Raw genomic sequence first — 72,089 nt, 5'->3', positions numbered from 1 at the left:
TATCGATTGAGATGATTTAATGTGTGAAACAGAAACAAACTTTTAACTCATTTACCAAGGGCAGACATGATAACGTTAGTATTATTTACCTTTCACAAAAGTGTTTCATAAAGTACAACAGTTAAAAATGATTAGTTAAAATACATATTACGTGGGTTTAAGGAAAGACCTTCAAAGCTGCTTTCAGATTATATGCTTGGTCACACAGATTTAATCCTGTTTAACTCAATTTGTATAAGACATCTATGAAGATTCATCCGGTTCGCAAGAACCTGTTCTTAAAATTTCATAAACTCGTCAAACCGGTTCTTACCAGCTCTTAGCCTTCTGATGCTACTTGTACAATGTATCAGCTGTCATTATGGGGATTCTTAGTATATAAAGTCACACGATGTAACACAATTGTAAATTATTATGATAACATTTGGGTCCAGTTTTGTATGGGTCTCTACAAGTGACAGATCAGCCATCTCAGATGAAAGATGAAGAGCATTGCCACAGACTAATGTAGGCCTACATTTTCCTGTGTGAACATTTGGTATCAGTCACCTATCATACTTGGAGCAGACAGAGAGAAGAAAGTGAGTTTGAAAAATGGTGTAGTCTATGTAGATTTCTACACTATTAATGTTAAACTGTGAGGCTTAATGTTATTTTGTACATTTTACTATTCTAAAGCAAAATTAAAAGTTCAAAGATTGGAAATTTAGCCTGGATTGACATTTTCGTTGACAATCTTTTCAGTACTGGTTGGTTAATATTGCTGCCCCTCACCTTTTTAAAGCCAAACTGTAATGGTTAAACATTTAATTTATTTAGACACAGAGAAGTTCTTTTAATATGCATGTTACCAAAAATGTTAAACATGGTACATGCTGGCATCTGACCCACTAAGGGAACAAAATACATCTCATGTTTTTGTTCGGGATATTCTTTCTTTACTTGTATTTTCGTACTGACAGGATACGAAATTTGGATATTAAGCTTAGTAAGCTATTACTTACGTAGAAAAAAAACTATTCCAATAATAGATATAAGCATGAACCATAACACCATAGTACTACATTTGTGTTATAACTGTGTGGCTTGGTAAAACTATTATTTATGCTTGCTGATATATACTTATATAAAATTCATTATGTAAGCAGAACAGTCAACTATAAACAATATTTGTAAAAATAGTTAATGAATTAATTTTCTTTGTTTGTATGCTGCCAAAAATATTAAAAGATTATAAAAAATAGTTTTCATATAAAATTTATAAAAATAATTAAAAAATAATTCTATATTTTCAGCCCTTGTAGTCAAAGTTTAATAAGAAGTTAATACATATTAATCCACCTATTTTTGAATAGAGGAATTTTGGCATTTTAGACTTCAGCCCCTAAAATGAAAAGGCAACATGATATGCCAGAGTTTGTAAGAAAAACCCCAAGAACTGAAACTTTAAAGCAAGATACAACTGGACATCAAGCTTCAGCAACTTCAAGAAGTGATGAAACTTCTGCTTTTAATACTGTGCAAACTAGAGATGATGAACATCCAGCAACTGCTCTTCTGGATTGCTGGAGTATGAAGCAAGCCAAGGAGTTCAAGGAAAAATATGATGGTTTGGTTACTCACACCAAGAAACTTGGTTGCGATCACTTCGTGAAATTTGATTCCATAAATATGAAGGGAATTCACATATCAATGGAATGGAGAAGCTACAGTGTTGAAGCATCTGGAAGGAGTAAAACCATCCAGCAAACATCTCTCAGACAAAAAATGAATGAACATTTTTCATCATAAGCACACAACATATGTACAATGTAATTGAAAGATCATGCAGATGATGCAATTACTAAATGCCTAGATAAAATAAACCAAAAAAATATATCAGCTCTACATGTAAAGATTTTAATACAACCTACAGTGTGGCAAAACGAAGCAGGTCATTTTCTTACGCTGAGATGAGATTGAGCTACAAATAAAAAATGGGTTGGACATGGGAGTGGGACTCCATTCTCAGAAAACTGCTGTTGAAATAGTTGATTACATTGCAAAGGAAATTAAAAATGAAATAGTTACTAAAACAATTGAACAAAATTAAAAACTCTGTGTCATCACTGATGAAGCTTCAAACATATATAATAAACCAGTGATCAAAATTTTTGTAAAGGTTGAAGATTGTGATACGTTGCCAATAATTTTCCTTCATTTGGTTGAGTTGAAAGGACAGGATGTTAAAACTATATACACATCTCTATTAAAAAGTTTGGATGATGCAGGATTTGATAGTAGATATTTGAAAAATAACTTAGCCACATTCTGCTCAGATTATGCAAGTAATGCTTGGCTGCAGGGGTGAGCATTAAACTTAAAAATGATTTTCCTGGCCATCATAATTTGGCATTGCTTAAATCACTGCTTGCAACTGATTTTAGATAATTCTATCATTGATATAAAATAAGTGAATCACTTCAAAATGTTCATAGGTAAAACCTACACAATCTTACACCAATCAAACAAAAACCAAATGGAACTTTTCAACATTTTGGAAGAAATTGGACTAGAAATTCTGTAGATTGAAGAGTTTTGGGACCAAGATAGACTACTTGCAGCCTAAGATCAACACTTGCTGCATGGCATGCTTATCCAGCATTATACAAATATTTTTCCAAGGACAAAAAATATTGAGGAATGGCTAACCATCTTTGCAACAAATTCTTCATGGAGAATTTAGCAATAATGATAGATATACTACAATAAATTTCTTTACTTTCTAATGCCCTTCAAGCCATAAATTTAAATTTAGCAAGAGCTGAAAAACTAATAAAAAGGGCCATTAAGGCATTTGAAATGCTCAAAGAGAGTAGGGGAACCTTTAAAAAGGAAATTGATGAAACCATTGCTTCTGATGCCTTTAGGAATATTGAGTTTGTTGAAAATCAAAGATATGTAAGGCCTTCCTCATCAAAACACAGGAAGCAGTAATAAAAAATATGATTGATGGATTGTGATAACTTAAAATAAAAAAATAATGTACTTGAACCAGATTTTTGGAATACTGATAAATTGTTGACCCTTGGATAGTTGCTGAAGAAAAATTGTATGAATTCAGTAAGCTCTTTCATTACAAAATCAGCAGTAATGATTTCAATGACCATGTGGAAAATACACTACGAAATTGTCATAATCACGAGATTCGAACAACTGTACAAAAGACTAAAAATATCATCAATACTGTTGCTCTTAGTTCCACAGATACAGAAAGAGGGTTTTCAATATTGAATATCAAATATTCAGATAAAAGAAGTTGCCTTACAGTTGAAAATGTGGCAAACCTGATGAGAATTAATTTGATTGACCTCCCATTGGATTCATGGGATCCCACTTCTTCAGTTCAAACATGGCTAAGAAAAAAACACAGGTGATGACAACAGGGCCAAACATGGAAGGAATAAAATGTCTGATGACAGTCAAGTAACGATTTGGAAATATTTAAAGCATGCTAAATAAATTATTTCAGTAAGATATTTTTGTTATTATATTTATTGCAAAAAATGTGGGTGTGTAAAGTGATATAGAACCAGTTGTTAACATTTTTTAATCCCACCACTGAAGATAGCACCAAAGATCTTTATTGATTTTGGATTTAAAAACATTCCATTCAAGAGTATGAAAGAAAATTTTCCTGGAAATTTTCCTCAATAAACAAATTAAAAAAAGATTAAAATAGAAAAAGTTGCACATTAATATGTTTGATGCAAGAATGTCTATTTTATTGTAGAATGAAACAACCTTATTTAATTAAATCACCTGTCCAAAGCAACCTTCTTAAGGATACCATATCAAATTGTAGTAGCCTGATGTGGTGTTGCAGCTCTGTAACTTATGCTTCCCAGTTGAGTGATACCAAAGAAAATGTCTTGAAACAAACTTTATTGACAAAAAACAAAAAAATATGACAGCAAAATGAATAAACTCGGGTATACAAAAGCTGTTTAAAAAATGTTACTAAGTACAAGAAATGAGAGAAAAAGTACATGTGGAATATTAGTTCAAATGATGTCAAAATAAAATATAATAAAAACTTACATCCTTCTCAACCTACCTAACATCATTGCTGGAGAAAGAAGTTCCTAAAAGCTGTCAGTGTCTTCTCTGGTCATCTGTGTAACAAGCAAATAAAAAAAATAAAAAGGTTTAAAACTGATAATAATAACAATACTTAAGCATTCATGAGCAAACCTAAACATAAAAAAAGCTATACTTACTCTGACAAGAGTCATGTTTTTTTTGCTACCATCACAGTGCATAACATGAAATACAAAAACAGTCGTGATAGCATGAGAAATATTTCATCTTAGATTTTCCAAACAAACAGGAAGAGCTGGGTCAATATTCTGTCATTCCCAAATATAGTTTTGGTGAAAAATATGCAGATATATACATATATCATGAATGCACTTACTAATAAAATTAAAACGAATACAACAAAGAATGTCTTCATGACTAATACAACTACTATTATACAGTTCAAAGTTTTGTTGTACAGGTTTTTTTTACTTTGGTTAAAGTAACACTCTGATGCTTTGTATATGAAAATGACCTATCTGACTTGCTGAGAAACTGAATGTAATAAGGTCAGTAAACTTACATTCATAAAGTTTGAAGATACATGGAGACAGGTGTCTAAAAGCAAAGTTAGGATAATTTGTCCATCAGAATGGAATACTTCCATTACTCTTTAAACCAATTTTGTTGATTTTTGGTGAACAATTATCATAATGGCTTTAAAAATTATTTGCAAAAACAAAAAGTGGCAAACAAACAATGAGTATGATAAAATTAAACTGTTTATTTAAATACTACAGATCCTTTAACCAGTATAAATGTCTGAGAAAGAACATTCTTCTGTTATGTCTCCCATGTTTAATGACACCTTGTCCTCAAATCCCATACACTAACTTTCCATTTGTCTAGAGTATTAAGTTGTATCTATCATAATCTCAACATCCAGGAAGTTTAAGCAGCATGTGAAGCCTCTACTGTGATGTTAAACATCATGACTCCTACATGTTATTTATACAAATTTGATGAAATCTTCCAAGAAAGGTCACCCACGTGTTAAGAATAGATCACTAGTGGCATGCAAATTTATGTGACATGAACATTTGCACACCTTAATTACACCTACAAGTAATCATTCTGTGTGGTTGATAGTCTTTTTAAAATTTGACAAAGTTGATTTACTGAAAATAAAACTTCTAATGAATTACTGACACAAGCACTTGCTTACCTTACATAAAAACCAGTGTTTTTGGCTGGGCAGATGAAATCCAACATAGAACTATATGATTTACTACCAAGACATTTTGAAGCTGTGCAGAAATGTGAGTTTAAGTTAATTTTATTTTAGTTTGTGAAATACATTAAATAAAAGTTTGAAAAACCTCACCTACCATACAGATCCTGTCATCACAAACCAGCCATAGGACACAAGGAAAATACATCATGCAGATATCTCTCCATTCAGTTCATCACCATCTCTCCTAAACTTACAATGGCAGATACTGAAATATCATTTGTAAGCACAGGTCTTAAATTTGTTTTTGCATATCCTTTTACTGATGACTATAATACAAAGGGGTATGTTACAAAGTTTTTCTGCCACCTAACAGCCTTATTCACCACAATAGGTTCAGCGAGCAATCACCTGAAAAGAAAAGGAAAAAGCAAAATCAACCTTAAGAAACAAAATCTAAATCTATTCTTCTCTCCTCAAACTTAAATCCTTGCACAATATTTAAAGACATAATAATACCTCGACACCCACCCAGCCAAGGAAAATGTCTAGTTTCAGAGTATCTTATCATAAAACTTAGAATAAATCAATGAAATAAATTTAAACAGTAAATGAGTGGGGGACTCAAAGAACTTAAAAGATTCAGCTGACATTGTCAGCAAACCCTCAGACAATGGTGATATTACAGTCATATGACATAAGTGCTTATATATATATAGCAGAGACACAAATCACAACTCTCTAAGAGTGAATACTACATTAAATTCCAAATAATATCAAATCTGTAAAGGAGACCTTAAGTAATTTATTAAATAATGCCAAACAACTCTCACTAAAAGTATAAAATCTAACTGTAGAATAACTATTTTACATCCTCCATAAGATACAGAATCCTGAATACTCATGGATGCCATGACTCTGTTGAACTGCTATGTGTAAACACTAACACGTTAGATAAAATCATTACATTTTTAGTACCCATCTTTCAACCTATATAAAAGAAACTCTTCTACAGTTGGCAGAAACTATGAAACAAATCCATTTCATTTCAAACACCAACATGTTCCATATCAACAGCATTCAAGTTCCCAGAGCCAGTTGCAACAGGTTATAAACACATACAATTTTCAAAATCTTACTTGATTATGGTTTTCGAAACAGGAATATTACATGACATGCATGTTCTCCATCAAATAACTTGATGAAATTATATATGTAAGGAAACTTACTTGATGTCTTTGATTAAAGACTAGCTCCAGAGCTTTTATCCAATCATCATATCGAAGTTCTTCGCAAATTTCAGTATCAATAGACACTAGTGGAAACTACGTGTGCTGCCTTTTATGCAGAAGAGACTTCAATCATTTGTTTAAAATTGCCAAGTTCAAGCAACCTTAGGAAGTTTTGATACAAACATCTGAACACAATATAAGAGTTATATTCAACAAAACATTATTATACTTACTTCACAGTAACAGTACTCTCAGTAAATAATAACACTATGTAACACAAATTTGTTCCTGGATAGTGTGTTACTTAATTGTTTGTTGTAAAAGTACAGAAAATTGCCATTATTCCCTTCAAACTTTGCTTTTGTGACCTGGATAATGAAATTTAGAAATTATCCTATTTTCTATGTAAAAACGGGGAAATTTGTACATTTTCATTTAAATAAGATCTGAATAAAACAACATATGAATTAAGATTTACACGTATTTATACTAAAGTTATACAAAAATGTTTAGAAGTGAGTAGTTTTTTGAAAATAAAATTGTAATGTAAATCACTTCCATGTATCAGCCCCTCATGTTTTCCTCATATGCTCCTTGGTAGCAGTGTTCAAAGTCCACTATATCTTGGTGGAAGCACTCGCCTTGCTCCTCTGAGTATGTTCTCATGTTATCCTTGAATTTATCAAGATGAGCATCATGGATACGGACTTTCAGGGACATCCTGCAGACCATTTTGCCTTAGTTCTTCACCAGAGACTCAACCAGTTCCACATAATTTTCGGCCTTGTGATTGCCCAAAAGGCCCCGATCCACTGCGATAAAGCTGCCCCAAGTTTTTTTTTCCCTTCCTACTGAGTTCTTGGAAAATTCTGTGCATTCCAGGATCTTCTTTATTTGTGATCCAACGAAGACACCAGCTTTGACCTTTGCCTTAGACAACTTAGGGGAGAAGTCTCAAAGGTACTTGAAGGCTGCAGACTCCTTATCAAGAGCTGTGACAAACTATTTCATAAGACCCAATTTTATGTGCAATGGTGGGAACAACACCTGGAGGTCCACTAGTGGCTCACACTTGACATTGTACCTTCCCACAGAGAACTTGATACATTGTGGCCAGTGCTTCCTGTTATAGTGTGCTGCGGTGTTCCTACTGTCCCAAAGGCAAAGACAACAGGGAAACTTGGTAAAGCCTCCTTGGAGACCCATCAGAAATGCCATCATTTTAAAGTCCCCAAAAACCACCCAGCCATACTCATCATACTTCAAGGCTTCTAGCAAGATATTGAAACTTTAAAAGGCCTAAAATTTGTATAATATAAAATCTTACTATTCAAGAAAGCAAAAATTGTCTGTCTTACCTTCTAGAGTTTTTTTACAGTATTCACAGGTAAAATGAGGTGCCCAGGGTTTGTCTTGATACCTGACAGGAATGCCAAAATATGCCTTGAAGGCTTCACACAGTTTAGCAGATGCTATCACAGAGTATATTTTTGCTCTTATCTTGATAAATTGGCCACATACATTGCAGAATGCATTTGGAGAATGCTTGCAGCTTCTTGATGCCATCTCTGATAAAATCAGATAGGTCTGTGTGTTCATGTAGGCAGCTAGAACTAAACTGAAGTTGACGACTGATGAGCTCCTGTATATATAACTATGGAAAGTTCTATAAACTTCTCATTGAATCTACCTGGAATGTTCTGGAAAATGGGTAAATTTGAAAATTTCATTACCCAGGTCTTAAAAGCAAAGTTTGAAGAGAAAAATAGGCCTTTACCATTTACTTTAGGTATAGGCAATTGGGAAATAACACTTCCTGCCCAGGAACAAGAAAAAGTAAAATTTTTGTCACATAGTGTAACCTACACAACTCACAATCCTGGGTGTCTTTCATTCAGACATTTGCAAACTATTTCTCTATATATTCAGTTGTTTTATATCCAAGTTCACATGAACATTCTGAATCTCTCTCAGTAGATTTGTGGACTAATAATAATAACTACAAACATTCCATTTCCTATTGTCTTTGTGTTCTCTATATGGAAATATTTACTGCACTGTGTAGTATACAACTCTTACTAAAAATGAAATGCAAATGGAATTAGTCCTCGCACTCTGTCATAAACTTGATTCACTTCCTTTGTGAAAAATGGCCTGTTATGATGCACATATGTACAGGCTCATAACATATATATAAAAAGTAAACATGTATGTGAAAGTAGTAAAACCACTATGTAGTCAGTTTGTTTTCCTTTTCTATTTCTATATGATCATTGTCTACTAAAGGTACCTCCACTTTTGAACTGATATTAAACAAAACAATAGCTGAATATAATCAATGGAACCTAAGGTCTATTTGGCAAACTAACTTCTGGGCCACATCTAGTTATATACATAATACTGCAAGGTAGACCTATACAAGAATGTAATGTCTTAATATAAACTTCAAATTCGTTTTAAACTTGAATATGACATTTTCTTGCTCAAACAATTTATCTTATGATTACAAAAATTTATATTACAAAAAGCACATTAGATTAAATAATATTTAAAAACAGCATATTAATCATAATGCCATAAGCGTACACAAATTTTAACTACATTAATTTAGTAAAATGAATAAATATTAACATTTCTATAACGAAAAGCAAAAAAAAGGATAGCTTTCAGTTCAAGATTTAAATGTAAATCATATTTCCTATTTGTTTTCTGATCTTAAAACAAAACAAAACTGTTGAAACAGGTAGATGTGTCATCACTATGTGTCTACCAGTTAAAACATTCATCATTTACAGTTTGTTAAATGCAGAGATGCAAACTATTTCAAATGACTGAGTGTAATGATTGTAGACAGAGCCCTTTATCATTTGCGGCTACTAGGCCTGACAAATGTCTCTAAGCTGTTTATTATTATATTATTATTATTATAACTATTATTATTTATTACTGCTGTAGATTACTCATTTATGACTGTGTTTTGTGTATTTAATAAATAAATTTTAATGCATTTATGGTTTCATATTCTGAATTCTTACTCGTAAATGTTGTTATCTGCATCGTTTTTGCCTTCGCCTCAGCCTTTTGTTGGTGAGATGCCGATTGTGTATGTCTGGAACAATCATTTATCCCACCATGCACCACAGAAAAATCGATGTGACAAACTGTACAAAACACATGACAGTCACAACCTAATTTGTGTAAGTAAGCTAAAACAAGTTTAACAGAATACACCTAAGATTAGGTTAGCAAGACTTCCTAGAGCAAAAACAGAAATAGCTATTTGTCTCTACCTTGTTATAAGTTTGAACATTTGAATTCCATATAACCATGCATCTTTCTACTCTCTTCTTAAATGTATATCAAGCAAATTTAACCCATTAATATGAATATTTAGGTTTATTATTCTTTATTATAAAGTAAACTAAAATAGCCATGGCAGCACAAGTCTCTGTAATGATAGATTAGTGTCAAACCAGTAAATGAAGATGTTTGCATGACTAAACAAAACTGCTGATTACACAGTACTTGTTGACTGTAACAAAAAGGTAAAGACATTAACCGTCAAGCATATGAAGCATAATATTATTATTTATTGTCACTAATAAGTATGCATTTAGTTTGTGATTGATAATAAATATTTGTTCATTATTGAGAATATTTGCAGTTGTAAATACTAAAAGATTAGCCTGTTTGGGGAAGAACATAACCACAATGTGTTCATTTGTGAAGTTTATAAACCTATTACATGCATGATACATAACTTGTTTTCATACTGACATAAGAAATTTTTGAGTAATAAAAAAGACCATTCATAAGGGATATTTCCAAAAACCCAACAACAAAATACATTCAATAATTCAGTCACTTCTAAACAATTTGTTAAATATACTAAACTACTTTAGATTTATAAGTTTTAGAAGCATCCAAATTTTCATGAAATCAAAAACTTACCCTCATTATAAGAATAGCCAACCGAAAAATATAAACGTCTAAAATTACCAATATAACTTCACATAGTTAAAAAAAAATTACCATAGATATGCAGTTAGAAGCATAATGCCATTACTATCACAAAAAGCATTTATCACAGGTTAAACTTGGAAAACACTTAACCTATACATATAAAGATCTACATTTATTTCAGCAAATAGTTATTTAAAAAAAATTATAAAAAAATTAGAGAATTTCATTTTAACTAATTCCTAAACAGAATAGTTCATCTATAACAAACCTTAGCTTATTACTTATTAGAAGAAAAAACAACAACAGAGTGAGACTAGTCTATAAGCTGCATATATATTCAGCACCCTCTTTATTTGCTGCACAATACCATTTTGTAAACATTTTACTTCAAAATATTGTGGTTCTTAAATGATAATCTTTGACACACATTTGTTTTTCCACATATGCATTCTTAATGAGTACGGGTTCGTAGAACAGAAAGTTTATGTTATGACAGAAATAAGGCACTCACTTATTATTCAGTTTAGGTTCATATCGTATAAACCGTCATCTTTTGTATAGAACTGTCTATAATGAATCACAACATAATAACTGCTCTGTATAAATGGAATAACACAAATTGTTTATTACATCTAACACACACAAACTTCAATAACAAGAATAAATTTCACATTCAAGTGAATAATATAGTAATTAATTTTCTTTAATAACAGTAATATAACTCGTCTAAAAATTATTTACCATTACAATCAAGGTAGTCACTCAGTAACTTTGTGATTTTGTTGTTTCCTTTTCTGTGTTTCTTCTTACTTTGTTCACAGTATAAAATGCAAAATACACATCTGCACTGATTAACTCTACACCTTGATGAGATTTACAATTATATGACATTGAATACATCCAGACTAAAGTTTATGAGTTATAGTGATATGGTTAATGGGTATTGTGATTTTACATCTGATTAGTTTGTTGTTAACTTTATACAAAAATACTTGAGAACTATCTATGCTAGCCAACCCTAATTTAACAGTGATAGACTTGAGGGAATATGGCTAGTCAAAACCACCCACCACCAACTGTTAGGCCACTCTTTTATCTTTGAATAGTGAGACAGACATTACATTATAACACCCTCATGACTAAAAGGACAAGTATGTTTGGAGTGATGTGGATTTGAACCTGCAACATACAGATCATGTTGTACACCCTAACCTTCAGGTCTTGTCATGCCCTTTAAATCTGAATTGGCAAATTAGAGTACATTCACAATGAAACTACTTACTTATTAACTGCATATGTTAAACTAGATTTAAGATCCACACCTTTTCTGTATATTCAATCAAAAAACAATTTAAGTGTTGTGAGAAATTCTCAGGAGATGTTGAATCAGAATAAAAATATGGTTTTTATTAATTGCAAAGAACATATCTGCAACATAATTTTAAGGGATCTTCCATTGTTAAAAAAAAAAGGCTTCAGATACATGTAATGAGAAAATAAACAAACTGCACAGGTGGTGAGAATAAGTAACTCAAACTACTTTGGTACAAATACAGATTTATATAACAGCATCACTTACAGGTTCTGATAATACTTATTCGTAGTACAGTATTTGCAAATTCTAAATTACTTGTAATACAATAAACATATCACTACAATGTAGCTAAATATAACAAAAAATCAATACTATTGCATTGAAAGGATCTAACTCACAGTCTTAAAGGAGTTGTAAAAATGATGACTGCATCTAAAGTAACAATTCTCAACCAATAGGCTATGAGATACCAAATTATAGAACACTTCATGCCAAGAGAACTGTGACTGCCCTAAAGTCTTCAACTGCATATGTAAGTTTTTACTCCTGTGTCAAATAACTAAGTGAGCACTGAGGTACCAAAAGGTTTAGAAAAGTTGATACAAAGAAAAATAACAAACCTTTTAGGAAATACCTCATCACCAAATAAACAAGTTTGTTCATTTTATAACTATTATACTCATCTTTCTGAATTATAATAAACAATGTAATAAAAAAACAAAGTAAAAACATGTAACATAAAGAAGAGATGCAACACACAGTGATTTCTTAAACTAACATAATCCGAATTTATCAAACCATTTTTATTTCATAATTCTGTACATATATACATACAGCCATCCCTAATTTTGAATTAACAGAGGAAAGCAGCAAGTCAATAATATCTCTCTATGACTAGACTGGAATATAACTATTACAGTGCAAGCAAAAGCTACATAATGCATTTTTGTTGCAAGGGATCAGAAACCATGAAACCTCAGATTCATAATCCAGGCATGCTACACTTGGCCAGTAAATTCTTTCTACCACTAATCTCCCAGTAACCTGCTATCAAGTTGTTACAATATATCAGAGTTCAGAAGTGCACTAAAGCAAGAGAAGTTCTACATGGAAACTAAAAAAAACTCTACAGCATCAAGAATGGTATGTGTGTGTGATTTCTGGTATATAAAGCTTTGTTTGTTTGTTTTTGAATTTTGTGCAAAGCTACCTGAGAGCTATGTGTGCTAGCCATCCCTATTTTGTAGTGTAAGACTAGAGGGAAAACAGCTAGTCATCACCACCTACTGCCAACTCATGGACTACTCTTTTACCAATGAATAGTGGGATTGACCATCACATTATAGGAAACCATTCTACATCAAAAATTTAATTTGTTATAAGAAAGAAAGCATATTGGATAGTGCAAAATCATAATTTAAACACAAAAACTGAGAAAAATTAGAAGAAAAATGTTCTCTAGTAAATGGCACAAATATAAGCATAACTAAATCAGTAAGAGGCTAAAAATTCATACAAATATAAAACAAGTTATTTAGATAATATAAACCCAAAATAAAAATACACCATCTTTATATGTTTTTCTGCAAAGTTGGCAATTTTGTAATGAGGCTTATAAAAATCCCGGTCTCAAAACATAGAACACAGATGGCAGCACACTCACAGGTTTGACAACTATTTCAAGTACACACACTGAGAGATAATCCTCAATCTTGCAGTCAGTGGGTATAAATGTTTATTCAGACATATCCACAGCATGCAGCCAAAGGAGACTCAGCCTTGATCTTTAGAATTATAAACTATCAAGTGCACCACAAATTGGCTAGATGTAAGAAACCAAGGCACATGAAATTATTTGTAAGTATTAACATAAATTTATAATGTTTTATGCAATATTTTCATATATATTCCACGTTTTAAACCTATGACTTGAAACAAATAGATATTTATCTTCATAACCATACTCTTAATGTGAAATAGAAAACCCTGAGTATACAGTATTTGCTTTTACAAACGAGCATCTATCAGGTAGAAAATTTGATCCCATGAGATAAATTTCCAAACAAGATCAGAAAAAAAATATTTTTTTTCATAATTTAAGATATTTAAAAAAGGAAAAAAAACTGAGAAAAAAAAGACAAAAGAAATTTTGCAATGAAACTTGAAGAATAATGACCAGTCAAAGGCACAGAATAAATAAGTGAATAAAGTGTACTAGATGGAACTAAGCAACCATAAACCAGGTCTGCATACTTTACTGCTAAGAGTAATGTAAATCTTCACTCAATTATATACAGTGAAATATATGAGCAAAAATCTTTATTTTCTACTTCTTATAAATACAAAAACATCTCCATTTATTTTACTTCTTTTGCTAGGTTATCCTGAAATCCTAATTTATTACTTAGAAACTGAGCACAAGCTTTTTTATACTTAAGTCATAAATTTATGTATAGTAATAAACTCACTGTACCTGTGAACATTTTCGAGATGTTGTAATTGCCTACTTTCTTTTTTTTTAGTATCAAATATAAAAAGTTCAAAACAGATTAGGTTTGAAAAGGCTGTGAGTAATGAATTATCTGTAAAAACCAAAATAGAAAAATATCTCGGATCAGTTAGGTGGAATCCTTCATCCTTCCAGTAATTCATCTTATAGGTTAAGGTCAATATTGTAACAGTATGACCCAGAGGTTCTTTTATGCTCTTTATTTATCAACTGGGATTTGTGATAGACTGCGACTATATCTTTTCAATCATGAACATCTTTCACCAGTTTCTCCAAATAGACCAATTCTGTTTGGTATATACTATGGGGCAAATATGACAAAAGGATAACAGCATCAAAGTTGTAAAAAGGGAGAGAAAAGGAATTTTGACCATGTTAATTTCCATAACAACAATGGAATTACATATATAGTTTAACAAATCAATGTTTTTTTGCACTAAACTTAGTCAACTGTTATAAAACACCACATTAAAAATTATGACTTTTGAAATTAGTTTGTGCCACAATTACATGATGAGTCACCTTCATTACTCAAATCATTTTCCTGGTAATATGATGAACTGAACAGATATACTGCATTACTGTTTGGGTCAAGAACTTGCCTATATTATTGTAATCGTCTTTCTTTTGTCTCTGCAATATCATCTTTAATGAGTGGGCTATCTTCTAGTTGCTCATGTACAAACATACCCTGTTGTACAGAAAAAATTTAAGCCTCCATAAGACAGCAACCACGGAAGCAACAAACTGGTAGCATACTTAGTGCTTTAAATGTTTCAAACTCTTCCACACAATACATGAAAAGAAACCATATGAGCTACACACCCATAGTAATTAAGGCAAGGATATTCATTCACCAACATTTTACAAATGACTTTTCTTTTGGTAATATTACTGTTCAACAATGTCATCAGCAGTATGTGAAGACATGTTGATGTTGGCAAGTGATTAAAAAACAGGTGCGAGACAGTTGTTGCAGAGTTGACTACTTCTTTACAGCAAATATAACTCTAACCACAACATACAGTGGAGACATAAGGGGCTTCCTCAGTTAGGACACACTGATCTTTTTACTGGACATCTATCTGTATCCTCAATGTTAAGGTTTCCTACCAACAACTTATTATCAAGAATGTGTAGTTGGTGTAGCCTATTAAATGGAAGTTACTTGTATAAACAGCATTAACAAAAATGAGTTAAAAGTGATCTCTTCTACTTGGGTAACATGAATTTAGAGTAATACCAACTTAATATATGATTGATGGAAGGCTATGAAACTAGTTTTTAAATGCTGTCCTTACTAAATACATGTATTTATTTATCAAAACAAATTAAGAGCAACTACCAGACTGTATAGCTTCTAATACCCTTGATTTCAGATAAAAAATATGTGGTGCAAATGTACAATTTAATGGTAATGAAAAGCATAAAAATATTTAGTGTTAACATATAAATTATTATAAATCCATAATAAAGAGAACAGTGTACTTAGGCTTCACATGCATAGGAATTAACTAAACCCTGATGTGCCACTGCAGCATAGTTTCCTGGATAACTGACATGAAGAATCACTGGTCGGCTTGCAGCTAGACAGATATGGCTCAAAACGCTTAGAGTGCCTAAAATTTACTTTCAATGTCTGCAGAAAACAAGGGTAAGATCACAAGTAAAGCACAACACCAACATAACTGTTACCTCACTTTATTGGCATTAGAAACCCCAAGGCATACTGCAATCCCACCAACAAGGAATGTCACATATATGACTGGGAAATGAATACCAACACAAACACTATGCACATGGTTTCATAAAGTTAAAACTTATGGCAGGCACACTGTGTTCTGTGTTCCTTTCACAAAACATCACTACTACTTCACATCTGGACATCTAACTTATGGTGGTTTTCAGAGATGATTTTAAAGTTCATCTTCAACTACAAAATTTTTAGATATTAATGTGGAAAACAGTAAGAATGTGAAATATATCCTTTCTTGTTCAGGAAAGAACTATACTTGAAAGATGAATAATGTTATAATCACTTGCATTTCACATGTTTCTAAATCATCAAATTGGAATTAACCATATTTGAAAAAAAGCTTATGGTTTTGAATGGTATCAGCATTGGTGTTGCAAATATCTCTACATCATCCCAATGGAATTTAACTCATGGAGTGGACAATGTCTCTCCCTGAGTTTAATTCCCAAGAACATGCATGAGATGCATTATGGTGTGTTGCTGAATGGTCACATACTTCAGAGACAGGATAACAAGAAAAAAAGACACTTAAAGAAAACTGATAAAGAATCCCATAATAGATACTTGACCACCCCATAAACTTTATGCCATGAAAACTTGACTTGTACTGCTGCAAAGGAGTAAACTCCTTATAAATTTGGATCTCATAATTCATCTTGCATTAAGTTTTATTTCACATAAAACACATGCGGCACTTTATTATTATGCATTCCATACCTGAATATATCTACTTCATACTTGAATCTATCTACTCAAATTTAGGTGTTCAAACTCCAAAATTCCCCTCCTTTTTTTTTTCTTTTACGAATGAGCACATGTGTGTTTCTAACATCTTCACAGTATCTGTAGCAAATTCTCAAAATATCTGAGTACTTCAAGAAATACAGAAACAGTGAATCACCTCATTTGGTGAAAAGACATTTAACATTGAAATCTTTCTGAGAAGTCATTAAATTTTGTAAATGTTTCAATTGGCAATGAACAAAGGCACTTACTACCTTAAAAACAAACATATCATAGTTTCCTAGATAAATTGGGTAAAAAAGCAATCATGGGATTATAATGTTAATTTAGCCCATAACTAAGTTTCCAACAATTATATTCATTTCTTATTTGAGCCTATAAATATTAAAAACAAACAATATATTCTGGAAACTACTATAAATCTGTAGAAACATCAGTCTTCTGAACAAATTAGCTGGGGCATCATTCAGACCCTAAGGAATGTCCTGAACTTACTAGAAGTTGGTTTTCCCTTTTTCACCATTTGTTGGTGATAAAATGAATATCCAAAATAATTAAATGATGTAAATATAATTTACATTCTCTAATGTCATAACAAGATGTTTATATAGAAACAAGTTTTGACAATTTCACATGACCTCTTCAGTCCAAATTTTCCTTGCGAGAGAAACACATACAGCTTACTTTGTAATGGTTATTCCAAATCCCTTGCTAGCACATGACATCAGTGATGAGCTTACTTTACAGTGACCTTCCGAAATATTGAAATTTGGCAATATTTGAACTAATGAACTTTTGACAGATCAGTTTTTGACATATTTTCTAGTTTTATATTATTTTGGCTGATTTCCAGTTAATATATGATCAAAATGGGATAATTATAAACAACTTTGAAATTGTTGTTTTTAAGACATTTCAACAGAGCCACAGTATTAGAACTGTAGTATTTGATTCTTATTTTTCAATGAAGATGACATTGTTTGATGGCTGTTGTTACTATAAAATGTCTTCCTTGTCTCATGATGTGCATTTTTGATAAAATTCATACGATATTGTAGCAGTTTTAAGACTGCACAAAAGCTTTTGATCTTTTCATTAAGAGTTGTATAATGATATATTCTGAAGGCTCTTAGAAACTTGGAAGCAATAATGAATATTTTAACTGTTTTATGATGGCATGAAAGTAAGTGAATATAGCTTAAAGGGATTGTTGATAATCTTATTCTTACCTGGCTTGGAATATTTATATCATACACTTGTTTGGTAATCTCAAAAAAACAATTTTAACTGATTGGACTGAAAATGTTAAATAAGAAACTAATGCAACCTTGTAGAATTGCCAAAGTACGTGCTTCTATATCACAAAGAAAACAGTTATTCAAGATAGTAAAGTCTATTGTCACAGGAAAATTAAAATAAGAAGAGGTAAGCCTAAAAAATAACTTGATAAATTGTTTAGAAATGTATAATACATAGAGCAACCAAACCGTATATGAACAGTGTAAGTCTGTCCTCTTTCTGATATAGAAAAATAATGTTAGGCTATGGTTCTTATTTTCTTTTCAAAGTATTGATGTTGGGTTTCATTTGATATCACATGTTTTTAAATCAGTCAAGGGCAGTAATAATGATTTGAGATTTTAACTGGTGGCCTAATCACCACATATTTTTATCACAGCAATGATGACTTTATGATTTCTCATTGTTTAAAGGAAGTGATTAAAAAAAGGATATTGTAGTAACTAAGTCTGGCAAAACAAATCAAATTGTCATCATAGATAAATTTATGTATAACAAATTACATAACTCGTTTCATGATGAAAACATCATGAACAGAAATGATTTAAGCCTTTTTCTGGAGTACAAACAGACTTTGCAACACTGCCAAGTTTAAAGTAGAAAACAATATTACTCCCATTTTCAGATATTCTCATTGTATGATAAATAACAGAACTTGTCCTCTCACTCTGCAGAAAACCAACAAACCCTTTAACCTATATTCACTTTTTCTCATGCCACAAAAAAACAGCAGTTAAAACATCCATGATGACTTCCCCATATGCAAGAGCCAACAGAATATGTCATCATATGAACCTTGAGAAAGAAATACAAAACATTTATACAATCTTGAAACAGCTACAAGGTCCTATGGGTTTTATCAAAAATGCTCATCATAAGGAAAAGAAGACATAAGAACAACAGCCAGCAATCTACCTATAAAAATTAGAAGAAAATATTTTGTGTCAATTACAGTTCTAATATTGTAGCTCTAAAGAAATTCTCAGAAGCAACAAATATAAAAGTTGGTTATAAATATCCCAACACCAATAAGAATTTCTTACCCTCTACATTAACTGCACCTCCAAATAAAGAATAAGGAGTCTGTATAGTCCCATGTCAGTCTTGTGACCAAGTTCATATGAGTTAAATGGGTAGAAATTTAGTAGCAGACTCATGGAACACAAAAGTTACAAATGGTCAAAGAAATAATGAGAAATCTTCATCATATAATTAACTGGAAATCAGTCAAAATGATACATAAAACTAGAAATTATGTCAAAAAAAAAAAAAACCTCCAGAAAGTTTGTTAGTTCAAAAACTGTTAAACTTCAACATCTCAGAAGCCCCTTACTGACATAATACGTCCTCAAGAATCTGGAATGATCATTAAAAAATAAACTGTATGTTTTTCTCCCACAAAAAAAACTTGGACCAAAGAGGACATGTAAGAACCTCAAAACTTTGTTCCCATATAAACTTCTTGTTCTGAAAATAGTGGATGTAAACTTTATTTTACATAAAGTTCAGCACTGACAAAATCAAACCATAACAAACAGATCTATATCTTACAAACTGTCTATAAAGGTAAGATTTTCTGAATACGTACAGGAAATTTCTTCAAAAATAAAACCACTTTTCTCTTAGTACTGATGGAGTTTATATCCATCACATTAAAAAAGTTTGCTTTGAACTAAAAACATATATTTTGTGCATAAGTTAACAAGCATCACACTTTCAAAACCATTTTCTTACTTTTATATCATTTTCTGAAATTTGTCCTGCTACTTAAACTTATTTTGATTCTTCACATTTGGCTGCAACATGTGCTTCACATTTCAAAAAAACTATTTTAGCTCAACCAGTATGCATTTGGGTGGTTGGTTGATTGTTTGGCATTTTATGGCATAAAGCAACTAGGCTATCTGCACCAAACAATCAGTAAAAAAATTAAAGTAAAATAATTAGAATTTGTAAAAGGAATCATGTTAAAACAAAGCAAAGGCCAATTTTTTAATTAAAAACTTAAAAAGGCCAATGTGAGGTGGACAGTGTCACTATCTCCAATGACACTGTCCAGCATCAGGGGTAAATCTGTGGACAAAACATGTCTAAAATGGTGTCATCGTTCAGAGTTGTAATGTGGAGTGTTGTGACCTGAGTGTCACACATTGGTGCATCAGTCCCAGACAAAAGAAAATGATGAGTTAAAAAACTGTGACTAATGCATAGTTTAAAGTCTAGTTAGGACAACTTTTTCTTTCCAATCCTTATGGAAATGAAATGGCCAAAGTCCAATAGAGGGCTTTATCTGAAAAAGCTTATTTTCACATTGCTCACTTCAAGTTGGTTACAAACTGGCACGAAGCCAAGCCTTGAATACAGGGCCATAGTCCGTGTATGGAATAGACACAGCAATGATAGCACTAGAGCAGACAGACTTTAGCTGTGATGTCAACAAGCTCATACCGACATGGTATCCAGAAAAACTGGATAGAAGTAGATGTTAAAGAGAAATGGGCAAGTCGGTTTTCAATATCGATATGGTGAGAACTACGTTAAGCAATTCCAGGGCCAGTAGAAAACTAAGCGAGTCAATATAAATAGTGCAATTTGAGTACTGCTTAGCTTCTATGTGATCCAGGGCAAGAAAAATGGTGTGCAATCAGCAGTGAACACAGAAATTGTAAAGGTGATTCTATGCACAACCATCGAACCACAACAAACAACATGGCAAAGCCCACACAGTCATCTGATTTCAAACCATCTGTAAAAATGTGATTGAAAGATTGGTTTGAAAGATGTTCAGCAAATAACAGGTGATACTTCCAATCAGGAGTGTCTGATTTTCTCAGATGACTTAAAGAAAGGTCATATTTGGGGATTGTAATAAGCCATGATGGGATAGGCTGACCAGTGGATACAGCAATGTTATCAAAGGACAGACCCAATTCAGGCCAATTTTTTAAGCTATCCATGCCATAAACATGGAAAACATGTTGGGGTTTTAGGAATATGCCAAGCAACTGCCTGTATAATACAGTCAGTCACTGCTGCCATGCAGTCGTCTATTGATGGCTTACAGATGATGGCAGGATCAAGTTCTGCAAGAACATTGGCTTGATCTAGCTTCCACCGGGGCATGCAGGTTGGGTGACATCATTCACAGCCAGCCTCTCACAAAATGAAAGGAAAATGATCACTCCCTCATGGGTTACTGTCAACCCTCCATGAAAAATGGGTGAATAGTGAAGGGGAGCAAATTGAGAGATCAACAGCAGTAAAGAACTCACTAGGTATGAAAATAAGCATAAGAACCAGTATTGAAAAGAGAATGGTTGTGATCTGAGAGCATACACTCTATGGAATGAACCCTACCATCAATATCAACACTTCCCTAGAGGGGATGATGTCTATTAAAGTCCCCCCATAATTGAAAAGGGAGACAGCAACTGTTCAATGAGAGCACCAAGGTCTGATTGATCATAGGTCTCTTCAGGAAACAGGTAGAGAGAACAAACAGTGATGGTATGACCCAAGGAAACATGGATAGCTACAGCCTCCAAGGACATGTTGAGTGGCAAAGACAGGATGGGCATATGTTGGTCAACCAATATTGCCACCACTTCATGCACTCATCCATCACACAACCAGTCATTTCTATAAAAAAAAAACTGCCAAGAGGTGACTGCATCAGCAAGTTTCAGAAATGTTTCCTGTAAGGAAAGACATACAAGATGGCAGGAAGCAATCAGTGCTTTAATGTCATCCAGATTAGAATGTAAATCTCAAGTTCCACTGTATCAAGTTGGCCACTTTAATTTATGTGCAAGTGAATTGGCTGAAGAGCCATTCTGTTTTTGACCACGTCATTTTTCTTTATTCGAGAAAAGTCTGTCGACCTCTATGGATCCTGCCCTTGGGTCAATTGGACAGGTTTCTATTGTTGGAAGAAGATTACAGATACTGAGAATGTAAAGGAATAATTGTTTTCAATCTTAGGGCAGGAGATGAAGATGAGGAAATGCTTGTACCCAGAACCAAAGGAAGGGGGTCTTGAGGTTTGCTGGAATGTGTGTTAGGGACAGAGATTGGTATTGACATTGATTCATCCACTTTTTTAACCATAAAGATCAAAAGACTTTTCATATGGTTTGAAAATCTCTCTTTCGGAGGCACAGAGAGATCCATCTGCACTCCCACTGCACTCAGGGTAAGCAATGTTTTGAATCATTTTCAAATTCTACACCTCTTTTTCTTCCAATCACTTAAAGCAAGAATGAAAGTAAAATGGGTGAGAACCATTACAAATAATACAATGAGGGTCTGTTTCACACACATAGGCATTGTGGTCCATGCCACCACAATGAGCACACACCAAGAAACCACGACATGATGTCTTCAAGTGACCAAAATGCTGACACTGGAAACATCAGAGGATTTGGAACATATGACCATACCTTGCAATTAAGATAACATGCCATGATGGTTGCAGGGATGTAAATGTCAAAATGAAGACAATGGTCAGCATCATAATTCTATCTTTGCAAGTGGAGATATGCCTCACTGCAGAAACTCCTTGGGTGGAGAAACCAGTGAGAACTTGACTCACGAATGCTCTTCAAATCATCTCAACAATAACTCCTTGACACAAATTTAAAGTAGCATGGGGAGTAACCTCATTGGGTATATCTTCAATTGCCTTCGAATGCAAGAGGAGCGCACTGTGTTTAGGAGTAAATGTTTCCACCAATATATCACCAGAATGAAGCTTTCTGACTGACTTAGGAGAGCCAGGAAGTCTCTCCTGAATAAATGGGAAACATTTGTCCTAAGTATTTGTCTTATAAAGAATGTAATATCAGAAAATAAGGTACAGTTGTTGAAGATTGCTGTTAAGAATCTTTAAGACATGGTCGTTATTTATGGTCTGTTTTTTTAATTTGATTAGGAAGATCCACAGAAAAGAAAGAATGTTTTGGTGCCAATGACCCCACTCACCATGGAGACCTCTGAGGGGATGCACTACAGTGCCAAACAAGGATGCTGCAGCAATGCCATGGTTTTGTGAGCACTACACCAAAACACCAGTATATGATACAACATCCACAACACCCATTAAGAACATCCAACAGTGGTACTTGGTTGACCCTATTCCAAATGGACTAGCCGAATGATCCTGAGGAGCTACCCATCTACGGGAATTCACAGCCAAAGTGGTGTGTTAGGGTTAATCCTCTCATCCACCAGGATCCTCTTCTCCCTTTCACAGGTTGCCACACATGGCAAACATATGGGTGGATGTTTAGATTGCAAAGAAGGTAAACTAACAGAACAGAATCTACTCTGGAGGTCCCCCCTCACCACTTACATGAATCCACACAGAAAGGTATGCATTTGGCTTGGTCTCATCAGAGCATTAAATGTCTTTAAGTGGTAATTTTTGAAATATTTTAAAATTAACATGAAAAATTAGGTAATTATTTATAAACACTGAAGAAGAGAGAACTAGTAACATTTTGACATACGAGGCACACACTATATATTGGTACATTTTAACTAACTAGAATCAGCACCTCACATCTGGCAACTTCTTGTCTCTGCATAGTTTGTTTCTGATTTCCTCATTAAACAATATATAGCTTGCTTAATCAAACTCTTATGTTCACACGGTAACAGGCCATATTTGCACTCTCACCATTCTTTGTTTAAATGCCCTTATTATTTATTTACGCAGTTGAATGATTCCATAAGAATACTCCCAAATGGATGAGAATATTTGAATGAAGTAAATATTATATTGGGTCAGAACAAGTCCTAATACAAATTGCTCACATAATCCATTTTGCCTGAGAAATCAATCTAGTCAGATTGAATATTTGACTTTTAGACAAGTATTATAACACAAACCTTAACATGAAATTCACACGCAAGTTTCATTGGTGTCAAGGAAAATTAAAAACCCTTTGAAACAACTATATTTTTACATAAGTGCAAATATTCAGTGTCATCTTGAAATAAGTGATAAGATTAATGAATCATAATTCCAAACCCTACATGAAAAAGACCAAAAACTGACACATCTGTCAGTCACAGTACACCTTCATCACAGTTCACACCAAACAAAAATCTGCATAATATAGTTTGTTTTCAGAATGTATAAACAATCCTCTTCTGAAGAACAAGGCAAAAATTGTGATACTGGTTTCTCTGTCAGTCAACACCTCACCTAGAGTAGTATTATAATAAACTTCTATGTTTACATTATCAAGCTGAAAGTGTACAGAAGTGTAATCAGCCATTGCAACAGAATTGTGAAAAAAAAATCTGTTAGATCAACAAAGATTATATAAATTGATGTAAACATAAGTTTTGTGCAAATTATCATAATATTGATATTTGCTCCTGTTTATGAATGCATTTCCCCCTTCAAATATCCAGTACCACTTTGTTGAACTTCACTCTTTTTTAGTGGTACAGATTTCTGAAACAATTTTGCACTTTCTTTTTAATGATAAATGTAAGAAAGGTTGACAAGATATTAGATGCATATATAATTAACAATTTCAAGGATGAACCAAAGATTAAGTAAATTTATTATGGCTGCTAACAAGAACCAATGTACCTAAAACATGCATTTCTAACAGAATTAGCAGTTCCACTGGCACCCCTTCTTAAAATCACATTTCAGTAGTTCTCAATGGGGTGCATTTGGCTTATGGTTGCAGAGACTTCAGTGGATGTCATCACCATTTGTTACTTTCCCACCATCTCCAGTTGTTGAAAGATGCTTCCTTGATAGCAAATCAAAATGACTGACATAATTAGCAGCCATATTTGTGTGTTTCAGCAGACTTCTGAATAGGATAAATTCCTCAATATTTTTTTCTCTACTGATGAACAGATGCTTTGTACCCATATAAACATTCTCCTCATCAGCTGTATGATCATACAATATCTAAGAGACCATTTGTTACATAAATTCATCTCTTAACAGGAAAGTGTACTTACAAATATATGTATCCATGTGAATAGCACAAACTAGAATCAGTTGTGTGTACCAATCTTTTCTCAGAAAAAACAATTTGTTTCACTGGTTGATCCACTCTTTAAATTTAGCAGCATCCTTTTCCTGTAGATTTATGTTTTGTGCTTTCTGATGCCTTGTTTTATTACAGTTCAACATACACAACTTGTCCACTCTAGCGCTCCTCTGTACGAGTTTCTTCATCTAATCTGGAAGGCAAACAACAAGTGATAAAAACAATTAAGATTCTTAGTGAATGTTTCATAATCAGTCCCATCATTCAATACACAATCACCACAACTATATCCGGCATGTATTTCCTGCACTTTGCCAGGCTTGTAGTGCATTCTCAAGCATGTGCTTCAACAACAGAAAAAAACATTCATTTTATTATCTTGGGTAAACAATACACAAAGTTGGATATGGTCACTAATGATAGTCATTGTGAATGAATGGAAGTAATCTTGAAATACAAGATGACTGCTTAATGAAGAGTCCTGACAAAATTCCCAATATAAGTGGGTATAGCCACTGAAATCCGTCTCCTTTGTGGTTTAGCATTGCATATGTTAGATATGTTGATTATTGATGATGGCCTTTGCAAAATCCAAGTTGGCCACTGTGACAGTTATTTCAATTTGGCTCCTTCCTTGGAAATGTTTAGTATATATTTATCTAGCATCCTGCCAGATTTTATGCTTTTATCAAATAATGTGGACTGCTTCATATTATTTCTCATATCAGCCCCACTATTTCATAAGTCAATACATTATCTGTCAGATTTTCTCTGAAGGCTTTCCCATCCACGTGATCCTTGCAGCATCTTGCTCCAATTCAGATGATCTTACTTTTAAGCCTTGCTTCTAGAAGAATATTTAAGCTTCAATGAATGCTCTGTTGAACTGACTTTAGTGTAGTTTTCTTGGAAATGTAATACTGTTTGGATTATCAGTGAATATGGTTTGTGTACACCCTATCAAAAGGAAATACCACAAATGACAGTAATTACAGATAACATTGCTTCTTCCAAAATACTTGCTCCTAGTTTTTTATTCTCTAGTTCAGAATTAAATGTTTTACCTTTAGAATTACACTTACATCTTGTGTTACACTAACCACTCTTTTTGGCTCTTGTATTGTGTACTTGTTCAATATTGTGCAGCAAGTTTTAATGTTACTTAATATGACAAGATATTTAAATGCCCATTCCACATTTTATAACTTTGGTCAGATCAATAACACTGCCATTTTAGTGGTAATTTTTAAGGCAGTTTTAAATTTACAAGAATGATTACATTAATATTCATTTGCTGAAGGCAGTGGCGACCTTTCCAACAGAACAGGCACATGCTATACACAGCTACATTTTCAACAAAATAAAGTCAACATATGCCATGTTCTGCAAAGCTTGTTTTTAGCTTCCTCATTAGGCAGTCTATAGCTTCCTTAGTCAAGCTCTCTTGGAGGAATGCAATGGGCCATTCTAGCACACTGGTGATACATGTAGATCCACAGTTTCCTGATGCATAAATATTAGGTCATGACTTAAACTTTAGTAGCAATTAATTAATGTTTAATAAGCAATTATCAATTATAATTTTGAAAGACAACTAATGATTAAAACAATTAGCTCAATTAAAAAAATTAGGGAGATGGATGAGGTGCAATTTCATTGAGAGCAAGTAAAATATTCTTGTAAATAATGACTTGATATTATAAAACATGTCATTTCAATACCAAGAAAACTTTGTGGTACCTGTACACCAGTTGAGTAAAAGTAAGGCTACTTAATGATCATGCTGATGTAAAAATATATGAAATGATTTATAATATAGTATGAATAAACTTTCTAAATATTATAAGAAAAAACAACTTCTAAACTTACAAGTAATTTGTTTGATTGGTCACGCTGATTTTGTTTTCATGTATGGATGGATAGAATTCTCTTATTTAATGAACCTTTTGTTTTTGAATGATGAAACTGGATGAAAGAAAAATGAATATGTAAATTATAATAAAAATATGAAAACTACCAGTAACCCATCAATGAGTTTTTTTTTATAAAAAACACACAACCATGAAAGTGAGCTAACAGTTTAAGGTTCATCTTGAAAATAAATCTAGTTAAGAGTCATTCAACAAAAAAATAAAAAAATATTAAAGACAATTTGAAGAACTTTGAAAGTAAAATAAATACCTATTCAACTTCCAGCCAAACTTAGACCACCTCAATCAAACTTCCTAAACTGGATTACCCAGAGATAATAAATATGACACACTTCCAAAACCTGTGATCTCCATTAGGATCAGTATCTTGGATACTTTGAAAGCTACTTCACCCTCTCCTCAACAAAATCCTTTCCCATCTGAACAGCACTGATGACTTTCTCAACAGGTTATGCAAAGATAATTTACAAATGAATTAAAACACTATCCTATTTACTCTTGATGTTTATATGTGCCATTTCATTACCAATAATAGCCCCAAAGAACTCAAAACTTCTCTCAGATTAGTTCTCAACAAGTTATTTTAAATTAATTTCAGCTCTCTATAAACAAACCAAAGGAATCGCTATGGACAACAGTGTTGATATCATTTTGGCCTCTATTTTAAAACATTTTTTTGAATCATCAGTTCTTGCTCAGTGGAATTTTGAAACTAATCTTGAACCAACTAGGAAGTACAGATAAAATGACAGCATTTTTGAAGTATGAAATAATGGGCTCCCTTCTCTTTTGGAATTTGTTGAATTCTTTAATAATCAACACTCAAAGATAAGGCTCACACTCACTGATAATATCTGAAAATGCTGTGGTCACTAGTGAAAATAGCAAACTTGTTAATACTGTGTATTCCATACCAGGTATTAAACTTGTATTCTATACCCTAACTCGCACCACACAACAGCTATCAAATTGGATGGTGTCATTAACAGTCAACTTAATAAAACATGCAACATCAAGATCAAGCTTCAAAGCTATCCACAATAATTACATTACTGAGATATTCCACAAGTACAACTCAGGAGACTTTGACAAACAGTAGCAGCAAATAAATTCACCATATCAGAATACTGTTTCAAGGATTATGTCCTTCAAGGATATATATATATATATATATATTTAACCACTCATATTTGTTAAGCAATCAGAAGATCTGGTTTCAACAACATCATCATACAAAACCCAGTAGAAACTGAAGGACATACTTACTTGCAAAGCTTTCACTAACAATAATCCGAAAAGTACTTAGCTAATACCAACGTCTTAGAGAATTTCTATACAATTAGAAACACTGTCTATGAAATGACATGTATACAGCACTCAGCTATATATGTATGTGACTCCAGTCATCCAACACACAATCATGTGAAAGTTCTAATCATGATTTAAATTCACTCAAAATCTTTTCAGTTAATATCCTGGCAAAACTGATGAAATAAATAAAAAGCAAAGTTTGTTATATTCAAAACAAATTGGTGGGAGGCATTAAACCAGCAAAACCTTCTTAATTTTTGCTTCACACAATGCCATATGTACAATGAAGACACCAGAGAAGGAATTGTTTACTTAACTTCAATGTTAAAAGACTAATTTATTACTTTAAAGTAACAAACAGAATGTTTCACTTTCTGGAAAACTGACTTCAAAAAAAAACATGCAACAAACTATTCACTTCTCACAAGAGTAATACACTTAGTGATTAACCTGACTATACTACTGAATAGATGGTTAAAAAGTGTAATTTTTTGGTGAAAACCCTGTTCTTCTCAGCTCTTCCTGTAATAAATATAATCATGCCAACAGCTCAGGTTAACCCAAATTTAGATCTCATACAAGATCTGATTCTCTACCCAAGGTTATAATTATTTAAGTCATATAAAGTCATTATATGCTTTCAAAGTTAATTTTTTTTTTCAACATACTAGCAAACACTAAATAATGCCAGAAAAATATTTTGATATTAACACATGGAATAAACTTCTGTGAAATCCTATCAGCATGTTTTCCAATCACCAAAGGAATAAATAGCCATAATGGATCAGAGTACAACATGCTGACTGATCATCCTTATCAACAAAATATTGTAACAATAAACACACATTATATAAAAGTCACTTTCTTGCAGAATTGATAGTTTAATATTTTTTTATTCATTCCTATATAACCACTTTTACAAGTTATTAAAAATTACTGACTGTTGTGGAGCACTGAGTTTACTAGTTTAGTTTAAGTGAAAGCTAAATTGTTTGTGGCAACTTTAGCCACTGCAAAACAAAGAAAATAACCTTGCTTCTTCTCAATATTTCAAACTAACTTTTTCTTTTTCTCAATGATTAAATACTTCACTAGTAAAATGATCTTATGACACAGTAAGATGCTTTTGCTGTTTCATCTAAGATTATTGTTCTTGTTTATTTTATTTCACAAAGTTGAGAGATCCACACATAAGTTACTAAAGTACTGCATACATTAAAAACAAAAAGCCACTAGAAAACAAGAAGTCAAAAACTGTCCCCTCGCACTGAATTAAGAACACTAGATGGGAATGATATTACAAGAATAACTGGAGTAAACAGTAAACTATTAACTGTCTGTTGATTTGATTACTTCATTACTATTTAACTCAAGATTTTCCCAAAATGCCACATTCAACAAAACATTTTATTACCAGTAAGATGCTATCATATCTGCTGATCTACTTTATAAGTTTGCACACATCAAAATGTAAAGAGAATTTAGTTGTACATCTTTACAGCCATGTTTATATATCAATAACACGTTTTGTCACATAGACATTACTAACACAGCTACAAACTCAGAATTCGAATAAAAGTACACATTAGCTAATCAACCTTCAGATATTTTAATAAACACTTGGATAACTGTGCACCTCAGTTCCTGCCTTTTTTAACATTTAGATGTGTATACTTATAATTCAAAATTGAAAGTGTAATAAAAGTAGCATGAGCATAACCTAAATGAAGGACTAGCATTAAGCTATGGAAACTGGTTCCAAAGGGAATTGCTATGAACTGGTGATAGCTTGAAAGGAAATGTATTCATCCATATTTTGCCACATATTCATTAATACTTATGCAACAGGCTAAGAATAGTAGTCATATATGTCTCCATCAGAAGTACCCAATATCTATGAGCCAAGTTAAGGGTACGAGTCTGTCTACATTAAAAGATTACAAAGATCTGAGATATTACAGTACTTTTGTCTTAAAGTTCTTATAACATATCTCAGTATCAATTTCTGAAGTATGAATGAAATCAACTTAGGAGTGAGGGGTCAGACAGGTCAAAGTTCAACCTAAACCACTGTGCAATTTCACGAGTCTGTCTTTTATTTAACATGCCTTTGTGCTCTAAGCATTTATATAGATTTTGACATATAGACGTTTACAGAATTTGTATTCAAAATAGTCATATTGCTAATAGCTACCCGTGATCTGATCTCTGACAGCATATTCTCAAACAGTGGTTGCTAATATATCAAAAAATATGAAAAATGTATATACATGTGAAGTATACACACATTATGGATTCAAAATGCATCAAAAGTGATATTTTTACAACTGACCTTCTTTCTGACCTCTTCAATTAAAAAAACTAACAAACTATTAAAGATTTTTTGAATGACACGTTTTGACTTTCTGATGCTTTGAGCAATTTACTCACAGCTAGATTTAGCCAGTGTTGTGAAAAATGGGCCAATTATGCAGTCATAATTGAAATGTAAATAAACAGAAATTTATTAATGAAAAGTTAATTAAAACAATTGAAGCAAATTAAAATGTATATTCTTGTTTTATGCTTAAACATACTGTAATTTTTAAAAAATAAATCCAAACAATAATTTTTTACACTAAAATATAGCCAGTTAGGTTAATTTAAATTTATATTTGAAGTCATTTTCTCTTGCATTTACTTTTAATTTTATTTAAGTTTATTTCTTTTTTATGCTCAACATCACAGATGTAATTAGAACCCATATTATGACTCTGCACATAAAAGTCAACTGTGAATGGCAGTATTTCTTTAGGAAAGCACAGTAAATCTGACTGTTTACTGATTTGTCTTTCATGAGATATCTTGGCTTTAGAAATATTTTTAACTGGTTCATTTAAGCTTGATTCACAGATCTGAGTTCACCCAAAGCAACTGCTATATTGACTACACAACAGTAAACCCCTTCTGGAGAATGATAAACATTACTGGGAATTTATTCAATTGAATCAATGATTTCTAAATGTACTGCAATTCAACAATTCCAAAACTCATTTTTTTACATAAGCAATCAAAATCTACAGATAAAATATGGTTTATGTTGAAACAAATGCGAGATGAAAGCCACAATAATTACAAACATCAAAGTTTTAAGATGAACAAAGATAACTATGCATTTACTTATTGAACTCCACTCACGTTCAGAAATATACACTTCTTTCACGTCTAAATCAACTTACTAAGGTTTAAAGTCATCACTTTTAATAACAATAATAATAAAAATTTTGTCTTTTATGTCCATTTTGAATTAAAATCATATGACAGAAAAGTCTGTCACAGATATTGGCAAACTGAGTTACATTTTCTATTATTTTTAGTTATGCACAACAGTTTGAGTAATATGTAGACAATATAAATGTTGGAACTTCTTTTGGTATAGTGAGAATGATCCAATGCTGTTTAATATCGACGCGGAGGAAAGGGCCCTCCTCCTGCACGTGGGGGCCCATAACCAGCTGATGTATCATTATAATTACCACATGCTTTGTCATAGGAGGAGGCCCCTCTGAAGTTGCCATAACCATAACGATCATCACTAGGGGCCTTGCTGGCACCTACAGAAATAAGGTGGTGACATGAGAGAAAACTATTACCAATAACAAAGACAGTATATGGAAAAGGACACAGTAATAAAATAACTATGAATGAAAGACATTTGTTGCACGAGTTCTTAAAGAGACGACCTTTTCTTCCTTGCTCTTTCTCCCACAGTAAAAGAAACTAAAGCAAAACTAAACAGTTAACATTTAATTAGATTTACTTTTACCTTTGAAAGATTTTTATGGCTTTTACAACATTCTTGTTACACAAGAACTAAGTTTCATAGATAAAATAAACAGCATGTACTTATGTATATCCCCATATATATATATATTATGTATTTGAATGAATATTAAAATGTTGCCATATGATACAACTCAAACAATCATTGTTAAAGACCTATTCTATGTACAAGAAGCATCATTTTCATACACAAAATGCTATATTACTACTTTCTGAAAAAATTCCGTTATTAATCCACAATGATCACTCAATTTTGACTAAAAATGATGGACATGCCTGCAATTTAGTTTAATTGTTGTTATCCACATGGTGGTTATTATTTTATTAAAAACTGACAAACAAAGCATGTATAGTTTAAAATATTTACTGTTGGTTTGTCTTTTTATATTTAAGATAAACTATGGTTGTTTTAAATAACTTTACATGGATTTTTAGAAATCACATTAACATGAGTAGGTTTCCAAGGTCACACTATGATATCAAAATTTGCCAATGAAAAAACATATAGTCAATGAGAGTAGCCACCCAAAATGGCACATCTTGCACTGACTATCTCTCATACTCATGTGTCTGAATATGATATTAGACTATTACAAGCTTTGTCACAAGTCATTGTAAACATTAGTTTTCAAACACATATGCATTGTATCAAACCTTAATATGAGGCTTTATGATTTTTTTTTTGCCAGTGGTCATTTCAGCTATTTACTATTTTTATACGGTGGTGATTCTATCGATTTTATGCTTGAATTTGAGCTATATTTATATGAGTAAATATTAATTAATATAACATTTAAGCCATACACAACTGAAACGTGTGTTAATAAAATACTATTTTCTTTCTATTATTACTTTTCAGAATGAACAGCTATTAATGAATGAGCTATTAAGAATAAACAAACAGCACTGTACAGTGATTGGAAGTGGCAAATGATGAAATAATGAAACAAACCTACCTAAGTCATACTGCTGGTCATAACCACTGCCAGGTGTGTTTAACCCCCACCCACCTGAAAATATTAAACTTTTGAATAAACATTTTGAAATTCTTTAATTATTTATGATCATACTAGTTATCTGTTTTCAAAAATTAATCTTTACTTATATTAAAAAAAAAAAACATGCACAAATAAAGTAACATATTCCAATATTTACAAATATCAATTACTTGAAAATACAAATAAGAGGTACGTTCCATATACTCAAACAGACAAACATGTTAGCGATTCCTCTTCTTTCATTCAAGTACCATTCAACAGCAACTTATCATAAATGGATGTACAGGATATACAATATCAGCTCTACAAAAACTGAGTTATGTATCAAACATCTCATTACATATATCACACATGTTGAGAAAAACACTTAAAAACACAATGCCCAACTGTTTGGTCATTTTAAGTATTTGTACAAAGCAATACAGGAGCTATTTGCACTAGCTGTTAATAGTTTTGAATTGACAACAATGGTAGTGTTTGACAAATACTCTTATAATGCAGCCATGGTGCCAAAGTGAAAAACTCAACCTTGTGGCAACAGGATGAAAACCATGAACTACTGGGTTCACAGTCTGATGTGTTAGCAACAAGGCCATGTTAACCATAAAGAAGTGAAATACACTGTCTTGATAAGTTGATGCAACCATGAAGAAGTTATGCATTCTCAATCTTAGGTCTCTCTATATGCAAACAATAATTTGAAAACATTTACAGCTATCTTTCTCTTTTGCGTGGAAATTTTTTTCATCATAACTCCTGATTTAATGTAAGAAATCTATATTGAAATATACAATGAAGTAAGCAAAAATAAAACAAAATCATTATAAGTAATAAACTTACTATTAGAATAATACTTATCAACCTTTTATGTTTCTAATTTGAATAAAACATCCATAAAATATCAAAACATTTTGGGTTCTTATATTGAATATGGATTCACTTTAACTGTATATAACAATACATTTACTGAAAAGCAAAAAGCAACATAATATTACATTATATTTATTATTCATGAAATTTCTATATTAACATTTTATGTAATAAACAAACACCCTTTAAGGAAAACCATTAAGACATTATCACAGAAACAAATCTTATATGATCTTAAAACAAGTTTTAAACCAACTTTTGTGGGACACAACTATGGTAATTAAAATAGTTATAATGAACATAATACATCCTTTCTATTATTAACATATCAATTTTATGAAAGTGTTCAACACCATATAAGAACCTAAGAGTTATGCTCCCTTGAATATTACAAAAAATATAAATGAAATGCAAAAAGAGTATTTGATATCAATAAATAAAGCTATAAGAATATGTTATACTGACATCGCAAAAGTAAAAACTGCAACATTAAGCATCTCTTATATGAGATCATTTTAGTGTCTACTGATTGACTGACACAAAAACTGTATACTTGTGCAAGTGGTTGAAAGAGATTGCTCCTCTAGGCAGCCTCCAGCCACCTTCCAGGGAAATAAAATATTACATGCAGTAAACTAAAAAACATAATTCATCACATCATGAATATTAAAACAAACAGTCAACATCTGAGCAATAATGGTGAGAAGTGACTAACAAATTAAACAGGTGGAAATACAATATGATATAGAAATAATCAGTGGTAATAAACACGTCACATTTTCAAATTAAAATATACAAAAAGTGATTTTTGAAATACCATTACATAAGATTATCATAAACAAAAGTATTGTATCTTAGACAAAGAATATAGCACAAGCTGCTTACCTTTGAGCTATTTAATGAATATTTCATACAGAGTATTATAAAGGCACATACATCATATTATCTTTGTTTTATAATTGTAATAAAAGTTGACAAACAACTTCATAAAGCATCTTCTTTTTTTGAAAATGTTGACCATTTTAGTGTTTTTCATTAACAGGATCATAGACATACATTTCTGTAAATTTGAAGGCTAGAAATGGGTTAGTGTACTTGCACCATAATTTCAAGGATTTTCTTAACAATTTGCTGCTGTAATTTGCTCTAGGGCTGTATGCATGCTATAAGAGTGATGCAGACACTGATTTAACACACTAAATATCATCAGATTTTAATTTTGTTCTTTATTATTATACTTTAATAATAAACATATTTTGTATTGTTAGCTTAATTTAGGGTTAAATCCAAATTTCCTAAACCTTGAAAAATGATGCATTCTGAAGTTTATAAGTAGAAACATAAGGGCATATTTAATTGGCTATACTGATAATAAAAGTTAGTTTTCAGTTTCTCTCTAACAATACAACTTGCTTTGTTCTTAAATTAATATTAATGTATGCTTATGTTAAGCTGGGAATGGGTATGGCCTAATGCAGTAGTTCCCAAGCTTTTCAGCACCAAGGATCCCTTTCATTATACTTTTTTCCCCATGTTTCAGAAAGATTCCATCTACTAAACAAACAGTTTTTATTAACTTGCTTTCCCATCTTTTGCTATCAAATAAGACACATATAATTGAGTATGCAATTACAAAAAACACCACTATTACAAACTTGTTTAATGAGGTGGTACTGCTTTCTCAAACCCTAGGTTGGGAACTGCTGGTCTAAAGGTTAGTCTGCTTAAACTAAACCTAAGGTTGTACTCGTGCAATTTACAAAAAAATGAAGTACTATACTGTCTACAGTAGTTCACAATCAACTATCATGATCATTATCCCTACAGATTCTTAGTTGATTTAAAAAAAAAAAATCTGAAACTTTAAACAATAACAATGTAAGCTCAAGCTAAGTATTAAAAACAATAAAAACCTCATTAGGAATTAGCCACCAGCAAGTGTCCTAAATCACATAAAAAGTTGTAACTTTTTTTTTTTTGTTATTGTTGTTTCAAGTAATTTGTTTACAAACATACAATAAACTAAACCTATTCCTAATGAAAATTTCATCCAATAGCTTTTGCTTTTGTTTAAAGAAAAAATACATTCTTTTTTTTTTTTTGAAGAGTTTTGTGGTCACCAATACAAAAAAGTCTATTCATCAAAATGAAAAGTTGTACCAGAAAAGAATATTATCATTCTAAACAACAACACAATTGAAGTGTAGCATTTCACATCTGTAATGATATGAGCCTGCATGACATACAGGGGCTGTGGTTCCTTATGTATCATAAATGGTTAAATTAACACTAAAAACAATTGTTTGCAGACGGTGAATCCAAATGCTCCAAGCCATCAAGACAAGTTACTTACTCATTAACTGATCTCATGATGCCATAGTAACCATCAGTTTTCATATAGTACTAAAATGATTTCTGTAAACATTACAATTATTTCATATGCAAAAATTCAGATTAGTTAAGTAGTTTTAATTAAAAAAAACTGTCTGAGAATATACGTACTCTGAGTGTTAACTGCTCTAAGTGCAAAATGATTTTCATGTTAAGATTAAAAAATACTTTTCCAATTTTATTTTGTATAATCTCTATAACTATGATTTAATGATATGTCTATTCATACACAATAATAGAAAAGAAGTTTTATTATATTTTGAATGTAACTGTTAAAAAACCATAGCATGTACACTTTGACCTGCTCATAGTAAGATGATTAAAGGATTTGTGGATGACAACTTAATATCATGTTAAGAAATCTTATTGGAAAACAAAACATGAATCAATTAAAATAAACACTGCCTCTTGAAATTATGTCATCAGCAGAGAAGATAAGCAAAAGCTTGTTGCCAAAATGCATCAAAGCTTTCTTTTGGTGTTGAAAAAACAAAGAATATTCCAAAACGTATGATATGCACAAACAAAAGTTATAATTCTCCTATAATGCAAATGTATTTTCAATAGAAACTTACTTCCTCTTACAAGATTAACTATATTCATTCAGTGCTGATCTCTCTTTGTGAACTTTTCTTTTAAGCATTTCCCAAGCTTTCTGCTCCCCTATTGGAATTGCAAAATTCCAACATGTCTTTCATGCAAATCATCATACGTCTTCACCAACAGGAGCATTGCAAGCAACCATGATGCATGTGAACCCTTCTACTGAACAATCACTTCAAAGTTTAGCAGAATATTTCAGCAACAGAGAAAAATGGGGGATAAGTACTTATCAGAAATACATTTTCAGTATAGGAAAATAATAACTTCCAACGCAGTACTTACTTCCTCTCAAAAAAATCAGCTAGAATTCCACACTGAGAAGGGAGAAACCAATATGAGGGAACAAAAGTATCCCCTGAAAATGAGAGATTTGGATCCAAAGAGGGAAACCATGTGATTTCTTAACCAAGTATACTTATTACCCATGTTTGAAATATATAAGATATAAGGCCAGAAAATAAGAAGAGCACATTTGAGAGAGAAAATGTGGTAAGGAAGTTATCTGAACCAGAGAAAGATATTGTAACTCAATCCTATAATGATAAAAATGGGTAAACAAGAATGTACACCTGAGTGCAGAGGACAGTACTCAGTAAGTAAAATATACACAAAATCTTCTCATATGTTGTCTACATATGTACAAGGGTAGAATGAGGATCATATTGTCTTCACCTCAAACCTAAGAACCACTCCAATTCCAATGACATGTAGATTAGCTCTGGAACTTGACATATGATATGGAAAGGGCATCTACTGCATAGAATCAATTACCTAAACTATGGTACTGACTTAAGAAATGAATGAGGGATAATTAAAAACAGAACTATAACAATGCCATGTACCACCACTGTGACCCATAAAACAGATGAAAGAAATCAAAGGAGGAACACAAACAACCTGAACCATTGTGAGAACTTATGTTGATTGGTTCATTTCAAATCCAAAATCGACTCATTGAGTAGGACTAGAGCTTCCAACTGAAGATGCGAACTACATTCTGACATCTCGCTCTGGTGTATTGGTTATCACAAATAAGAGGATAGTACCTCATCTACACCCACACAACAACCACTGCCATACTCTGTAATTTAATGGTTATTGTTGGAGCACATTTACCAGGGTGCCTCTGTGGTCAATAACCTCAGCACTCCCAACAAGAAAGAAACCATATATGTAATGCCAGAGCCAAAGACTATGCAGACTAAAGCACAGAAGAGAAGAGCATCTGCAGAAAACCTTCAGCATTTTGGTTGGAAGCCTCATATAGAAGGTGTATGGAAGAATGATACCACAAAAGGTTGGTAAGGGTAAGATGCAGGCATGGATAAGAATGACATTTGATTCAGGAGCCACCCTCAATAGATAAGAAAACTAACAACTGCTGATCTAAGAATTGATAGTCAACATAATGGTAATAAGGTGTGAACTGATAAGAAGTCCTTGCAAGATGAAGCATATTAATCCCCTCAATTAATTGCAAGACAATTTGATCAGAGTGAACCTAAATATCAAGATAGGAGGGTTAAATCTAAATGGGTTGGGAAGATAGTTCATGCAATTAAAAGAACAAGGTGAATAAGAAATAGGTAAATGGGATAAAACATCACAAATCTGAGATACAAAATCGATAAGGACTGAAGAATGCCTATTAGACTCCTTTATTATAAAAAATTAAAAATTATATAGTTCAGATATTTATAGATACAACAACAAAAAATTGAAAAATTTTAACTGTACTAAAGAAGCACCCATGCTTTATCATATCTGAAAATACGGTGAATTGTGCTTTGTATATTTTTTCTCATTCCAGAAAAAGTGAATTATAATTGTGTTCTTCATAAGGGTAAATTAATTTCTAGATTGAAAACCAAACTTACCATTTGTTTTGTTTATTTTTGTAATTTTGTGCAAAGTTACATGAGGGCTATCACTGCTAGCCATACCTAATTTAGCAGTGTAACACTAGATGGAAGACAGCTAGTGATCACCACCCACTGCCAATTCTTAGCCTACTCTTTTAGCAGAGAATTGTGGGATTGACCATCACATATAACATTATATGCTTGTTTTATTTTTGTTTTGAAGTACATAAAGATCTTAAGAAATGGACAGAAGACATGTACAAGTCCCACAGAAACATGAGGGCCATTAATGTACAAACAGTTTTCTACCTCTATAGGTATCATATCCAATAGAGAGATTGAATTTTTTGGTATAATTGACTTTGTGCAGTTTATGTCAACATGCAAGGAAGGATATATTAAATTTTGAAGTTCTCTTACGTATAGTACTAGTAAATCTATTTCCATCCATACGTGAATAATCTTCAAAATGCAATTCCTGGAAGGAGCTGCAGAATTTTGTTTCTTACAACTTCTTAAACAAAATTTATTAGATATCATGAGTTGCTAGATACCTTAACCTCTCCCTAATGAATATATTAAAGTTGCTTTTAAGAGTTGAATAAACATTTTTGTGTATAATGTACATCAGTGTTAGAAAATCAGTATGATGTCATTCAATACTTTGAAATTAACTGTTACAAATTCTGTATAAATTAGTAAACTGGTCCTAACTCTCACACACAAAAAAAATCCTTACTTTTTTTTTTTCCATAACTAAATTTGAATGTTCACTCTTTCATTACTAAAATATACTCTTACAAAAAAGAAACGCAAAAGGCAAAATTTGAGACAAATTGTTAACAAGTTTATTCCGGGTAGTTCTGTATGATATGTGTGAAACTTTGCACATTCACTGCTGAGCATCCAAAGTCTGCAAAGGCGAAGTCCACGCTCACTAGGTGAAGTTTAACGTCACTCAACGTCAATAACGAGTATGCCCCCCGTGAGCATCAATAACTGCTTGGCATCTCCTGCTCATGGAAGCAATGAGATGACGAATCACATCCTGTGGAATGGCTGTCCACTCAGCCTGTAAAGCTGCTGCAAGCTGAGGTAGAGTCTGCGGTTGAGGTTGTCGCTGTCGCAGACGTCGGTCCAACTCGTCCCAAAGATGTTCGATGGGGTTTAAATCTGGTGATCTGGAGGGCCAGGGAAGAACGTTGATGTTGTGGTATCTCAAGAAGACAGTGGTGAGTCGGGCTGTGTGAGGACGGGCGTTGTCATGTTGAAAAACGTTGTTGACGTTCACCATGATGGGTTGCGCATGGGGCCTAAGAATCTCGTCGACGTATCGTTGAGCCGTAAGATTCCCTCGAATGTGTAAAAAGGTCTGTTCTAGCATTGTAGGCAAAGGCAGCCCACATCATGATGCTGCCACCACCAAATCTGTCAACTTCCTGCACACAGTTTGCTGCAAAATGTTCACCTCGGCGACGGTAAACACGGGTCCTTCCATCCTGCCTACGAAGCATAAAACGTGATTCATCGCTGAACCAAACATGCCTCCATCGTCGATGAGGCCATACCCGATGTGCCCGAGTCCACTGCAGCCGTGCTTGACGATGTTGCTGGGTGAGGATGACGCCTCTGAATGGACATCGAGGTTGGATTCCTGCATCTCGTAGACGGTTGCGTACGGTCTGATCGGAAATCCTACACAGCCCTGGTATGGTTGAGGCAGAAGACGTCGCAGTGGCGGTCCTATCCCGAAGGTGATGTAACCGGATGTAGCGATCTTGTGCGGGCGTGGTCACACGAGGTCTGCCAGATCGTGGACGGTCACGAATTCATCGATGTTGTTGGTGACGATTCCATAGCCTTGTGATAGTGCTTTGGTGGACATTCACAGCTGTGGCAACATCTGATCGAGATTCACCTGCTTCCAAGCGACCAATGGCGTGGTTGCGTTGTGCTTCAGTCAGTCTTGGCGTAACTGTATTGCGTGTCGGTGGCTTAACACTGAGCTATGGAAACCAAGAACCCGTCACTTTTATAGGGATTTTGCACATGTTGCACTTGCAGAACATGCAGATCTCTCAAACAAATTTATTGGACATGAATGCGTTTTGGCGAAAAATCCAATGTTTTCCTCCGTTTTCAAAGTGCACAACTTTTATTGTCATTTTGGTCTGACAATCAGTGCCTTAACACGTGTAACATCATATACTCCGAGCTTGTAACATTATTACATATATTTCTCTTTAAAATAAAAAAAATATCCCTTTTGCATTTCTTGTTTTAAAGAGTATATTTAAATGAACAAACGTGATATAGAACTAATTTTCTATCTAGTGAAAATATGACTTAATATTTACAATATCTTATTAAAATATTGTGAAGCAAAATACAAATTCTTAAACAAAACTCAATTATTTTACAAAACAATTATTTATTAAACAACTTTTAAAGTAAGACAGTTTCCAGTCTCAAAAGTACAATAAAATAGCAATAACTTATTATACAAGATTAAAATAGTGAATAAAACCCTGATGAAACTGGAAAACAGTTTCATACACTCTGCACATTTCAACATATATCAATGCACCATCTTCAACAACTGTAAATTAATAAATATTTAATACATCCTACCATGAACATCTGGAGGGGTAGTCCTTTCTCCTGAATAGCTAGTACTATTATAACTAGCAAGAACTGTTTGACTACCACCACCACAGTCCTTCTCAGCAAGCATCCTATTGTAAGTATCAAAACCTTGGGATACACTGTAGGGGTTATCAAAATTTTGTGTTCCATATGGGTCAATATTTCTACTAGTGCTATAAGCAGCATTTCTTGGTCTTGAATAAGGGTCTGTACTTTGTGACAGCTCATGCGGTTCTGTCCCACTTCTAAATCTATTATAGTTTGGTTCTTGGGAATAGTAATGATCAATGTTTCTGGAAGAGGCAAGAGTGTCATCAGAGCTTGATGGGATGTCAGCTGCTGATACTAGATTATCAAATCTTCCATAACTCATATCATCTTGATGACCTGTACCCCTTGCAGAGGTGGCACCATAAATGCTACTTTCCATAGTGTAACTGCTAATACGAAATAGACAAACCAAACCTATTAAATAAACATTTTTCAACATAGTTTCACAACATTGAAGAAATTACCTTTCAGAAGAAGAAAAAGAGGTCATGTGTTTTATGTACACATTCTAGATATAAGCAGCCATGGTGTGAGTATTAAGTAAAAACATCTTTTCATTAGATGACTAATTATAGAGTCCACCCCTTCCTTACACTGACTTTTTAAACACATTTTTTTTAAACTACTTACAGACTAAACAATTTGAGGGTTTAATCTGTTGGTTACCAGAAACCCAATACATAAATGTGCAATAACAAGATCTTTTATTAACTAGTATGATTATGTTTATGAACAGTTAAAATTATTGTAAAGACTTGTAGAAACTTTAGTGTTCATGCATTTTAGAATAAAATTGTATGATCAGATTAATTTGTACAAATGTACTTAAAACACTAACAGATGTTGTCAAGCTTTACTAACAACCAAAACTGTGCATATGAGTGGTTTCTGTAACTGTATTTTTACTGCCTAAATTACACATTTTGATATTTCTCTACCTTGCAAATAAGTTTGTTTTGTTGTTTTTTTTCAATCCTGAGCACGAAAGATTTTGTGGTAGTAGTGATAACTGATTAATAATTATGATAACTTCTAATTAATGCAAGCCATGCATTTAGAGTGAACCTCTAAATCAACATGGCAGTCAGCCAGTTAAATATACTTTTCTGATGTTTCTACTAATACAGAATAAAATTAAGTAGTGGCTAATAACCAAATTATGCTTTTAATTTTTTAATATTTTTCTAAACAGTCTATTTTTTTTAAACTAATTATTATATTGTTTTGGTTGCTAATCTGTCACCAAACTTAATGGTTGCTACACTGTAAAAAACTTGCTGTGATTCAATGGTCTCATCTTGAGACCAGAAAGTTGTAGGTCTATCATCTGGACCGAGGCATTGGAGGGTAATAAGTCAGTATCACTTACAACCATCTCTTTACCCTCTAACAGTTTGGTTGACCATCATATTATAATGCTTTCATCACAAGTATGTAAAATGACAGGTTTCAATCCCTTAACACACTGTTTGTAAGTTGAGCTTCCTAATCACCAGGCTATATCAAGCTTCAGCAATTATTACGAAGAACTACTAACTCTAATGCTTGGTTTTTTCGAAGGGTTCTTATAGAAGACCTCCTTAATTTTGATTTTCTTCTAAGATGATTCTTAATATATTGTTCTGGTACTTTTTCAACATATTTGATGATTTTATTCTCTGATGTAGAATGCAACTTTTTAGTTGTCAGCTACAAATTAATATTAACCACAGACTGAGCTGTTATATCAGGTCATCCCACAAGTAGTCATTTTTTGGGATAGGATAAGTTTAAATGTATATTGCTTGGTTAAATGAAGTTATTCTCTTATAAATTATAAGGGATGACGTGATAGCATTAAATATAAGCCAGTTTGCTTCTTTACTAGTTTTTGTTTTATTTATTTTAGAAGCCCCAGTTATCATGGAGGTATCAGAGTAGCACATAAGGCATATAATGTTTTATGAATTCAGAAAAGGGAAAAGTGTTACAGAAATTAGACAAAGCATTCAAGATGCATATGGCAATGACATTCTGAATGTGAGGAAGTGTCAAAGATGGTTCAATACCTTTATAACTGGTGACTGCAGTTTGACAGATGCATCTCACACTGAACACCCTGTTGAGTTTGATAACGACCTGCTTCTAGTAACACCTGAGGAGAATTGTGCTGTAACTATTGAAGAACTAGCCCAGAAACTCAATCCATCTCTTTCCACTATCCATTGAAATTTGCAAGAACTTGGTAGAGTTTCAAAGTTGGTAAAATGGGTACCACATGAGTTGTCAGCTGACAATCTAAGAGAAGGAGTAGACATCTGCACATCTCTTCACTCTTGTGAACTTCAAGCTTTGTTTTTGTACCACCTAGTCACTGGAGACAAGAAATGGGTACTCTATCAAAATGTTAAGCACTGCCAACAGTGGGTTAATGCAGAAAAACCAGCTACACCATAGTCGAAAGCAAATTTGCACCCTAGGAAGATTTTGCTTAGTGTTTGGTAGTATAAAGATGATGTAATACACTTTGAGTTGTTACAACCAAACCAGAAAATCAGTGCTGAGAGATACTGTCAATAACTGAATTGACTGAACAATGCACTCAAAGAAGAGAACAGCTTTGGTGAATCAGAAAGTTGTTTTCCACAATAACAATGCACATCCTCACACTGTTAGAATTACTTCCAGAGAAACTGATGAGCTTGGCTGGTAGAAGTTTCCCCATCCCTCCTTACCTTGCTCCTTCAGATTACCATCTTTTCAGAAGCTTGCAACATCATCTGAATGAAAAACAATTTACTTCTATGGATGAGTTAAAACATAGCCTTTGTACCTTTTTTGTCTCAAAACCACCTGATTTTTATAAACGTGGTATTGAAAATCTTTTGAGAAGTTGGCAAACTGTCACTGAAAGCGATGGAAAATACATAATTGATTAAAGCTGTTATTTGAGTTCTTTTTTTCCTTTTAAATCTTAGTGTTACAAATGACACTACTTATGGATGACCTGATATTTTACAAACACTCAAGTTTTCTTTTCTGGTATGCACTATTGGACATAATAAGTTGCTTATAGGCTCCCAACAAATACGTTTATACCAAAGTTATATAAAACCTTGCATTAAATTAAGTGCTGAAATTAGTAACATTCCTGTGTTTAGTACACGCAGATCTTAGCTATAAAAGAAATAAATACTTGCTGAAGTTGCCTTAGAAACAAGAAAGATGCGAGTAGTAATTATAATTCTCAATGTTACAACATACATCTAAGATAACCGAGTATTTTTGAAATCAAGAGGGAATACTAATTAACTTAACATTACATCAATGACATTAAAACATATTTAAAAGTTACTTCTACAAATCAGTACTAGTTCAGTGAACAGAAATGAGAAACAGCTTTCATTACGTAGTTTAGATCGCAAGCCATTGCCTTCTCAAAGCTGAAACCCGCTTAAAATAAAAATGTATAACTCTATAGAGATACCAAATGAAAGAAATAAAACTTTAACTGGATATATTTTAACTCTGAAGTGTATTCGTTTATTAATGTTTGGTGGATTTTGTGCAAAGCTACCAAGACATATTTGTGTTAATTGCCCCTAATTCAGAGTAACAGACTAGAAGGCAGCTTGTCAACACCACCAACTCTTTGGCTACTCTGACCAAATAGTGACATTAAACACCCATATTATAATGCTGAATGGTTAGTGTGTACAGTAATGGGATTCTAACCTACAATCCACAGATTGCAAGTTGAACATATTAGCTACCAGGCTTTTTTTAAATATGTGTATGACTGGCTTATTTCTTTTCTATCATTTTTTAATTCTATGGCACAATGTTGCCCTCAAACAATGTGTACACTTCACTGGATGCCAAAAACTTAAATACTATGTACATGTTAGAAACACTTAAGATATAAAACTGAAACAACATGGCCCAGCATCACCTTCTGTAAGTGTTTTTTTCCCCTCCAGAATTTGGAGTATCCCAACGACTTTTTTTAGGAGCAGGAACTCCATCACTTGAATAACCATGTTCTCCTCCATTTCCACATGATCCTAACAAATATATTCACAGAAATGAATAACTTTAACAAAGTTAAAGAGGAAACTAAAACAGTATCATGAACAAACTAATAAGCTAAAAAGACACTATAACTAAGCTATTTTTCCCAGTCTAAAACATGTTTAATTTTAAATAAAATATGTCATGAAACAAAGGTTCAAAAATCAATTTACTATTCTAAAGATAAACCTATTTTATAATCCTGCAGAAAATGTTCATTTCAGGGGGAGAAAAGACTCCAAGATGAACTTGGATAGTAATATGAAGTAAAGTTCTTCAAAGTATGGTGAACAGGTCATGACTGATGCTTGTTAGTCATGGTATCTTAAAGGAGAAACCAGAGGTGGGGAAAGAAGTGGAACTCGAGACACATTGGGCTCTGATGAAGACAAATAAGCTACAATATTGGTAAGGGTAGAATTCTGGTAGACCAAAATTGTCTAGGACTTTATAATATTTGGGACTGTATCAAATACGTAAATTCTCAGAAACACGGGTATCCTAAATACTGCAGTGTAAGAACAAGAAAGATAATAGCTGTGAATAAATGTAAATCAAACATATCAAATTAAATAAAAATAAAGAACCTTAGTTATATGTAAATATGTTAAATGGATAGAAGATTTGAGGTATTTTTTAACATCAAATACACTTAATAAGTACTCATTCTACCGAGTACTTTTACAACTAATAATTGTTAGAAAAACAAACAAACAAAAAAAAGCAAAATTTAATTACCTTTTATGGGAAGATTACTATTGTATGCACCTCTACCTTGAGGAAATCCTCTAAATGATTGACCTCGACCCACAGATGATCCCCCACGTGGTCTACCTCTACGTGGGAAACAGCTGCGCCCAGATGATCCTCCTCGTCCACGAAATCCTGGTCTACCTCTAAAACTAGACGTTTATTATAAAATTAGTTGGTTATATATTATTAATTCCTAAAAAGCAGTTTTAGAAACTACCAGTTAGACTGTCATACAGAAAGGAAATATATATTACAACACAAGTTATGTTACATGCCTCTGCTTAGATTTATAGGTTTGAAGTAACAAGCAGCTGATAAATTACAACTTCTTAAATTTTTTTAAATATACAGGATATACAAAACAAAAAAATACTGATGTTACTAAAGCAATAAAGTAATAGTTTTAAAAAGAGCTGCTTCAGAACATACTATGATTTGGAGTGAAGGTTTTCTCACCTAGACATATTCAAGACATTGCAGTCTAAATGCCATATACCAGGGTACAAGATGGAGAGAAAAAGAACAAGGAAAAAAAAAAGAGCAAACTAAAAGGTATCCTTTTGCCAAATTAATTTAGTTATTGTCAAAATTTAACTATTTTAGGAATAGTGACATGATGAAAACAATAATACAAAACAACCTAATTTTGTATATTAACATTAATATTCTTTTATTATTTTTTCCTGCAGATTTGGTGCTTAAGTCTCATATTACAGACAATAAAATTTAAAAGACTATGTAATAACAGCTAATATATAGTTACTGATTAATTTAGAACAGAATATTATACATAATCCTTTCAGACAACTCATCTTAAGGTAATTATTTTTGAAGTTTACAGATGGGCAATTAACTTGATTAATTAACTACTTATGAGTATTGATTATATTGATTAATGCAAATAATTTATTGAAATTATGATTGTATTGATCAATATCATGAAAATATTCAGCTCACCACAATATACTTCACCCAGTTACCCTTTTAGATAATTATAACTATCCAACTAACTGAAATACTGAATTATGACTTCTCATTCTTATTTTCAATTAATTCAAGGTTGTCTCGTACAAGAATAACCAAATATTTTAATGTACTCAGCTAATAAACCTGATTGATTATGAAGTTCCAGAGACTACTCAATCACTTCAGCAGAACCTTTCATGATTTTTAAATATTAATTAGTGTCAGACAACAAGGATGATTTTTATCCAGTGAAAGTGAGTTTCTACTTGCACATAATTATTACATGCAATAAAGATGCATATATTTTAAGAGGAATGTAATCCAAATTTACAGGCCATTCTTACATCAGAATAATGCACATTAATTCTCCACTATAATTTCTATCTAACTTATGAAAGAAAAATACCAATATCATGACCAAAGGAGACTTGAATATTTGCTGAAATGACAACCACACCTTATGTTAGATATTCTGTTTATAATTTCAATTTTTTTATGGAAATCATTTTATAACAGTTGTAGTTTTATTTATAAATCATATTATCACTGATAAATGAAACTTGGATGTGATGAGGATTTTGTATTATTGAGAAACTTCTCTGCTATCATTTAACATTTATGTTATATACCATAACCCAGGAGTGTTATCAGTTTTAAACTTTCCAGTTTTTATTTAACAAGTTCAGAATTAATGTAATCATACTGTCCAACCTTGTTTCCATCTATCACAACTCTTTAAGATGAAAAATACTGCTAAGATAATCTTCAGTAAAAACTGAAGTATAAGTAGAATTTAATAACCAAATCATTTCAATCATCCAATAGAAGCCTTCCTTTGTATCTAAAGCATCCTACCTTTTAATTCTAACATTTTGTTTACCATTAACATACTTAAAGAAGTCCTTACACTTAATTTTTACATTTTGAGCCAACCATTTTTCACACATCCTTTTTGATGTCCTAATTTCCTGTTTGACAAACTTTATTAATTTTCTATAATCTTTTAAATCTCCCATCATAGCAGTCAATGTAAATTTCTTAAATCTGTTATAATTTTATTTAATTTTTATCTCTTGTATTCTCTGTGAGTCAGCCTGGTTTGTTACTCACAGTCACCCTTTTATCTTGAATATTATAAATTTATCATTCAAAATTTTCTACATTTGATCAGTATCTCCAAGTAACTCTGCTGTCCAGTTCATAACAAGTAATTTTTGTTGCATCCCTTGAAAATTACTTTTTCAGAAAATGTGTAAACAAAATACTGCTATTTCTTATCTATATTTGCAGCAAAATGTAAAAGACAGTAATGATCACTTGCACCTAGATTCAAAGTGTTTGTTTTGCAGAGTCTCTCAATGAAAAAAAATGTGGAAGGTGGTTTCAGAAGTTCAAATCAGGTAACTACAGCTTAAGAGATGCGACACATTCAGGTCATCTTGTAGAGTTTAATGATGACTTGCTGCTGGCAGCATTTCATGAAGATTGTGCTGTAACAGTTGAAGAACAAGCACAGAAGCTTAATTCAACCCACTCAACAGTTCACCATCATCAGCAACAGTTTGAAAAGGTGTCAAAACTTGGAAAATGGATTCCCCACAAATTGACAGAAGCCAATCATAGAGCAAGAGTAGACGTTTGCACTTCTCTATGCTCTCATGAACGTAATTCACCTTTTTTGGACACGTTAATAACTGGATATGAAAAATGGATATATTATAAAAGTATTAAATGCTGCAAACAATGACTCACTGCAGATAAGCTGGCTAAAGCACAGCCCAAAATGGACCTCTGCCCTAAGAAAGTCTTGTTAAGAGTTATTGGGATATTGTTAGTGTGATTCACTTTGAATTGCTGCCACTCAATGTAACAATTACATCAAACTTGTACTGTCACCAGTTAGAGTGCTTAAATGTTGCACTCAATGAAAAGTGGCCTGCTTTGATTAATCATAGAGGTGTTGTGTTACACCAGGATAATGCATGGCCCAATGCTGCAAAGGTCAGTCTGCAAAGATTGATGAACTAGACTGGTAAAACTTCCACATCTTCCTTATTCTCCAGACCTTGCCTCATATGATCATCATCTATTCTGAAGTTTGCAGAACTATCTTGATGGAAAAGAATTTAGAAGACATGAAGATGTCAAAACTATCTTCTCTACATTCTTTTCTTCCAAACCACAAGAATTTTATAGAAGTGGTATTCAGAAGCTTGTGAATCATTGACAGGAAGTAATTAATAATAATGGAACGTACATTACTGATTAAATAACAATAGTGACAATTAAGCCAATTCCTTAAAAATAATTTTATACTCATTTCCCTGTTAAACATTTCTCTCTATCTTATTATTTTACAGACTATCTTGACCCTCACCACTGTCTAATCCTACTTTATATCTCCCTTTAAAGCTGAATTAATAACCCTTACAAACATGCCAGATCTAAACCTATTTTAAATGCAAACCATCCATTCCAAAACGTTCTCTTCACCAATTGAACTGATCCTGTAAACCCAACCAGCCTATATGCTTATCCTTACACATTAACACTTTTGCAACAGGTGCCTCTTTAAATGCTTTTCTACACAAGTCACTATGTTACATTCAACATTTAATATAACATGTTTTGATTCAAAGTTTTATTTTATCTTAGTTTTAAGCACTTTGATTAGAAATAAACCTTTAAAAACTATTTAAAACTTCAGATGTATTGTCAGGGACCAGAGATATGAAAATTTTCTACTTTGGCTCTCTGCATCTTCAATAATACAATAGTAGTTGATTAAAGATACATCTAGACAGCAAGATGTTTACATATCCTTTGACTTGTATATTTCAAAGTTCTGTCAATGAATACAGTTAAAACAAATAATACATTTTTTTCTACACCTGAGAGATACCATGCTCACTTGCAATAAATTGGTTTGAGCTTTATAGCCTATATAAAAATATTACATATACATAATCATTAGAAAAAGTTCATTTTACACTATAATCTAACATTTATTATGAATTTGTCATTTAGTTTTCATCACAGTACATGTGAAAAGGTATGGATTTTTTTTCCTATTTCCTAATTTTATTTTTTTCATTACATTGTATGTTGATACCAAAACTAGTTAGTGATATGGTTGTGAAAATGAAAATAGATATATAAACATTTACTTTAATAACTTTTGATATTCATTTAGGAGATTTTAGAGGTTATGCAAATGAAATAAAAAACTATAAGATAAAGAAAAGTATTTTTATACTTAAAATGAAATTCACTTTGCCCTTGAACTATTCATAATATGAGTTTAACTAACTCCTATAGATAAATGACAGTTTTATTAAAAAACATAACTAAAATAATGTTACTCTTAGAGTACAATATACTTATAAACTGAAATAAAACTTTACTAGCTTCTGTGAGGAATGCACGGAGTTCCCATATTTTTGTTACATAAATGTGTTTCCATAGCCAAACAGATGGTAATCATTTCTACTTATGATGAATGGATTAATCTAAGCCTAGCATTTAGTCCTAGTGACCTACTCATAATTTTGTCTGCACAAATAATTTTTGGCAGTATCCCTGATATAATTAAGTTACAACCCCCTTCATTAACTACATTTATCAACCCCTTGTACTTGTTAGTTAGATCTACTGACCTCCTTTTCACGAAATCATTAGCCCCTAGATGCACAACAAAAACTACATCATTGCTTGACCCCTTTATCATATCTCTTATTCTTGTCAGTTATATCCTCCATCTGTGGTCTTGGGTAGGATAATTTAATTCTTTTCTCCCTATTTACCCCACAGACTAACCTATCCATATGCCTTAGCAAGGAATTATCTACAACTATGGCCTTCTTAAGTTTATCATCCACATTCTTCTCTGACCCTTTTGTTTTCCTTCCTTCTGGCAGTTCCTCATCTGCAAAGGTCAAGAGCTGAATCTGTTGCTCAATAGAATAGGTAAATTACAATTAAGTCTAATACTCTTAATTTTTACCCCTAACACTACACTAGTTCCCTGAAAGACATTGTTAGTTGATGAATTTCTTGCATCTAAAAACTTAAAACTCCTCATGAAATCCTGCTGTTTTTCCAACAGTTTACCTTGAATAGTTTTTGTTTTCATGGAGCATATTAGTAGGTTTGCCAACTGTTTAATTGTCTGGACCATTAGCTGATTGAATTTACCTAATCAATTACTCTCACATACGTTGTCACACAATTTAAAAAACACATCTGAGATTGGTCAGTCAACTTCCTCATTAAACCTCATAAGAATTTATTAAATTATTTTATACACAAAGAATGACTGAAATTAGTTTAACTACATCTTGCTAATAAAAATGATATTTATCTGTAACAGTACCTTGCACTGAAACTGCTAAAATAGTTAGAATGCATCAAAGTGATTTTCATTTTAAGTATGAAATACTTTCCTTTATCTTATAGTTTTCTTATTTCATTTACATAATATCTAGAATATACTAAATGGCTATCACAAGTTTTTTTTACGGTAAATGTTTATATTTTATTTTTATTTTCACTACCATATCACTAACTCTAGCTATTATCATTAATGTACAATGGAATGACATTATTAAAAATCAAAAATAGAAAAGAAAAAGTACTTACATGTCTTTTCATTTTCTGTAGAATATCTTTAAAGATTCTCTTTTTGTTAAATCTGTAATTTCATGTTTTTCCTTTACACATGTAGTTAATTTTTAATATTTTAGTTTCCTTTCTTGTCTTTATTGTTTATTTTTCATTATGACACAAGTCAACAGTTCACTTCAGGCATATTACAGTGTCTCTAAAGAGCAAACATGCACAACCCTTTGACAAACTATGTGCTGAAGACAAAAGGTGGAAGACATTGGAAACGTCATCCTCTACACTTGTGTCTTCACAACAGGCAGTTGCCATCCATTCTACAAAGTTTCATCATGAATATTCCTGCATAAACAATCTCTCAAAAGTTTAAGCTATTAAGACTAAACATTTGTGTTTTCATGTTATAATTTGTAGTCAATGTAGAATTAAAAAAAATAACTTGTATTTATTTCCTAATTTTTTATGGTGGTTATAAGGTCAACCAACTTCACAGACTGATATAGTTAGGGAAAATAAAATAACAAACACTACATAGTTTTACTGAAAACAAATGTTTGAAATGTCTTTAAAAGGTTTTAGCGATTACATAAAAAATATTCAAGATTTTTGGGTTAAGATAGTTTTTAATCATAATACAAAGTTTACTTCACCATTGCACTAGAAAAAAATAAACAAACTAGTTACACAAACAAATCATTAGTAAAAATACATCATTAAAAAAAACTGATTTTTTTGTTATTTGTGTTAGAAGTCTTGTAAGCATTGCTAAAAGTTTACCAAGTTTTGTGAACAGCATTAAAAGTTATAGCATAAATACTTAATGTCTGCAGATGTGTATACAACCTTGTGTATTTTACACCGAGCCCATTGCAAAAGGGTTATCTGACACCTCACATAGGTGTATGAACAAACCTAGTTGAGTTTATAAAAAGAATAGTATATTTGTGAGTTTTTAAGACAATAAAGTTTATTTAATTTATATAAAAAGGTGTTTGAAAATGTCTAAGTTATTTCAGAAAAGCCTATGTTGTTTAAACCATATTGTGCCTCATAAGATTGATTACAAATCTGAAAAAGTGTATAGATGATGGAGACTAATCATATTAATAGTAGGTACAGATTATATCACAACCATTTACAAGTTTTCACATCTTCATAAAACTGGGAAAGGTTAAGGCTACATTTCAGCCAAATGAGTTCATGAAAATTCTTCACAAAGACAAAAAAAAAGCACACCTTCCACCTGGACCTCCATGGCTTGTAAATGAGATTCCCCTTGTTCTTGGGGACATTCCTCTACGTCCCCCACGACTTTTGGAAACTGGAAAATCTTCCATCTGTACAATAAACACAATATTAATAATAGTATATTTTATAGAGGTATAACACAAAATATATGCAAACTTTTAAAGTGTTACAGTTGACAAAAATTTGGAAACTGTATCACGTTTAATTCATAAATATATATCTGTACTTTATGCATAGGTTTTAAACACTATACTTTTATAGCTAACTATAGTAGTAGCAGTAGATACAACACATATATTTGCATTTTACCTTTAAATATTATAACACTGAACTGAGATCTTTTATCTTAATAAACACAAAAGAAAACGAATATGCTTTATGACCAATTTAACTGACTACCTGTGAGAAGAAATTAATCATTTAGTCTTACTTAAAGTAATTTAGGATGTAATAAAGGATGCTTGTGGAATGTGTTAACTTTTAAGTCCATGTGGCTATTAGTAGAAGCTGGAACAAATCAGCCTGACAAAAAAAAAACCAACTATATCTTATACAAAAATAAAAAACAAAAGTAGGGATGATCATTTACAATGGTGAAATGCTTATCATAATTTCCCAAATATAAACATAATCTAATCTTCATGAACCGAGTCAAATTTGCCTTATTTTGATTAAAAAACACATTTGTCATACTGTGGGGTATAGTAGTCCTTTAATGAAAAATATATTAGCATCCACATAATCTTTAATTGCATGTTTACTGTATAGCTTGCTATCTTTGCAATCTTAGCTGGTAAAAGAACATTGCACTGACATGTTTGCAAATAAATGTTCTCATAAACTCATTTACAGCTGGTGTTCATTAGTGATGGTCCTCTAAAACAACTTTGTTACAATGGGATAAATGTAATTTGCTCTGACACATTTATCCTTGTACATACATTGAGACTGAAGTGTTTTTTTTAATCCCAACAACTTAAACATATACCACAAAATTAACACATCTCACAAACAAAAACACACCAGCTTTTAAGGTTAATTTCTAACACTTTGTTAGTTCTTAACAATGGGAGCTTTAAAAAGAATTGCCCAACAACTGCTATGAATTGTTCAAAAAATGACATGCTGTTGAATAACAGAAGTTGAAGGTTTCACCACAACCAAGTTACAGTTTTGAATATCAAATGCAACGTAGCAATAACTAATGCTTTTTTTTTAAAATACTTTACAAGTAGGCATGTAAATATTTATTAAAAATCACAGGACATAGTTTCTTAATCATTTTATTTCAAATATTATATTTAAAGACATTATAAATGAATGAAAATGGGAGGCAATTCTCATTTACGCTTTAAAAACAAAGATCAATATCACACGCCATCCATTACCATTCATCACTCATATCAGAAAAGATAGTGGCATAGTTCTAAAAAAAACACACACATCAAAATTTGGTAACCGTATACTACACACATCCTAATTTCTACATTTTTATTTTATTGAAAAAATGTGCGTATTATATCCAAAAAATTATGGTAAGTTAAAGATCCATAAACGGTATGATTAAAAATACATGATATTACATATAACACTCTAACACAAGTAATACTAACGGTAGTAATAAGTGAGTAATTTTATTTCGTTTTCTATTTTTAAATGTCTTTTAAATTTTGAATTTAATTTTGCCTTTATGTTCAAACTCTAAACCAATGAGGAAAGTTACAATTTTCCAAATTTATACTCCCCTGACTGAGGCCGAGTCTTGCTAGTAGCAGTAAGTAATGCGAGTAATACTACTATTACTAAATATGTTTTGACGTTTTATCTCAATATTCTCACTCAGCCAAAACAATACATCAACAACTCAAAAGTATGTACAAATAGATTTCAAAAAGCCTAAAAAATAAGAATTTTGAAAATTACTCACTTTACTTATCTATACTAGTGTGATTGAAGGAATAAAAGATTTTTCGTCAGCTGAAACCCACTTGAAACTGCACAAATTCAAAATGGCACAACACAAGTGCGACTTAAAAAAATTATATATATATAAACATTTTTGCACTTTTACAGAAATATATGCAAAATCTTTTTTATATCCATTTTTTGTTATAAATAAACAGTTATCGATCTTTAGTATCGTTATTATTTTTAATACGAAATCTTGTTTTACGCCGAAAACATTGAGGCCCGGCATCGTAAGGTGGTTAAGGCACCCGACTCGTAAGCTGAGGGTCGCAGGTTTGAAACCCTGCCAGACCAAATATGCTCTCCCTTTCAGCCGCGGGGGCGTTAATATGTGACGGTCAATCCCACTATTTGTTAGTAAAAGCGTAGCCCAAGAGTTGGCGGTGGGTTGTGATGACTAGTTGCCTTCCATCTTGTCTTACACTGCTAAATTAGGGACAACTAGCGCAGATAGCCCTCGAATAGTTTTGCGCGAAATTAAAAACAAACAAACAAGCTTACACTGCTAAATTATGGATGGTTAGCGCAGATAGCCTTCGAGTAGCTTTGCACGAAATCCTAAACAAACCAAACCGAAGACATCGATCGCTGATGTCCTGATACGACAATATGGAAATTAATCACTGTAGGTATAACGTGTTTATGAAAAACGAAACTTTAAAATGCAGAATAAACTTTAACACATTATTCCAAAGTTTCTCCATTTTAAATTATAAAACTTAAATGAAAGACGAGACATAGAAAAATATACACAAGAAAACACCATCAAGCACTAAAACAATTGTGACATCTAATCTTTGTAATCGATAAATAATTCAAATCCATATTGTAAAGTGTTGTGTTTCGTACTATTAAATATGAGTTAATAATATCAAAAAAGATAGAAAACAATATGATTAGGATTTAAAATCGAGATTTCCCAATGAGGCAAATCACTGAACAAATTTGAATGTTACCAACAAAGAATCGAGCGCTACCAACTAAGGAAGCATAACAAACAGAGAGAAACTTTTATTATATATTGAAAAAAATAATCAAAACTTGAATCAATAAATTTAGTCAACACACTGTCTTTGCTAGGAGGTTTGATACAGAATGCATGTAAATGCTGCAAAACAATAATTTATTTACGTGAAAAATTTATAACATTTGTTGTTCAAAACCTTCATAAATCACTTCTTACTATACGTTTTCGTGAATAATTAGGTATAAATGTTGCATTAATTAAGTAAAATTACATTACTAATTCATACTGTGTGAGAAAAAAAAAGAGATGACTATAGATACCACTGCACAACAATTTTTTTGAAAAGTTTTTGCTGATTGTGACAGGTACCTGGTGGGTATGTACAAATATAATTTTGGTTTTGCTTCATCACGTAGAAACTCTGAGAAATAGTCAGTTAACTGTTTACCGGCAGTTAAGTATTTAATTGAGTTTATGTTTTTAATATGCTATTAAGTTCAACATAATTAAAAGTGTTTTATTCCTGATTTTCGTTTGTATTCAATGTCCGGTGCAAAATGTTGCAGTGTCCAACAGTATTCAGCAAGCATTGACGGATTCCAGTTGCCCTGATATCGTTTTTCCATTGTAGCAATGTCCTGGTGAAACTGAAGATTTCGAAGAAACAGTACGTGATGAGCAAATTTGGATGTGATTTTCGTAATCAGCAGCCAGAAATCTATAAGGAACACCCAACAGTGTTCAAGAACAAAAAAACTTTCTTGTGCAGTGTACTTAGTCCTAATTCGACAAAGTAACGAGAAGTGAATTAAACCCTTTGAAAATTTGCATGCTTATTTGTTATCAAGCACGAAACTACAGAATAGGCTGTGTTCTCTGCCCATCGCCATAGAAATTCGATTTGTAGTGACATAAGCTGTTAAACATACCACTGTGCTTTTGAGGATGAGAGGGATGAAGTGATCTGAAACAGCATTTTTGCAAATGTTTAAGGTGTCTGTGTTGAAATTCAGACAAGAGCTTTTATAAATTTTATACAATGCTAATGTATGATCTTTGAAAAAACGATACGAATTTTTTTTTTTATATTATTGGATATTCATTATTATTTCTAAGATAATTTAACTATCTGTAATTAACTGAAAATTCCCAAAATTAATAAAGTAAATTTGTTTCATTGTTCATTATTTCTCATACTATTTTCCCTAAAAAATAAATTTTTAGACCACTTTATTAAATAATATTCTAAACTTTATGTCTGTTCTAGTTTTTACATAAAGATACCAAGAACTGTGTAGTCATAGTCATTCACAATTTTGGACTGATAAACTAGGAAGAAGGCAGTTAGTCAGCAGCACTTCCCAACCATTCTTTGGCTACGTTTACCTGGCCTTATAGTTCAGTATGACTGTTGGTCTTGTTGTAAGGATGCATGACATTACATTTGAGAAACTTCAGCCAATACCTAGATATGCGATAAATACATGAAGTATGAATGTCAGTAAGCAGTGAGTTAAAATAAAGTATTTAATGAGAAATTACTGAGTTATTGGAGATATAAGTTAACTTTTTATCTTTATGATTACAGAACTTTGTATTATTTTCAATAATAATTCAAAACGAACATCTTAATGATACAACACATTACACGAACTGATTTCGAAAATGGGATTATATTTACGGAAATAAAACAGAACTTTGACTAAACTTCAACTTGAAAATGATGAATATGCAGGGGCGTAGATTTTTTACACCCGAAGGGGAGGATGGTTTATGCAACCACTTATGTGGACTGTTTAATTTGCAAATTGGTAATCTCTGATTACGTGAACCTGAAAGCTGTAAACATGCAGTCACAGAGTAATCTTGTTGCCACGATACTTCAATGTTTCCATGTAGGATTGTATAAGTGAGATGTTGTGAACAGTTTTCAAAATGTTAATAGAATAAAGACAAATGTTTCACAAATTAACTGCCACGTGAATTCATTCCTGCACACTGCACAGTACAAAAGATGTGTCATTATACCTGAGAAGGTTACTAATAACTTTCATTGCATGAATTACGTTTTCAAATATTGATAAAATTAGTAATTACCCTTGATAAGTTTATATCTACTGAAAAACTGTTCATGTTATTTGATAAAAATAATTAAAATGTCTTTGCAAATTCTTGAAAATGACACATCAATACAATGTAGCACATAATTATTCATACTTTTCATTGATGTAAGATTCATTTATTCCTCTAGTCTACACGTTCCCAAACGTAGATCTCCTTTGTGATGATCTGTTTATGAATTCTTTCATAAGCTCTTTATATTTATCTTATCGACCTCATCTTTGTGAGTGTGACAAACTGCCACATGGTTGAGTCGGCAATGAAACATAGTTGACCTTAACCACGTCTTCAATCGTCTTAATGCAGAAATGCTGCGTTCACATTCGCAGCTGGACATACAAGCAAAATTTTCATGAGAAGAAACACTTCACTAAACATCTGCCGGCTTGTTTCATACATTTTACAGTAAGCATCCTTCGTACTTTTCAGAGATACTGCTTTTGTTGTTCCTTTGAACATGGGCAACTGAAACTCAAGCCGTTGTGCAGAGATTTCTGGATAGAAGTTTATAACCGAGTTGTCAATCTTGCCAGATGTGATCATGTTTTCAAGTGTCAGATACTGCCTCAAGTCATTGATGTCTGCATTGAAGCTAGTGGCCAGATGTTCTATGATTGTGTCCACAAATTCAAAATATTGGCTTCTGTAGTGATCTCTAGCTGTTGCAAAATGGTGTGCTGAGCCATCATCTGTGATCCTTTTGGGGGGTCTGCGAATGCATGGTAGTTCAATAGGTACCAGATCTAGTGAAGTTACCTTTTTCTCAGCTTCATCAAATATCTTGTTGTAATTTTCCTCTGTTCGCAATACCTGCAATTGCTCAACTGTCATTGCAGATGCTTCAATCATGCCAGATGCTGTCGCTTATTTTGCTTCGAATGCACGGTTTAGTTCCTTTAATGCAGCTAATGGATGCTGAGCCATCAACAATCATAAGACTGTCTTTCCTTTGTCAAATCTGTCCAGTAGACCTTGTGCTTTCACTGCTGCATCTGATTTTTCATTTGCTAATTCAGACAAAGAATCAACAGTGTCACTGTAGTGATCATTAGCACATGTAATTGCAGATAGGCGGCACAACCAGTGTGTTGGACACAGTGGGTGGATGTATTTAATTGGACCATTATGGCTGTCTGACGATACAATATTTTCAAAGATTGTCTTGTATTTGCCTGACCTCTGAAGCAAGACATCAAGTTCATGTACCCACTGGATAGAATCTCGAACACATTCACAAGCTTCAACTGCATGTTGCATTATTAAATTAGCCTTGTGTGCTCTGCAGTGAAAAAACAAAGCTGACGGTTGCTTCTCTTTTATTTTTTCCTTATATCCATTGTACGCACCACTCATGTTAGCGGCTCCATCATAAGTTTGTGCTTTTAATTCTGACAGTGGTAAATTGAGTCTAGTCAGTACATCAAGTATAGTCGAGAATATTGTTTCACCAGTTGTATTGGAAACACTGTACAAATCAAGAAACGTCTCATCTCATGGCCGTCAAGGTTCTCATATACGTATCGTACACATATTGCTTTCTGTTCGGCACCTGTAACGTCTTGAGTGCCATCATCCATTAATGCAAAAATTTTACTTTGCTGCACTTTGTGTGCTATGTTCCTCAGTATTTGATGGCTGAACATCTCCATTATTTCATTCTGAGGCTGGGGTGATGTGAATGTGGTTTTCTTTGACAAGTAGGTCGTCAACTCAGGATCTTCCTCTTCCAGCAGCTTCATTAACTGCAAGAAGTTCCCCTCCGTATCAGTATGTCCACGTAATGCTAAACCTTGACGCAGTAAGAAACGTAAACTTCTGAATATTTTGGCTAGACTTCTTTTGCATTCTTCCTGCTGCTTCTTTCTCCATCATGTAGCTGGACAGTCACTGGAGTTACATCAAGTGAACCTTCTGAAGATATAGCGAATCTGTGCTGAGAGGAGGATTGGTGTTCGTTGAATTTCTGTTTTGCCTTTTTCCAGTTGCAAAAACCGGTGGATATGAAGGTATACTCCACAGGCCTCTCCAATTTCCCTGTAAAAAGGCCTCTATTTTCCGCCTTGGCACAATAAAAGCATATGAGTCTGATTGTCGAAGTTCAGCCATGGGAACTCATCAAACCACTTGCCCTGGAAGTTGATATTTTGAGATTTTGCTTTCTGTCGTGGTATTAGTTGTGCGTCTGGATGATATGGCTTTCCACACTGTATCTGTGGAGTGTCAGATTTTTCATTACTGCACAAACTTGTTTCACAACTATCTGGTGGTTCATGATGTGCAATAGTTGCACAAGCATTTTAAGACTCATCCTCTGATGAACATGGTATTTCCTCTGTATGACAAGTTTCTATTCCTTTGCTTGAGGTTGTTGGATTATCTGCATCTGCACTGTCACTTGTAGTACTAGTAACTGACTGGCAGAACTGTCTAATATCGGAAAGTTTCAGACACTTGCTTGTCATAGTTGGAATCAGTTTCCCAGATGACTCAACAGTCTAAAATACAGTCTTTATTGAAAAACTCTAACGTACAACGAACGAAGATAGAACAGAATGGAAGTAGGACTGAACTGTACAATGTATTTAAGTCGAACCTCACAGTGACTACCGAATCGACTGACCGCCTGGGCATCGCTGTGACAATAATGTGTGCTAGTTACAACACAAGTAATTGCAAGTTTCTCGACACATACTTAAACAATACCAAATATATTATATTCCTGTTAAAGCTCATCAACAGGCAAACACGTTGTGATATAATGTCTATAAACACGTCTATTAAATAAAAACACCTAAACAAAAACTAGCAATACAATTCGAGTAGAGGCTTCAGGCCGTTGAAATCGCTCATTTTGTGTTCTAATTATACAACAAAATACAATATTTTTACTATCTATGATAAGAGAATATATTGTTCTTTTACCATAAAGCACCAGCACTTTATTAGAGGGCGGTAATAATCTGAAAATTCATGGATTAATGAGGGCCACAAACACAGGTCTAATGAGCCCTGTTCTAAAATTGAGGCTCAGACTAAAGGGATCGGAGGGGGGTAATGTAGGGCGCGTCTGGATCCGATCGGCCCGAACCTGTCGTTAATTGTATACTAAACGTACACAATGGTCAGCTAAGGAGAGTAAGGCGTTCGACAATAAAACTGGCTAGACATGCACAAAAACAAATGGCGTTGGAAAACCGCACAATATACACATAAGATTGATGCAGCTACAAGTTACAAATGGCCTGCCAGATCTAGATCACAGGAGTTTACGCTTGGGAGTAATATTTTCGAATTTCATGCGCTGTTCAATCCGTTGTGATGAAAATTTTACTTAATCTTACACTACGTACAAGACGTAGGTAGATTCTGTATTAGTGCTTGCAAGCCTTGCATGTATACTTAGGCCTACTGACTGATACTTACGAACTATCGCTTAGATCGAAAAGCTTAGAAGCACGCCTATATTAAAGATGTACATTTCAGCTACTGAAAAAGCCTACATCAAGGCCTATTTATGTAATTCGATTGGTAAGAACATGAGAATCACAAGAACAAACACACAATATGTAGGCTTGTGATGCAATAAAATAATTTAACAGACCAAACTGTAGGGGGATGATTGTATGCACCATACTCCCGCCTAAAATGAAGAGGGGATGTATCCCCCATCCCCCAGGATCTACGCCCCTGTGAATATCCAATCACTAAACGAGTTTAAAACCCTATTAGACATGATGATACAATTAAAGAAAGTTCACAGAGATCAAGAGATATAATTCAAATATGATCAAGAGGAAAGAAACAGAAAATTTAAAAATATTCAAGAATGAAGAAACAGAAATTAAAATATGAAGAAGAAACGAGACATAAAATTGTTAAAAGGTGAACCACAGTAGCGTTATCTTGTACTGAAAAAAATCAAAGATATGGTTTACAAAATCCAAATGAAGAGCCATTCATGCCAAAGATCTTCCTTCATTATCATATGTAGAAGTACATCGCTGAGGCGACAACTAACTTGGTAAAGACAGAGAATAACTTGGTAAAGACAGAGAAGACTTTATCAAGAAAAAGTTAGAGTTCCTGTCGAGACTACTATCACAAGAACCAGGGGTGGATTAGAAGTCAGGCTGTGATCGTGATTAAAGAATAAGGTAAAACTAAACTTAGTAATGAGCTTTTTATAAGCCACTGACTAGGGCTACAATCCCAACAGCCCCTGCCTTAATTCGTTTAAGGAACAATAAGGATAGAGCCACCAGTGCATTCACTTGATAACTTCACAAGTTGCACTACAGTGTGTGATAATAAAGTAGAAGATGTTATTTCATCTTTATGCCATAACTATCAGAAATTCAAAACAAAATAAACCTCGCCTGGTAATGTAAAAAACAGTCTGCTCAAGTCTACAGTACAAAAAAAGGGATGGAGGTACCGAAGTAAGTACTATATGTTTTATTTTTCTTATGTATTCTTCATTTACTATTATAAAAGTTACTAAAATATAAAAGTAGAAACGTTTTGGTTTAGATGAGGTAAAATAATGAAAACAAAATAATAATACAAATTATTTACGAAATATGTTCGCTGAGCGATATTAAGGTGTTTTTATTCTCAAGTAGAAAAATATTAAGAAGCTTCGTTCTACCACACACACACACACACACATGGAAATTCGGAAGATTTGTCAAGTATTTGTGCTTTTCAAGTGGATTAAGGCGTTTGACTCGTAATCCGAGGGTCGCGGGTTCGAATTCCGGTCGCACCAAATATGCTTGCCCTTTAACCGTGGGGGCGTTATAATGAGACGGTCAATCCCACTATTCGTTGGTAAAAGAGTAGCCCAAGAGTTGGCGGTGTTTAGTGATGACTAGCTGCCTTTTCTATAGTCTTACACTGCTAAATTATGGACGGCTAGCGCAGATAGTCCTCGAGTAGCTTTGCGCAAAATTCAAAACAAACAAACAAACAAACAATTTGTGTCTTTTATGAGCATTTTTCGGAGTCTGCATTCACAGTCCCAGCACACTGACCACAAAGACATTCCTAGCCTAATAGAAAACTAAATTATTTATTCTTTCAACTTTAGAACAGAAATTACACACATATAATTGTCATTGCCTATAATATTATACAAAACTTATATGTTGACAAGCTTATTTCCGAAAAACAGCAAAGGGTATCGCAATTTAAAAAATATACCTTAACTTCTTCGTGAAAGTATATGTCTGAGATAAAACGTTAATTTGTTTGTATGACCTTTGGCATCTTTTGCTGTTTCATAATGATTTATTCTATTGTACTGACTAGTTTCGTGAGATTATCTCCTAATGTGGTGCGTTTTTCACAGTGGTAATAGAAATATTTACTATGTAATATTTAGATTCTTAGTGCTCTTTACAAGCTTTCATATAGATATGAATTTTTAGCGACACCTTATGCAAGGGCTCAGGTGGTTCAGGTATAGCTTGTTGTCAATACATTTGAAATATTGATCAGGGAAGGGTAACCAGTCAACATCATTCGCCACCACAAATGTGGTTTTTGAATAATCGGTTTGACTATCACTTTTACAATGCACCTAAGTTGCAAGAGGTCAGCAGCATCATATCTCGAATCCTAGGTATAACGGATTTACCGTTATAGGTTTATTTTAATACCTACCTCAGTTTCATGCATATGACGTATATTGTTGGATGTGTATTGAGCAAGTCCCGCCTGTTCTCTAAATTTATAGAAAATTCTCGATAATAAGAATCAACAATATTGTTTTACATAAGCGCTAGCGTGTTTCCGAAGATTGTTGAACATTCGAGAATTTCACCTTAAACTATATAAACTAACGCGCCAAGAGACAGAATATTATTGTTTGTGAATTACAGTCGCTTTACTGTAATCCTCGAAAGTTATAATTGTGTGATTAACGATATTTAATTGAAAACTACAGAATTTGACCATGAATGTTTATATATTTCAAACATTATAAACCGTTCAACCTCAGTGAATTAACTTTGAACGTTGGTACTTCTACCAGGACATTAGATATTGTCGTCGGTGAAAACTTACGGGTGCTTCAAGCTAGTTAGTTGTCTAAAGAAGTGTACAGGCGTATGAACAAAAAATTAGTCTGCTGTCCGTAAACGTCGTTAAAAGATTCAGTTCCAGACTAGATATAAAACTCAGTATTATTTGCAAGTTTGCTAAACTCTTGCATATAGTCATCATTTTACTACATATTACTACAAGTAATAACCGTTATTATAAATTATTGTTTCTTTTTGTATATTAAAATATATCTGTGTTGAGAAAAAAATAGTGTGTATCAAACTTGTTGGCAAATATCGTGAATTTGATACATATCGAAATTTAGTTGACTTCTAAATTAAAAGTGAAATTTTTGTCTGTTTGAAATCGTAATATATAACTTAATGAATGGGAGAGTCGACTGAAATAAGTCGTAATACATAACACAGGTCATTCGATTTGCAGATTGACAAGCTAATATAATGGGATGTACCTACATCCTTTATATGCATGCTTTGAGTAAATGTAAATATTTGGCTTAGAGACTCTGTAGTATATTTATTTATTTTGAAAAAAAAAATAGTGATTATTGGTTTTTGAGTTCTTTGTAGAATTTTGGGATATAAAGCAGTGAATGAAAGGAGAACATCTCTTTGATCTTCTCTACGTTTGTTTTCTCCTTTTGTGTTCTCAAGGAGATTGTTTTAAATTATCTCTTGTGTAAAAAAAAAAAGTTATCAAAATTATTAGGCTATGTCTCAGTTGTATTTTATTAACTAAGATATTTATGTTTTTAATACTTAAAAGCTTGGTTGCAATCAAAAGTCTTTCCAATATTTCTTTGTTTACGTTTACTGGTAAGAAAAAATAGTTGTTCCACTATTTCGTTACGTAGTTTATTACTGGCCTTTGAAACTCCTTCGACTCTGCGGTATGTTTTACCGTTTGATTAAGACCTTCATGCACCGCCCTCAGTAGGGCAGTGGCAAATTTACAAGTCTTATGATATTAAAATTCTGGGTTCGATTCCATGCTGTTAATTGACATAGCAAATAGCCCAATGCGACTTTGCTTTCAAACAAATACACACGCTTTGAAAAGAACAAATGGCATGAAGATTAACGTCTGAACATTAGAGTGTTATGACAGGCCAATAATTCTTATGAGAACTAGACTAACCAGAATAAATTACATGACGTTATTATAAGTCAAAGTATCTCGCGTAATGCTAGCGTGAGATATGTATTTTATTTTATTAAAGATGTATCTCTACTGTAAACTATTTAGATATATCAGGGTTTACCAAACTTTTCCAACTTTATTTTTGTAATTTTTCATGAAGCTTAGCTTCCTCAAATACTTAATTAGATAACCCGCTAAAACATGGCTAATTCATAACATCAAACTAGAAGCAATAGTTCTGTCAATACATAATTGATTATAAAATATACAGATGTATTATAGTACTATAGTGTAAAAAGAAATAAAATAAATTATACTTCATTGTTATTTAATATTTACACTAACTCTATATTTATTAATGCTCTTTTAAGAAATAACTTAATTAATGAGAAGGATGATGCTGTTGTTCATCACACAGCAACTTCAAATCAGGAGGAAAAGAAGTCAATTTGATCCTCAAATCTAGCTCAACGTCTAATCTGTTTCTGTACTTGTTTATAAAGAAAACCAACGTTAAGAAGGCAAAAGATATCTCACTGTTTTTTCTGATAAATTTGGATACTCAGCACAACAGCTCAGCCAAAAAGTAAATAACGAGACTTAACTAAAACATTCTTTTGGTGCAGTGTCACAGAACAGATAAATAATAGAATCAATTCCTGATTCACTGAGTGGTAATCTTTCCTTATTTTCCGTGTCAATAGTAAAAGAGTTCCTGATCCGCATTTTACCACTGTTAATTGGAGGAAAATATTCCTTCAAGCATGATTTTAGCCACAAAAGATGCTCTTTGATTGATGAGGAAACCTCATATGGAATATAACCTTCTTCACCTTGGTTTTGTAATTCTGTTAAAGAAGAGAAAGACTTATAATTTTTCTTCTAAGCTCGATGCACCAGAGATAATTTTTTATAGCTGCTTCTATTTTTCTTGATTTCAAAAAAAAACTTTTATGTTCACGCCTTGAAACTTTAGATTTAACACGCATTTAAAACACCAAAAATGTTACATAAATAAGCCACCTTAATTAACCAATGCAAATTATGAAACAGGTCTCTAACTTTAAATATTGCATCCTTTGCTGATGATGGATGTTGCTTCAAAAACACGATAACTTCATTCTTTAGTTTGATGAATCTTTTTAAGACATTTCCTTTTAATAACCACCAAACTTCACAATATAATAGGAGATACTTGTGTTGATTTCCTAATTCTTTCTACAAAGCAGTAAAGATTCTGGAATTCAACGAACCGGATGTTATATAGTTTATGAACTCAACATCTTCTTGCATAGTTGAATTCAAAAGTAAGTGAAATTTTTTCACAGCTAATGTCTCTCTGTGAATGCTACAATGCACCCATTCACATTATGGTGCCACTTCTAGGATTCTCTGGAAAACTCCTGTATAGGAACCTGTCATTGAGCGAGCTCCATTGGTACTCAGTATGACACATTTTTTTCCATTGAATACCACTCTGAGAGATACAATTATTGATTACATTAAATTTTTCGTCGGTCGTTGTTCTTGTTGGAAGTGATTTACAAACAATACATCTTCATGAATTCCGTCCTTATAACCATTTCTTACAAAGCACATTAAATTGGTATTATCTGCTACGTCTATGCTTTCATCCACTTGAAAACTGACTACAGTGAATATGACATATAAGAATTTTTTCAATAATTTTCACCATATCCACAATTCTACCTTCACTGTATTATTAGATAGAGTCAATAAATTCAAATGATTTCTTGTTTTTTATAAACATGAGATGTAGTTATTTTTACTGCAGAAAGTGTCAACGTTTCACCAATAGTATGCAGATAATCTGTCTCGGTTGTTAGTTTTATTCATTGGAAGATCTCGTAATAAAAGTGTGTGAAACTGTTTGTTTTGATAAAACTAGTTGATTTTTTTTACTTATGGAAAAATCCATTATCTTATTCGAGTATTCTGGATGTCTAGTATTCAAGTGGCGTTTCAGTTTCGATGATTTCATGCTCTGATTTGATAATGTTGAACAACAAAGAAGACATAAAGATAAGTCATTACTGCTACTACCACTTATAAAACCATAATTCAAATATTCATTGTCGAGTCCAACAGGTCTTTGTTTTCTTTTCTTTGCTACCAAGGTGCATATCACCTAAACATTTATAATTAAGCATATTATTTTCACTAAGTCCAGTTTCACTAGAACTAGGCTGCATTTGCGCATCACTTAAGGTTTTCTTCTGTGATACATGTTCTTCATGCTGATTGGTAGTAAAAGGGTTAAAAACAATTTAATTTAATTTTTTTTTAGTTTTCTGCGGACCGGCATTTTTTTCATGGACCGGAACTAGGTTGCAGAACAACTTTGGAAAACGCTGAGATATATTAATAATTTTTACATTATTAAAGGCCTATTGCTGCTGTAAGGTAACCAAATATCGTTATATTATATGTATGTATTTGTAAAATTAATTCCGGGTTTGGTTTATTATTTTTGTTTTTAAAATGAAAATCAAGGCATTACTATTGTAAAATATCTACATATATTAATAATATATTTTGTAAAATTAAAATCTCTTTAACGCTATTGTAAGCTACCAAACTAGATTTAAATCGTCTGTTTGTCTACTTCAAGTCTATTTCAAGATTAAGTGTGTGTGTTTTTCACAGCAAAGTCGCATCGGGCTATCTGCTGAGTCCAACGACAGGAATCGAACCCCCTCTTATTAGCATTGTAAATCCGTAGACTTTCTGCTGTACTAGCGGGGGACCCAAGATAAAGTAAAACATCTCACACTTTGTTTGAGATGTGATTGTTGGATACACCATAGAACGTAGTATCATTGCCTTAGGCTTAGAGGATTTAAAAGTTGGATGTCACTATTTTGTAGGATTTGAAACACAGGGTATAAATACTTAGAAATTTACCACTTTCATGGTACCTTGCTTACAATTTCTTCTTAAGCATTTTTGTTTTATAAAATTTCGCCAAACTTTAAATTAAGTGTTACTATACTTTTGTTTGTTTTTGGATTTCGCACAAGGCTACTCGAGGGCTATCTTTGCCAGCTGTCCCTAATTTAGTAATGTAACATTAGAGGGAATGCAGCTAGTCATCACCACCCACCGCCAACTCTTGGGCTACTATTTTACCAACGAATACTGGGATTGACCACACATTATAACGCCCCCACGGCTGAAAGGGCGAGTATGTTTGGTACGACGGGGATGCGAACCAGCGATCCTCAGATTACGAGTCGCACGCCTTAACACGCTTGACCATGTCGGGCCCTATACTTTTGTAGGCTTTTTTTGTTACATCTATGGCATAAGCAGCCTTCTGATACATTTAGCAACCCATCACTGGTGAAATAGATATAAAACAAGATACAATATTGCAGTTGTTAGATACATACTGCTGTTTCAATTTAAGTTTCATGAGAGTGTTAACTTTAGTTATTTTTAGAAGTGATAGTTTATTACTGGTTGGTTTATATAACTGTATACAAATTATACGTTGTGTAGTTCCATTGTTGTGAATTGGTGCTTGTATTACTGCGTCATGTAACGAGAATATTCTAACTTTTTTCATTGTTTGGATTGAGTATCATAGCATCATAATATCTCGTAGTGTGAAGAACGTTCAAGCTGTAAATACGCATAAAAATGCAGTTCGAGTTAGTTAAACAAACTTAGATATGGATAAATAGATATTTAAATCTAAGTTATGTAATTGTGACAGGGCAGTGAAGAATAATTCATATTTTTAACTTGTGCTCTAAAATAACTGAACCAGCCAGTGTGAATTTTGACGAAAACAAACAAACAAACAAACAATTATTTAAAGCTCTGGATAAAACGGTGACAACAAACAGTGTAACGAATATTTGTTTACATGTTTCACGTGTTTTAATATATCATTTAAAAACAAGTGGCTTGTAGGCTGTTTGTTTATTGTTGAATCTTATCACTAACAAGTCACAGACACTTACTGTAATAATCCGGCCCAATCACAAAACATGACAGTGGTACACTGTATCATTTATGTTCCATATTATTTTATAAGCAGTTGTAGTTTCCAACTGTAATAATGATAAAGAAAAGTATAATTTGTTTTAATTATTATAGATTTGATTTGTGAAAAATATTTCTCTTATTTTATCTGTATGTTTTATGCAAATGACGAAACTTTATTTTGAAATAATTTGCTTTTTTTCTTGTATTTTAATATTATAACACAAATTGTCCTTTTTTTTATGTCAGCAATGAGGTTCAAAATGTTAGGATGCAAAATTTTTTGTGACTTCAGGCATAATATCCATATTTTTTATTTTAAAACTTTTCTTTAAATTGACGTATAATATTTTAATTAATTTTGGCGTTAGTCACACAAACTTAAGCCACAAATCACAAAAAATATGATTGACCGAAGACACAAAAATATTATAATTAGACAGATATATATGTAAAAACGACTGGTTTGGGTTGAGACAATTTTTTATGTCGAGGAGCGAACAACGTTTCGACCTTCTTTGGTCATCGGTCAGATTCACAAAGAAAGAAAGAGGTAACTGACCGATAGCTGACCACATGTTTGAAGGAAGTTGTGTAACTGAGTGTAGGAATGTATAGGGCGTGCTTAGATATTTGTTTATATTTATTGATATAAAGGTGTTCCTTTGTATTGGTTTATTTTGGGCTTGAGTTGAAGTAAGGCTTCTCTAATTTTGCGTTTGTTTATGTTTGTTTCTTTATTTACTGGAATGTCGTATTTTGTTACTAGTTTTTGGCAAATGTTGGTTATTTTTCTGCTGGTGTCGGGAATATATGGTATGCAGCCGTACATATTTTCGTGATTTTTTTATACGTGGGATATATTTACTTTTGTTAGTTTATTTTGCTTTTTGCCTAGGTGTGTGCGCATAATGTTTCATAGGGTTTGTGGAGGAAACTTGTTGATGCTGATGAAGTATTGTCTTATTTTGTCTAATTCGTCGTTAATTTTATCAGGTGAGCTTAGTTTTATGGCTGTGTTTATTTGGTTTCTTAGTATGTTGAGCTTTTGTTTTGTTTCATGTGCTGAGTCCCAAGGAATGTGTAGTCCAGTATGGGTGATTTTTTGGTGGATTTCTGTTTTAAATTGTGTATCGGTTCTTGTAATTTTGAGGTTAAGAAATTATGCTTGATTGTTTTCTTTCTGTTCACACGTGAAGTTAAGGTTGGAATGTATAGAGTTAATGTGATTGAAAAAATTAAGTATGTGTTCTGTAGATCTGAATCCCACAATCGTGTCGTCTACATATCTGTACCAGTATAGTGGTGGATGTAATGCTGTGTTAATTGCTTGTGTTTCAACTTGTGTCATAAAAATATTGGCTAGAACTGGTGATACTGGGTTGCGTATGCTTTGGCCATTTGTTTGTATACAGTTGTGGTTGTTGAACATGAAGTTTGTCTTCATCGTAGTGAATTTTATGAGGGTTGCTGCGAATGTCTATTGATGGGTTAGGGTCTCGGATATAAAGTTCTAAGGCTATCTTGCAGGCTTCAGCGGTTGGGACTTCTGTAAAGAGGGATATAACATCAAAACTGGCCATCAAGGCTTTATGATTAAGTTGATTAAGATTAGACTTGAAATTAAAAGAGTATTTGATGAATGAGCTGGCTGATGTTACATATCTGGAGAATGCCCCTGCTATGTATTTACCAAGATTGTAATTAAACGATTCATATGTGGACATTATTGGTCGTAGTGGACAGCCTGGTTTATGAAGTTTGGGGATGTCGTATACTTGTGGTGTGCGTGAGTCGGTATTGCGTAGGTAGGAATAAAGTGTTTGTGAAATTGTGTTGACTTTTTTCATTTATAGTAGTATTTTGTTTAGTTGCATTTCGTGTGTCTTTGTTAGATTTGCGTGTATTGGTTTAAATTTGTTTGTGTCTGATAGAGTGTTCTTCATTCTTTAGATGTATTCATTCGTGTTCATTATGACTATAGCGTTTCCTTTATCTGCTTTTATAATTTTTATGGTTTTGTCTTGTTTTAGGTTTTTAATGGAATTAATGTCTCTTTTTGTAAGATTGCTCTTTAGCTTTCTGTTTTGTAAAGTTGTGCTGAAGGTTTTGTGAGAAATTTCTTTGAAAAAATCGTTTAAGATGTTGTTTTTAAGTTTTTTGGAAAATATAAATTTTTAATTTTTTCTGGGAAGTTTGGCTGTTCGATGTCAATAAAATTGTCGAAGTTGTCTTCTTTCTTGTTTTTGTTTTCTGTGGAAAGTATCACAAGTCTTCTGGCTAGGCCTTCTAAACATGTTTTAATTTCTAAGGTTGGAATGTACCTAGCTGCTATTGTAAAGTTGAGACCTTTGTTAAGTTGATGTATCTCGTTTGTGTTTAATTGTCGGTCGGATCTGTTAATTATGAGGTTAGTCAACGGTTTGTCGTGTTGGTGTCTTTTCTGTTGTTTACATCTTAGTTTTTCCAGTTTTTTGTTATGGCAGATCTTTTTGTCTCTGTCATTCCTAGTGTTGATTTGGTTTATATTTCGTTGTATAAGTCCGTAAATCTCTGGTTTAATG

General features: G+C 32.7%; 2 protein-coding genes and 1 long non-coding RNA gene across 6 annotated transcripts; 2 read left to right on the top strand and 1 right to left on the bottom strand.

Moving 5' to 3' along the window:
• Positions 1–375: 375 nt before the first annotated feature.
• LOC143243968 (uncharacterized) lies at positions 376–4,104 on the top strand. Its single transcript, XM_076487858.1, has 2 exons — positions 376–581; positions 1,375–4,104. Exon 2 carries the CDS (start codon positions 1,390–1,392, stop codon positions 1,789–1,791), a length of 402 nt encoding a protein of 133 aa, XP_076343973.1. The 5' UTR covers positions 376–581; positions 1,375–1,389; the 3' UTR covers positions 1,792–4,104.
• A 9,402-nt stretch (positions 4,105–13,506) lies between these two features.
• On the top strand, positions 13,507–23,498 carry LOC143243969 (uncharacterized). Its single transcript, XR_013024821.1, has 2 exons — positions 13,507–13,657; positions 23,039–23,498. It is a non-coding gene; the product is annotated as an uncharacterized LOC143243969 (long non-coding RNA).
• A 5,747-nt stretch (positions 23,499–29,245) lies between these two features.
• On the bottom strand, positions 29,246–55,779 carry LOC143243967 (uncharacterized). 4 transcript variants are annotated; one of them, XM_076487856.1, is made up of 7 exons: positions 55,722–55,779; positions 53,241–53,341; positions 46,404–46,567; positions 45,547–45,658; positions 41,550–42,004; positions 33,151–33,204; positions 29,246–31,965 (listed from the first exon to the last, which is right to left on the bottom strand). In XM_076487856.1, the coding sequence occupies exons 2-7, from the start codon at positions 53,339–53,341 to the stop codon at positions 31,811–31,813; spliced, it is 1,041 nt and encodes a 346-aa protein (XP_076343971.1). In that variant the 5' UTR covers positions 55,722–55,779; the 3' UTR covers positions 29,246–31,810. The 4 variants fall into 4 exon arrangements, with proteins under 4 accessions (XP_076343971.1, XP_076343969.1, XP_076343972.1 ...); XM_076487854.1 differs by lacking the exon at positions 55,722–55,779 and adding an exon at positions 55,180–55,332; XM_076487857.1 differs by lacking the exon at positions 55,722–55,779 and adding an exon at positions 55,180–55,332 and having other exon boundaries at positions 41,550–42,001.
• Positions 55,780–72,089: the final 16,310 nt, after the last annotated feature.

Source organism: Tachypleus tridentatus, chromosome 2 (assembly GCF_004210375.1).
Source record: "Tachypleus tridentatus isolate NWPU-2018 chromosome 2, ASM421037v1, whole genome shotgun sequence".
Lineage (NCBI taxonomy): Eukaryota > Metazoa > Arthropoda > Merostomata > Xiphosura > Limulidae > Tachypleus > Tachypleus tridentatus.
This window is presented reverse-complemented; position numbering and strand designations above follow the sequence as displayed.

Bases quoted from the DNA above. Each gene is read 5' to 3' on its own strand.
- LOC143243968 (XM_076487858.1), top strand. From the start codon at position 1,390: ATGAAAAGGCAACATGATATGCCAGAGTTTGTAAGAAAAACCCCAAGA.
- LOC143243967 (XM_076487856.1), bottom strand. From the start codon at position 53,341: ATGGAAGATTTTCCAGTTTCCAAAAGTCGTGGGGGACGTAGAGGAATG. The intron at 45,659-46,403 runs GTAATTAAATTT...TATATTTGTTAG, and splicing joins TAGTAATCTTCCCATAAAAG to GATCATGTGGAAATGGAGGA. The intron at 42,005-45,546 runs GTGATGCTGGGC...ATTTCGTATTAG, and splicing joins GAAAAAAACACTTACAGAAG to CAGTTACACTATGGAAAGTA.